This window comes from Microtus oregoni, unplaced genomic scaffold (genome assembly GCF_018167655.1).
Source record: "Microtus oregoni isolate MIOR12 unplaced genomic scaffold, Mior012 000002F_ref0000024, whole genome shotgun sequence".
Lineage (NCBI taxonomy): Eukaryota > Metazoa > Chordata > Mammalia > Rodentia > Cricetidae > Microtus > Microtus oregoni.
This window is the reverse complement of record NW_024543061.1, coordinates 71888295-71960383: the sequence shown is the minus strand read 5'-3', so window position 1 is coordinate 71960383 and position 72089 is coordinate 71888295. Positions and strand designations below refer to the sequence as shown.

At 37.9% G+C, this 72089-nt stretch overlaps 1 protein-coding gene, 1 long non-coding RNA gene and 1 other non-coding gene across 3 annotated transcripts; 2 read left to right on the top strand and 1 right to left on the bottom strand.

The window, feature by feature from the left end:
- Window positions 1-33584: 33584 nt before the first annotated feature.
- Window positions 33585-36339, top strand: LOC121436530 (proline-rich proteoglycan 2-like). Its single transcript, XM_041636526.1, has 3 exons — window positions 33585-33687; window positions 34405-34979; window positions 36244-36339. Exons 1-2 carry the CDS (start codon window positions 33585-33587, stop codon window positions 34959-34961), a joined length of 660 nt encoding a protein of 219 aa, XP_041492460.1. The 3' UTR covers window positions 34962-34979; window positions 36244-36339.
- LOC121443835 lies at window positions 35473-35576 on the top strand. The gene has a single exon (XR_005973713.1). It is a non-coding gene; the product is annotated as a U6 spliceosomal RNA (small nuclear RNA).
- Window positions 36340-53784: 17445 nt separating the features above from the next.
- LOC121432628 lies at window positions 53785-57662 on the bottom strand. Its single transcript, XR_005972211.1, has 3 exons — window positions 57574-57662; window positions 56347-56386; window positions 53785-53831 (listed from the first exon to the last, which is right to left on the bottom strand). It is a non-coding gene; the product is annotated as an uncharacterized LOC121432628 (long non-coding RNA).
- Between the last annotated feature and the right edge of the window lie 14427 nt (window positions 57663-72089).

Genomic DNA, 72089 nt, shown 5'->3' with positions numbered 1-72089 from the left:
GTCACTGGGATTTGATTCTACTTCATGTACTGGCTTTTTGGGATCCTAGTCTGTTTGGATGCACACCTTCCTAGACCAGGATGGAGGAGGGAGGGCTTTGGACTTCCCACAGGGCAGGGTACCCTACCTTCTCTTCAGACTGGAGAGGGAGGGGGCAGGGGAGTAAAGGGAGTGGAAGGGAAATGGGAGGAAGTGGAAATATTTAATAAATAAAACTTTTAGGCTCAGAGAACTATTTCAAAAGGGGGAAGAATGAATGGGATTATAGGTAGATTAGTGGGAACTTACATTAATAATAATAATAGTAATAGAGTGAATACTTGTGAGCTATTATTTATAGATAATTTGCATTGATATAGATTATTCTATATTGGTACAAATTCAAATTGTATTTGCCATGTTGAATATGTTTCTATTTCTGTTTATATTTGTACACCTATGAAAATTTATTTTGTCAGATTCTTGGCATGAACGTTTCTACTTCTGTTTAAGACATTTTGTATATTAATATAATTTTAGGATATATTTATCATACTGCATCCTACATTTCTACCTCTGAAGAATATAATTATTTAGACAAAAGCGGGAGGTGATGGGGAACCTCCTTCAACCAGCGGCCTTTGTAAAGCTGAACCAGGTTGGGCATGGCTGTGGATAAAAATGCCAGCAAGATCACCTTCTTGCCCTTTTCCCACTCACCACACCTGAATGTTGGATTCTGTTTCTGTTCTTCTTTGTGATCTGTGAGTTCTCTTTTAATAAAGAATTTTTAATAAAGAAGCCTTTATTATACCATATTAGGAGTAGAGTGGTATTCCTTTATTTGCTTTTCCCTCATCAGATGCGTTCCACTTCAAATACCATGTAGAATGCTAATTTGTCCTTTCTTCCCCCTACTATGATTTCTCAACCTGAGCCCAAGCTTCTGAACAAGCGGCTTTACTTTTAACACAGAAAATAGCCTTTTGACTTAGGGTCACAAAGCAAAAAAATAAGACAAAAGCAAAAACAAACAACTGTGTCCCAAAATATAACCTGAAACAGAACTCGCATGTTTAAACCTATTTCTTGTTTTCCTTTTGTGTGAGGAAACTGATCCTGAGTAAGCTGAGTTGCTAAAGAGCTCCTGGACTTCTTCTGGAAACTACTTGTGAGTGCTTGCAGGCCATCCAAGTACACGGTTTAACACAGCTCTTCAGGAAATATAAGGAGAGTTGCTTTTGAATGGGAGTTTCCTGGAAAAGAAGCTGTGTGAAAAGGTCATTGAGATAAAGGAGAACAAAATCAGTTATTACTAAGATCATTTGTTATTTACTTTACTCATTCAGGTTTTTAGAGCTGAAACCAGGTTCCCAATCAGAGACCACCTCCTCCAGGATTGCCACAAAGACCATCTGCTAATGGGAATCAAGGTGGTGTTCCTCATTAGGGCCCACCACAAGGAAGAAACTTCCTTATTCTGGAAACCAGCAAGGCCCAGCATCACAGGGAAAACCAAGGCAGCACTCATTCCCTCAGTCTGAAAAACAGCATGGTTCACCACAATCTTTCCAAGGGCTCAGATCATTGTGGTGTCCCCAGGTCATCATTTCTCAGTAACCCAAAGTCAGTTATGAATTACATTTATCATCCTGAAAAAAAAAACTCCTTTATTTCTCAGATTATAGAAACTAAAAAATCAAAGTATTTAGAAATGACAAAGTCCTGTATCTAATTTCAAATATTTTTATTAACAATTAAATGACTTATTCATGAGAGAAAGTCTATTTTTAGAGGAATATCACCTCAAAATTTTGTGTTTCACAATTATTTGTGTCTCGTACATTCTTTGAAAGAAGACCACCTATCTTGCTGACATCCTCTGTTCCTTGCTTGTGCTCTTCAGTTCACACATATAGACAGATCTCATCATGATTTTTTTTTATCTTGTTCTTATTGTTTATGTTTGACATGTCATGTCCTCTCTGTAACCTACCTTCATGATTTGTTTATTTCAGAAAGTGGATATAATAAGATGGCTCCCTCTCCACATTTCTTCTTCTCCCCCAGTAGAATCAAAACTATAGCTTCACTACATCAATTAAATGATCAGCATGCATCTGCCTACAGTCTTCCTTTTTCCTGAGTTTGGGCCTTGAATTTCAGGGCTGATAACAACAACAACAACAACAAAAAAAAACCAGTATTTCTCTTATATATTCTTCCAGTAAGCTTCCCTTCTCATTTATCTGTCAGTCAGTTGCCAGGAACAAGTGTTCCCATTGGCACTATTGCCTGGTATCTACAGCATAATTGTATTTTAAAAATTATTTTCACATTATTGAATAAAAGACTCATAATTTTAGTAGAAATGGATCATAATACAAAGTACAAACCTCATTGTATCCTAAAAAATCCAAGAAAAATTTAACCAGGTGTGATAGTATTTGGCTAAAATTTCAACAAATGGAAAGTTATAGGCAAGAGATTTAAAGTTTTGTGTACATTGTGATTTTCAGGGAAATGGGGACTGAATTGGCAGAGCCATTTTTGAAGATGTCTTTGGGAACATTACATTCACCTCCCTTTCATAATAATTTAAGATCACTACACCCTTCCCTCCCATTTTAAACACTTAGAAAAGGGCATGCCTAAATAGTACTGCAGTGTCCTTCCTTAGTAACTATCTGAAATCCAATGCCATTAGTCACACCCTGGAACTGATGGAGACTGGAACCAGTGTCTGTAACTTCACTGACTTCTTGCTCCCCCATCAAATTAATGTAAACCTTGGTCTTTTTAAAAAATAGGTCTTGTAGGATACAACGCCCCAGAGCTGTCCAAACAGAACCAAACCTTTATCCTCCTCAGGGGTGGCTTTGAATAAACCTCCTTTCCTCTCTAGACTGCCCTCTCATAAACTGACACTCAAGCAGCAGGCAGCTGGATCCCTGACTCTGTCAAGTTTTTGTGGAGAGTTGTTTTTACAGTCAAAATACTGAATCAGTAAAGGTACCTGAAATCAAAGGACAAAGTCAGAGATAGCCAAAGAATTCTTGGGGGACTTAGGAGATCTGCCTCAGAAGATAGGAAAGGAGGAGACAGAATTTTTCATCTTGATGGATCAGGAAAATCGGGGTGGAGGGTCAGTCAATCAACTCTCTGATTTGCTTGGATTTATCAGATCTTTATCTCAATTTCTGACTTTAGAGTTTTTATTATACTATAACAATTTATGTAATAGTTTCATCTGACATACATCTTAGGGCTTTAGATTATGTCTCAGGGAGTAAAATCACTATAGTCACACTGCTCCTGACAACCAGCTGGCTCCGCCAGCCTGCCCACTAGCCTTGCTGCACATCCATAGCCAACAGTGTACAATTTGATTCCATGACATTCCCAGCAGACAGCTTAGTTTTCTCACATGCAGGGGCTGATCCTTTCTCTCCACAGCTAATGGCAGATGGGGTGATTCTATCCCCATGCTGCTTCCCATATGTGAGGATTTCTCATCCTGGCTTTCTTCCATTAGCTCTTCAGGCAGCTCACCCCTATTTCCTCCAGGCTCATGAGCAGCCACATTGAACCCATCAAAGCATGCAATTAGCATGGCTTGGGGCCCTCTACTGCACACCTGACACTCAGTCGGGCCTTTTTGGCGTAGCAGCAGCCCACTGTGACCCCATCACATGTCACACTAGTCTGAGTGTATGGACAACTTCCTTCTCTACAGCAATGTTGCTACAACTGGCAATTCGTCCCCACCCCCATCCCTTGCCCATCTTCACCTATGTTGTCATCATCATCAGATGTGGTAAAACACTTCGTAAGTTTTAAACAAGCAATTAGATTTAACAATAAAGTGTGTGTGTGTGTGTGTGGTGAATCTTTCATATGTTGAGAATCAGAAATATCATAATCCTCTGTCTTAGGACACTATTCCACCATTGCATTATGAAACTAAAGAGGTGTAGCTCAAAGTCATTAGAAAACCAACCTTAATTTATTCAGTTACAATACAAAAATGGCTACCTGATGATAGGCTACCTAAGGCTATACAGAAGTTACCTGATTTGTTGTAGAAATTTTATTTTCGAAGGAAACAGTCATTTTATATGGTGTGCATTCACACTTTGGGAAATAGGTATCAAATTTTTGGGAAAGGAGGAACAGAATTACTCCACAAGACTGGAAAGATTTAGCCACAACAATATTGGAAGCATGTCCTTAGTAGCAATGGAAAACATGGTGGTGAGATGCCATGGAAAAGCAAAATAGTCCTAGAGGTATTAAATTTTGCCAAGAGCATCTTCTCATTGAGAACTAATGTGTTGATTTGCAGACAGTTTTGATTTGACTATCATACATTGGCACAATGTCCTACAGCAGTTTTGAATATTTGGGACAGGGTTGAAGAATCAGGAAAGAGGTCTAAGGCATTTACTAAAGTTATAAAATGCTCAAAAGAAATCTTCACTGTTTTTTTTAAACAAAGATTGACTTCAACTGTAAGAGGAGTGGTATCAGAACCAGCAATTAGATAAATAGTAATTAAATATTTGCTTTTTTGAGAATGCTAATTTAGATAGTAAAAAAAATTGATTAGGTCTTTAAAAGCAAAATCAACACCCATAAATGAATAGATTCAAAATACAGCTGAAGTTGGATCTCATGCTTATAACACTGCTTTGACAGGATTAGTAATTTCTAGGAATTTTGAGAAAAATCAAAATATTAAATGTTTTAATTTTTGTAAAGAAGGTCTTTTGAAAGGTGATTGTAGGCAAGGGATTTCTAGAAACAATGTTTCAATGTACCCTTCTGGGGTACATAAAATGTGCATCAAAGGCTGACATTGGACTAATGAATGAAGATCAACAAGGGACAAGCACAGTAACCCTTTGTCATTTGAAAACACCCCCCTACAGATTCCAATATCAAATTTGGCTTAGTAATTTTGTATCAGAATTGGAGAAAATCATCCATAGTGCAGTTAAAAGACTTAATACCTGTTGTTAAAAACCACATTGCTCTGAATATGACCAATGACAGAACAATTTCTATAGATACAACAAAATAGTCAAGAGAAATGGCAAGGAAATATTTTGGAATACTGCTGTAAATGTTCAGAGACCAAAGCTAAAAATACATGCAAATGTCATTGAAATTGATAGACAAAAATGCTAATGTAACAATAATTTTTCCTATATCTTGGAATCTAGATAGACCTTTTCAGGAGTTAAATATTCAACTTCTTGTGACGGGAGCTTAATCTCAGGTAAAATGTAGAGCAAGATTGGTTGAATGCATGGGGACAGGTAGGAAAATTAAAACCATGTGTGGCCAAAATAACAATAAATTTATGTGGATTGATTTGTTACAGTGTTGAAAAACACAAAATTAACATTCCTCCAATCTTAAATACAAACCATAAATTCGAATTGCTTCTGAGAGAAATATTAACAGGTATTATCAAGAGTGGTCATTGACCATTCAGTTTATACAAAAGCTGGACACAATAACTGGCAGTTTTTAAAAGGTACCAACCACACTACTTTTAAAGTGGGTAACTGACCAGCCTGTCTGGGTGGTACAGTGGCCTATGACATCAAACAAATAACAGACATTAAATAACTGGTATAGGAGCAAGTAAATGCTCAGCATATTAAAGACTCACCCAGTCCTTGGAATTCTTCTATGTTTGTCATTAAAAACAAATATGGGAAACGAAGAATGTTAACAGAATTAAGCACTATGAATAATGCGATTTAGGAAATGGGCTCTTTACAGCCTGGAATTCCCTTTCCTTTTCTAGTACCTAAATGATGGTCTATTAGTAATTTATTTAAAAGACTAGTTTTTTACTATACTTTTACAAGAATGGTATAATGCCTACATAGAAGAATTGCCACACGGTTACAATGTATCAGTGAAATTTTTTTTCCACAAAGGATGTTAAACAGTCCCACCTTCTGTTAGTGTTTTGCACAACAGCCATTGAAAAAAATCTGTAAACAATTTTCTCAATCTCTAATTACCATTGTATTTATGATAAGTTACAAGCTGGTTCAGACACAAATACCTTACAGAAAATGTTTAAAGAAGCAAAGAAAAATTTACCTTGTTGGGGATTAGAAATTGCTCCTAAACATATGCAATGCAGAGATTCTATTAATCACCTAGAATATAAGTTTTAAAAAATTCAGTCATAGAAAATAAAAATCATGAGAGATCACTAACAAAGTCTTAATGATCTTTTAAAATTCTTGGGAAATATTAACTGGCAACAGCCCACAATTAGATTTACAACTCAAAACCTAAATAATTTATTTCAAACCTTACATGTTTGACAAGGAATTAAATAGTCCAAGAAAATAACCAGATGAGGCTGAGAGAATTGATTTTCGTAGGCAAAAAAACTATAGGCTGTACATATAGATCACTTAGATTGCAGTCTATGTATTTTCCTATAGAAATTTTTATGCAGAGAAAGGATATTATTTTAGAATGGATATTTTTGCCACACAAGGGAGCAAGAAATTAAAGACCTATGTAGAAAAGTTTTCTGAATTGTTTCTGAAAGGAAAATTGAGACTTTATCAATGAACAAAATATACTGGAGCAGAAATTATGATACCTTTTACTAACGCTGAAGTTTCCTCATTACTGGGAGAAAATGGACATTAGCAAAGAGTTTGCAGTCAGTCATTTCTTGGGATTGATTAGCAATAAATATTCCCCAAACAAGAAACTTTAGTGTATAAAAAATACTAATTAGAGTCTTCTTCACATTGTGGGAGGAACACCAATTTCTATAACATCTACATTCTACACTAATACAAATAAATAATGAAGGAAGGCAAACCATCAGGAAATATATGTATAAAGGGTCAAAGCTCCTATAATACCATTTAAAGTGAGACATATATGCTATCCTCATGGTATTATTAGATTTTTTTCTAAACCTCTTAATATTATTACCTAAATTTTAAAATACAGAAAAAATATTGAAACCATTTAACTTATTCCAGATGACTCGGAATTAACTTTGGTATTCATTCAATTATAAGAAACAATTAAAAATAAAAATTATATCTTATAGATAGTGCATATCAGATTCCATATGGGTCTATAGGTATCACGAGATAATAGTGAAGTTGATCAATTATTGGTAGGAAATATGCTAGAAGCCTCAGAATTTCATAAGAAACACCATATTAATAGCACAGGTTTGAAGAAATATTTTCCTACCACCTGGCAATAAGTAAAGAAAATAATTAGGAAATGCCCTACTTGTACTTTGTATAATAAAATTCTGCCACCAAAAGGAAGCATTTCAAAAAGTACTCAAAAAATGAATTTGGGCAATGAATGTGTTTCAATTTGTCAAATTTGGAAAATTAGAGTATGTATACCATAACATTGATACATATTTAGGATTTCAATGGGCAAATGATTTGAGTTCTTAAAAAGCTGCTTCTGTAATCATACATTTATTAGAATTTATGGCTATTGTGGAAATACCCATACAAATTGAGACTAACAATGTTACAGCATATGTCTCTAGTAAAATGAAACTTTTTTTGCATATTACAACAAAGATTATTAGAGATATACTCCACAATCCTACAGAAATGTTTGTAAAACACTAATTGCATTTTAAAAGATATGCTTAATAAATGAAAAGAGATAATAAAGACCCCCAGCAATAATTACACAATGGTTTATTAACTTTAATTTTCAAATGGTAATGAGAAAGGAGAAAAGTTGTGGAGAGACAACCAATTCTGAAAAAAAAATTCTTTTATACTTTAAAATGTGTTAACCTCAAAATTAAAACCAGGATATGTGTTATATTGAGGAAAAGGTTTTGCCTTTGTTTCCACAAATGAAGAAAAGCTATAGATACCATTAAATTTGATAAAGATTAGATTAAAAGAACAACAACAAAAGACCTCCTGATTAGGAAAAATGATAGTTAATCAATCAGCATGGCAATTCAAACTGCTGAGAAATTCCCCAAAATTAAGCTTGAGGCTGGGTTTTGTTTCTGTCTTTCTAGGAGAATAACAGCATCGAACTAAGAAATTTGAAGACCATTTGACTAAAGAGACATCTAAAGAAACGTGCAGGGAAAATACCCCAAAGGAAAAGATCAAACTGACCAAATTGTTCAGCACAATTCCAATAAGATAAAATCACAAATCTTCTCAAATGTTTGTCTCTACTGTTCTCCACAGAGATAAAATGGAAATGATATTTTTGTTGTCCTACTTCATTAAATATTAAAGCTGGCTTTGGTGTTCAAGCATAATAACAATCCAAATCTCTCCTAAAAATCCAAGCATGCTTATTTAAGAAAACCCCAAAATCTCTTTTATTATGAAAGAAGAGCCATCTCATATGGGCCAAAAGAAAAATCAAAATAAGGGACTATTCGACTACCACTAATCTCATAATCTTTTGGCTTTATTTGACTCTTTGAAACTTTTTCTAATGTGTAAATATTATCTCAAAATTTGTAAGATTGGTGTACGTGTACAAATTTAAACTTCCTCTCATAATATTAATGGACATATAGAGTAATATCTGATTCTAGAAATAGACTATATCTAGCTTCTTATATGTTGTTTCAGAGCTGAGTCTGAAGCAGGTAATGAAGAACTAAGTTTTTGTACCCTGGATATAATTAATAGATTGTGGTCCTTTAATCTCTCAAATACATGCTGCATATAAAATTTTAAATGGTTAATTTTCTTGAAGTGAACTATGATCATTCCTAACAGTGACCTTGGAAGTCTCCAAAAAGACTTTGGGGATCCACAAAGATGAATCTATCTGAACTGTGATAATGCCACTCAATTGACAAACACCACCCAAAGATCAGTTTTGAACTCCAAACTTCTAAGGGCAACTTCAAAGAAGATAGCAAAGAAGATCTAACCTTGGAAACTACTCCAGTAAGACTTCAGATAAGCCTTGTACTCTCCCATCATACCAACACAGGACAAGAGCTAGCTCTCCTAGAGATTGATCTTTATTTTAATTTTATTAGGGTACCCTAAAGATGCCATTATTTCCAAATATCAGCAATTTTAATAACATGGTGTCCACATTTCCCAAAGGTGGGGAGAGGTTTTTCATCATTTAATGGATGTTTGCCATTGTTTAGGGGGTTGGTCACAAGTGGTTATTGGTTATTGTCAAAAAGAAAACATAGCAAAGAAAATTAGACTCAGAGATCTCATTCTGAAAAGAAAAAGGGGGTATAGAAATGATAGGATAAAAGGGTATATTATTGTATCTACTTTCAATCTAAATGGGCAACTTCTTGTCTCAAATATTTTACATTAATATGGATTTTTGTATGCTGATACAAATTTGTTATTCTTGTTATACTGTTACATTTTTCTTTTTGCTTAAGATATTTTTGTGTATTTATGCAAATCAAGGGTGTTTTTGTTTTACTGTATCATATGCACATATTTTTTGTTTAAGGAATTGAAGATGAGCAGCTTATTTAAAAATGTAAAGTTCTATTCCTTAACACTATTTAGGATTTTAAGAAATAAAGGTTAGTAGTTATTCATTTATAGAAATCAAACTTATACTCATGTTAGTTATATTTTCAAAGTCAATCAGAGATGTACTTTAAATATATTGTCTTCCAACACATCAGAGATTACAGAATGTGGCATTTTAATGTTTCAATAAAGTAAGGCTTTTTTTTTTCTTTTTTTTATTGAAAAATTTCCTTTGGGTTCACCTTCTTATTTAGCTTCTCTAGGATCACAAATAATAGGCTCAATGTCCTTTCTTTATGGCTAGAAACCAAATGTGAGTGAGTACATCCCAAGTTCTTCTTTTTGGGTCTGGCTTACCTCACTCAGTATACTGTTTTCCAATTCCTTCCATTTTCATGCAAAATTCAAGAAGTCATTGTATTTTTTACTGCTGAGTAGTACTCTAATATGTATATATTCCACACTTTCTTCATCCATTCTTCCATTGAAGGGCATCTAGGTTTTTTCCAGGTTCTGGCTATTACAAACAATGCTGCTATGAACATAGATGAGCATATACTTTTGTTGTATGATAGGGCATCTCTTGGGTACATTCCCAAGAGTGGTACTGCTGGGTCCAGGGGTAGGTTGATCCCGAATTTTTTGACAAACCACCACACTGCTTTCCAAAGTGGTTGCACAAGATTGCATTCCCACCAGCAATGGATGAGGGTACCCCTTTCTCCACAACCTCTCCAGCAAAGGCTATCATTTGTGTTTTTTATTTAGCCATTCTGAGAGGTGTAAGATGATATCTTAAAGTTGTCTTGATTTGCATTTCCCTGATCGCTAAGGAAGTTGAGCATGACCTTAAGTGTCTTTTGGCCATTTGAACTTCTTCTGTTGAGATTTCTCTGTTCAGCACAGTGCACCATTTTATAATTGGGTTCATTAGCCTTTTACAGTCTAGTTTCTTGAGTTCTTTATATATTTTGGAGATCAGACCCTTGTCAGTTGCAGGGTTGGTGAAGATCTTCTCCCAGTCAGTGGGTTGCCTTTTTGTCTTAGTGACAGTGTCCTTTGCTTTACAGAAGCTTCTCAGTCTCAGGAGGTCCCATTTATTCAATGATGCCCTTAATGTCTGTGCTGCTGGGGTTAAACGTAGGAAGTGGTCTCCTGTGCCCATGTGTTGTAGAGTACTTCTCACTTTCTCTTCTATCAGGTTCAGTGTGTTTGGACTGATATTGAGGTCTTTAATCCATTTGGACTTGAGTTTTGTGCATGGTGATAGATATGGATCTATTTTCATTCTTCTACAGATTGACATCCAGTTTTGCCAGCACAATTTGTTGAAGATGCTCTCTTTTTTCCATTGTATACTTTTGGCTCATTTATCGAAAATCAGGTGTTCATAGGTTTGTGGGTTAAAGTCCGGGTCTTCTATTCAATTCCATTGGTTGACTTCTCTGTTTTTATGCCAATACAGAGCTGTTTTCCATACTGTAGCTCTGTAATTGAGTTTGAAGTCAGGGATGGTAATGCCTCCAGACGATCCTTTATTGTATAAGATTGTTTTGGCTAGAGAAGCTAAATAAGAAGGTGACCCCAAAGAAAATCATATAGGCATCCTCCTGAATATTAACCTTCATCAAACGATGAAAGGAGACAGAGACAGAGACCCACATTAGAGCACCAGACTTAAATCTCAAGGTCCAAATCAGGAGCGGAAGGAGAGAGAGCATGAGCAAGGAACTCAGGACTGCGAGGGGGGCCCACACACACTGAGAAAATGGGATGTTCTATCGGGAACTCACCAAGGCCAGCTGGCCTGTGTCTGAAAAACCATGGGATAAAACTGGACTCGTTGAACATAGCGAACAATGAGGACTACTGAGAACTCAAGAACAATAGCAATGGGTTTTTGATCCTACTGCATGTACTGGTTTTGTGGGAGCCTAGGCAGTTTGGATGCTCACCTTACTAGACCTGGATGGAGGTGGGTGGTCCTTGGTCTTCCCACAGGGCAAGGAACCCTGATTGCTCTTAGGGCTGACGAGGGAGGGGGACTTGATTGGGGAAGGGGGAGGGAAATGGGAGGCAGTAGTGGGGAGGAGGCAAAAATCTTTAATAAATTAATAAACTAATTAATTAATTAATTAAAAAAAAGAATTTCCACCTCCTCCCTGTTGTTCTTTTTTTAAAAAATGGTGCAAGATCCCCGCGGCAGTAGGCAGCAGAAATGCTGTAGGTCCCAAATGGTGGCAGCAGGCCATGTGGTGGCAGGCAGCAGGCCCTGGGAGCAGCCAGTCCCAGGCAGAAATGGCTGCCGGTCCCAGAGCGGCAGCCCGAGAGGTGGCAGCAGGCCATGTGGCAGCATACAGCAGGCCCTGGTAGCAGCCAGTCCCAGGCAGAGACGGCTGCTGGTCTCAGAGCAGTGGTTGCCGGCCATGTGGCAGCAGGCAGTGGGCCCCAGGCAGAGATGACTGCTGGTCCCCGAGCAATGGCTGGTTCCAGGCAGGGAGACACATGGCGGGTGGGCAGAAGACAGAAACATGGATAGACATGACATGCAGGGTGAGGTTGAATGTTTATTCAGGGGGTTATGGAGGAGGAAGGGTGAAGGGGGGGACAGAGAGAGAGAGGGAGAGAGAGCGAGAGAGAGAGAGAGAGAGAGAGAGAGAGAGAGAGAGAGAAGAGGAGAAAAGGACAGAGAAGGGGAGAAGCAGAGAAGTGGGGAGAGAGGCAGAAGTGAAGCTGCCTCTCTGAGAGGAAGATGGAAAAGAGAGTGAGCTCAGGCGGGAAGCTGAAGATCAGCCTGCCTCAGCGGATGGGGAGGGGAATGGGTGTGGCTTGTCTCTTAAAGGGACCAAAACCATAACATTCCCAGGTCTTCCTTATAATAAAAAGCAGGCGCGTCAAGGAAGCAGAAAAGGAAGGGCCCAAGATGGCAGCGGGCAGGTCAGAGGTAATGGGAGTGGGCGAGGCTTGTCCCTTAAAGTGACAGGAAAGCACAACATTCCCAGGTCTTCCTTATAATAAAAAGCAGGAGACCAGGCACCACAGCCCAAAGGAACTGGGGCGGCGAACTCTCAAGACTGCTTCCGGCTGATTGTGGGCGTCGTCTTTGGGGGGGAGGGCACGAGAAAAGGCTGGGTGCTGGTCACATCTTGGCATAGCTGGTCTCTTTGCTTCTGACTGTTGTCTATGGCATGGGAATGTCTGGTGTCCCTAAGGTATTGGCAGAACAAAGAACAGAGTTAAATTAAGGGAAAAAAAAATTTAGGACCAGGGAATTGAGGGGGATGTATCTGACCTGTTTAAGGTGGATTCTTTAATTCGGCTCCCTGGAACTCATGAGAACTCCTTGGGTTTGTGAAAACAGAAGTTTTAGACATATAATGACTGTAACATAAGAGATAAATTTGGTTTGAAATTTGTTTGGTGAGGTCACCTTGCAAAACCTCTCACCAGTTTAAAATATATGTATTATTATGTATAGAAAGAGTGAACAGGAATTGGGCAATGTGGACGACTCTGATGGGCCCTATCAGAGACATGCCATTGCTCAAAACACATTTAACAGAGTTAGCATGAGGAGTTTAGTGAAAACCAAGTGAAGAGGCAGGGTAAAACCAGGAGAGTGTGGTCACGTGATCTGGCTCTCAGCCAAGATGGTGGAAAAAGTCACCTGACCCATCTGGCCCTCAGCCAAGATGGCGACCACCACGTGTAGTCTGCACTGTTGGAGAGCCTGCCATGCCATAACAAAAGCCACAGAGGGGAGGGGCAAAATGCTGAAACTGAAAAAACCAGCCATTTAAATTTTTTTTTAAGGAAGTTGGATTTTGGATAGAGACTGATAAGTGTGAGGCATTTAAAGCATGAGGCCAGAGTGATAGGTCTGGATTGCTTGGCTCCCATGGTCAAGGCCGTGAAAACACCCGCAAAAACCGTTGCACCTCAAGCCTACAACGAGAACGGCTCCCCGTTAAGGCAAGATGCAGATGGCACGAACACCCAGGCCCTGTGAACAGGCATCCGAGCTCACAGGGGGGGTGCTATAACCTGGCTGAATCGACTCAAGCCTCCGACGGGAGAGGGATTCCCGGGCAGGAGGGATTCAGCCAAGGTCAGGCCGCACCCACCGTTGTGGCGTGCTCCACCGTAGCAGCAGTTACGATGAAAAGAAGGAAGAAAAGGAATGAAAAAAGAAAAAGAGGGAGAATTGGAGACTCCGGGCCTCCAGGCGTGGGTGAGCTGAGGGGCTGGCTGAGGCCAGCCATCTCAGGCACAGGCTTAGCACAGGAGACAAGCCGAATTGAATGCCAGTGAAGGGAACAAACGAGGCCCTGAAAGCCCGCGGTTGGAGGTCCCCCCATCCCTAAAAAGCATGAAGGGTTGCTGGGAGCTCAACGGTCAATCCCTTGGGTTAAAAGAGATGGTTAAGCTAGCAGAGATGGGGACACTCACGATTAGTTGATTTGTTGTTTGGAGGAGCTGCGTCACTCCCTGCCTCCCATTTCCCTCTTCCTCCCCCAACTCCTCTCCTTACCCCCTCCAGTCCAAAGAGCAGTCAGGGTTCTCTGCCATGTGGGAAGTCCAAGGCCCTCCCCTCTCCATCCAGGTCTAGGAAGAGGAGCATCCAATCAGGCTAGGCTCCCACAAAGCCAGTGCATGCAGTAGTATCAAAATCCAGTACCATTGTGCTTGATTTCTCATCAGCCCTCATTGTCTGCCATGTTCAAAGAGTCCAGTTTGATCCCATGTTCCATCAGTCCCAGTCCAGCTGGCCTTGGTGATCTCCCAATAGATCACCCCCACTGTCTCAGTGGTTGGGTGCATCAGTCGCGGTCCTGACTTCCTTGCTCATGTTCTCCCTCCTTCTGCTCCTCACTTGGGTTTTGGGAGCTCAGTCCAGTGCTCCAGTGTGGGTCTCTTTCTCTATCCCCATCCATCGCCAGATGAAGGTTCTACGGTGATATGCAAGATATGTGCAACCACTTTGGAAATCAGTGTGGCGGTTTCTCAGGAAATTCGGGATCAAACTACCCCAGGACCCAGCAATACCACTCTTGGGAATATACCCAAGAGATGCCCTATCATATTACAAAAGCATTTGTTCAAATATGTTCATAGCAGCATTATTTGTAATAGCCAGAACCTGGAAACAACCTAGCCTAGATGCCCTTCAATGGAAGAATGGATGAAGAAAGTGTGGAATATATACATATTAGAGTACTTCTCAGCAGTAAAAAGCAGTGGCATCTTGAATTTTGCATGCAAACAGATGGAAATAGAAAACACTATCCTGAGTGAGGTATCCCAGCCCCAAAAAGATGAACATGGGATGTACTCACTCATAATTGGTTTCTAGCCATAAATAAAGGACCTTGAGCCTATAATTTGTGATCCTAGAGAAGCTAAATAAGAAGGCGTATCCAAAGAAAAACATAGTTACCCACCTGGATATTGGAAGTAAACAAGATTGCCGGGCAAAAATTGGAAACTCGGGGGTGGGGTGGGATGGCAGTAAGGGGAATTGGGGAGAGAAAAGTGAGAAGGGGAGGATAGGGAGAGCTTGGGGGAATGGGATGGTTGGGATAATGGAAGGGTCTATATGGGAGCAGGGAGGTATATTTCTTAATTAAGGGAGTCATCTGAGGGTTGGCAAGAGACCTGATTCTAGAGGGGCTCGCAGGTGTCCAGGGAGATGTCCCCAACTAGTTCCTTGGGCAGCTGAGGAGAGGGAACCTTAAATGGCCCTATCTTATGGCCATACTAATGAATATCTTGCATATTACATAAGGTTTTTCTTGACAGTGAGACTTAACTGCTCCTGCCAGCACCTGTTTTCTTAAAGTAGGATGATGGGCATCAAAGAACCTCCATATGTAATTTACTTTCTTTTTGACAAAAGCTAGCCACTGGGCAAAGAAACTGGCCTCACCTCAACTGCAGACAGTGTGCAATGCAAATTGGACAACCAGGGCACAAAAAGAAGGCAACTGTTGAACTTGACAAATTCCTGTTTCAGAGAAAAGTCTGTCAGATATTTTAGGCCTGTATACCAACGATAGATGTTCTAATCTTACAGAGGAATCTTGGGGTGACTGGTCATGTAGCCTGATATCTCTGGCATTTATTAGTTTTGAAAGTTACTTTTTCTCCACTTCTTGTTTACTCAAATAATATTTTATCTTTCTCAGGTTTCTTATGGGGTTGAAGATTAGATAGTTATAGTTTTCCTTATTTATGATAGAAGGTAAATTAAGTACAAAACTTTGAACTCATCATAATAAGTTAGACAGTAGAGTATTTTCTCTGAATTTGCCAAATACTAATAAGTTGGAGATTGTGAATATATTTCTTACTCAATACTTACTATATATAGTTTCACATTGTTAGAGTTAAAACTTTTTAATGAGACAATTCAGTTCTCATTCTTCCCTGCCTACCTAAGTTCTGCCCTATCAACAGGCCAAGGCAGTTTATTTAATCATCAGTGATAATCATAGCACACAGAGGGGACTCCCACATAGGACATCCCACTCTCTAGAACCTCCATATTTGAACAAAATACCAGACCCCTCTCCCAACTGCTTTGGCTTCTCTAGGCAACCAGCAGGGAAGTTTCCAGCAGGTAGGCTGCCCCAAATACCTACCTCCATCCACCAGACCTACAAGCTCCTAGCGCCATCCCAGCCCCAAACCCACTTATCCTCCTGAAACCTCAGAGGGACTCTGAAACACAGCTTGTTACAATATGGAGGGAACCAAGAGCTTGCTACAACACCAAGAGAGCTAACCAGTAGAGAAGACCCAAGAGAGCAGGTTTAGAGAGACCACAGTGATTCCCTGAGACAGACATTGACAGTGCAGAGCAGACTAAGAACAATTCCTAAAGACTCAGGCAGATACTGCAAAGATTGTACCAAGACTCAAAGATACTCCCAGCCTCATTTGAAGGAAGAGATGGGTAGGCACCAAAACAAGAATCCATTCAACCACTAAAAGCTCACCAAGGCCAGCTGGACTAGGACTGAAAAAGCGTGGGATAAAACCAACTCTCTGAACATGACAGACAATGAGGGCTGATGAGAAACCAAGGACAATGGCACTGGGTTTTGATCCTACTGCATGAACTGGCTTTGTGGGAGCCTAGCCTGTTTGGATGCTCACCTTCCTAGACCTGGATGGAGTGGGGAGGACCTTGGACTTCCCACAGGGCAGAGAACCCTGACTGCTCTTTGGACTGGAGAGGGAGGGGGAAAGGAGTGGTGGGAGTGGGAGATGTATAGGGGGAGGGAGAGGGAAATGGGAGGTGGGGAGGAGGTGGAAATATTTTTTTCAATAAAAAAATAATAATAAATTAAAAAAGCAACATGGTAACATGAGAACCCACTGGTCACACAACAGGAAGACTTGATTACCTAACCCAGAAGAAGCAGAGGAAAATGACTTTAAATATAACTTATGAAGGTGATGGAGACATTTAAAGAGGAAATGAAAATCTCCCTTAAAGAAATGGAGGAAAAGACAAACAAAAATTGAAAGAAATCAATAAATTCCTCAAAGAATCCCAAGAAAAAACATTCAAAAAGGTGAAGCAAACAGTTCAAGTCTTGAAGACTAAAATAGCCACAATAAAGAAAACACAAACCAAAGGAATATTGGATATTGAAAATCTGGGTAAATGAATAGTAACTATAGAGGCAAGTATAACCAGCAGAATAAAAGAGATAGAAGAAATAACCTCAGGTGTTGAAGATACTAGAGAGGATATAGACTCACTAGTTAAAGAAAACATTAAATCCAACAAATTCTTGACACAAAACATCTATGAAATCTGAGATGTCACAAAAAGATCAAGCCTAAGAATAATATGAATAGAAGGAGAAGAACTCCAGCTCAAAGGCACAGAAAATATATTCAACAAAATCATAGAAAAAAACTTTCCCAACTTAAAGAAGAATATCCCTACGAAGGTACAAGAAGCTTACAGAATACCAAATAGACTAGATAAAAAAGTCCCCTTGCCATATAATAAGAAAAATACAAAACATACAGAATAAAGAAAGAATATTAAAAGCTGCAAAGGAAAATGGTCAAGTAACATCTAAAGGTAGAATTATCAGAATTACACCCAACTTCTCAATGGAAACTATGAAAGCCAGAAGGTCCTGGGCAGATGTACTGTAGAGACTAAGAGATGATGGATACAAGCCCAGATTACTATACCCAGCAAAGCTTTCAATCACCATGCATGGAGAAAACAATATATTCCAATACAAAACAAGATTTGAAAAATACAAATCCACACACCCCAGCCCTACAGAAAGTACTAGGAAGAAAACCCCAACCCAAGGAAGCTAGCTGGACCCACAAACACAGGCAATAGATAACCTCTCACCAGAAAAACCCAAAGAAGGGAAACATACAAGCTACAAAAAAATAACAGGAATTAACAAGTACTGCACATTAATATCTCCCAATAGCAGTGGATTCAATTCACCTATAAAAAGACACAAACTAAGAGAATCGATATTAAAACAGGATCCAGCCTTCTGCTGTAAACAAGAAACACTCTTCAACCTCAAAGACAGACATTACCTCAGAATAAATGGTTGGGAATAGGTTTTCTAATCAAATGGACCTAAGAAACAAGCAGGTATAGCTATCCTAATGTCTAACAAAATATCTTTCAAAATAAATCAATCAGAAGAGATAAAGTACACTTCATACTCATAATAGGAACAAATGATCAAGACGAAGTCACAATCCTGAACCTCTTTGCTCCTATTACAAGAGCACCAATCTATGTAAAAAAAACATTACTAAAGCTTAAATTGCACATAACCCCCTACTTCAACACTCCATTCTTGCCAATGTGAATAGAAGAAGAAATCCAGCTCAAAGGCACAGAAAACATATTCAACAGAATCATAGAAGAAAACTTTCCCAGCCTAACAAAGGATATACCTATGAATGTACAAGAAGCTTCCAGAACACCAAATGGACTGAATCAAAAAAGTCCCCTAGCCATATAACAATCAGACTGATGAATAGCTTAAATATTACCATAGAATCTTCATCCAGCTACTGATGGAAACAGAGGCAAAAGCTTGCATCAGAGCACTCCCATAGTCCAGTTGAAGAGTGGGAGGAATGAGAATATGAGCAAAGAGGTCAAGACCATGATGGGTACACCCATTGAAACAATCTACCTGAACTAATGGAAGCTCACCTATGCCACCTGAAATGGAATGAAAAAGCATAGGACCAAACTAGTCCTTCTTAATGTTGTTGACATTTGCATGGCCTGGCAAAGTGAGAGGCCCCTGGCAGTGGCAAGAGGATTTATCCCTACTGCATATACTGGCTTTTTGGGAACCTATTCTCTTTGGAGGGATTCTTTGCTCAGCCTAGATATAGTAGGGAGGGCCTTGGACCTTCCCCAAAGCAATGGACCTTACCCTTTTTGAGGAGTGTATGGGGAATGAGTAGGCAAGTGGAGGTGATGGGAGGTAGGGAGGAAGTGGGAATTTAGATTGGTATGTATGATGAAAAAAGATTGTTTGCTTTCTTTTAATTTTTTTAAAAGTCTAAAAAAAATGCCAGGGAAGAAAGTAGTAGAAATAAATGATCAGGAAAATTAGGTGAATGCAATTTTGCCAAAGACAGCTTTCAAAAGGTCTGTGCTGTTGAACCAGTGACACCAGGCTCTTTTTCTGCAGTTCCCACTTCCATGAACATCACAGTGTACACAAAACTTTAATTCTCTTGCTTCTTACTTTCCATTTGTTGGAATTTTTGCCAAAAACTTCTACACCTGGTTAAATTTTTCAAGGATTGCTCAGCATATGCCGAGGTCTGTATTTTGTCCTGTGTTCCTAGCCTACCAAAATTATGAGTCTGTTATTCAATAATGGAAAAATAATCTTAAAAATACAATTATAGTAGATACCAGGCAATAGAGGTAATGGAAACACTTAGGCTTGGTACATGGCTTGATGAGAAGGGAAGCTTTCTGGGAGATATATGAGAGAGAGAGACTAATAAGTTCTTTGATTGTCATCATCCCTGAAATTCCAGGACCAAGGACACACAGGGAGAAGGACAAGAGTCAGCAGGTGCATGCTGATCATTTAATTGATGTCATGAAGCTATAGTTTTGACCCTATTGGGCCAATAGAAGAACGTGGAGAGAGAGCGTCATCTTATTCACTTTCTCAAATAAACAAATCATGAAGGCAGGTTACAGAGAGGACATGACATGTCAAGCATAAACAATAAGAACATGATAAAGAAAAACATTGATGAGATATGTCTATATGTATGAACTGAAGAGCCCAAGCAAGGAGCAGAGGATGTCAGCAAGAAAAGGGGTCTTCTTTCAAAGAATGTACAAGACATAAAATAATTGTGTAACACAAAATTTTGAGATTGTATTCCTCTAAAAATCAACGTTCTCTCATGAACAAGTCATTTAATAGTTAATAAAAATATTTGAAATATTTTGATTAGCTTATTTCTACACTCTTAGAAATAAAGGAGTTTGGTTTTTTTCAGGAGGATAAATGTAATTCATTCCTGTCTTTGGATTCCAGTTTACTGAGAAACAATGGCCTGGGGACACCCCAACAATCTGAGCCCCTGGAAAGATTGTAGTGAACCTTGCTGGTTTTTAGACTGAGAGGATCGATGCTGCTGTGGGTCTCGCTGTGGTGCTGGGCCTTGCTGGTTTCCAGAATAAGGAAGGTGATCATGTTGTTAGTTTCTTCCTTGTGGTGGTCCCTGATGAAGAATTGCACCTTGGTTCCCATTAGCAGATGGTCTTTGTGGCAATCCTGGAGGAGGTGGTCTCTGACTGGGGATCTGGTTTAGACTCTGAAAACCTGAATGAGTAAAGTAAATAACAGATGAGCTTAGTAATAGCTGATTTTGTTTTCCTTTATCTCAATGACCTTTTCACACAGCTTCTTTTCCAGGAACCTCCCACTCAGTTGCAACTCTCCTTATATTTCCTGAAAAGCTCGTGTTAAACCATGGACTTGCCTGACATTCATGCACTCACAAGTAGTTTCCAGAAGAAGTCCAGGAGCTCTTTAGCAACTCAGCTTATTCAGAATCAGTTTCCTCACACAAAAGGAAAACAAGAAATAGGCTTAGGCATGTGAGTTTTGTTTCAGCTTATATTTTGGGATAGCTGTTTTTTTTTTTTTTCATTTTGTGATCCTAAACCATAGAACCAGTTACTGTGCTAAAACTAAAGCAGCTTTTTCAGAAGGTTAGACTCAGTTTGAGAAATCTTTGCAGGGGAAAAGAAAAGGACAAAAGTAGCAGTCGGCATGGTATTCACTGAATAAATATAATGAAAGTTTTCTGCTGTGGTTTCAATACATTATTTTGAATTCAGAGTCATGGGTAAAAAAGTAAAGTATTATTACATTTTTACATTTACAAAAATACATTTTATATTTTCTTAATGATATCAAATACTTCAATAGACAAAACAAGGGGTTGGAGTAAGGCATTGCGGAACTCTTGGTACCATAGGAGAGTCAGAATCGGTTCATTCTTCTAGCAACCACTTGGCTGTGATAATGTTAGGTTCCATGAGAAATCCCATAGGTGACCACCAAAACTGTATGTGGTCAACAAAAGCCTTTATTCCAGCATTCAGTGATCTGTCAACTGACACAGAGGTGAAATGTCAGCTCTGAAAATAGCTCACAAGTTCCTTGTAAACAACATTAGGACAATTCCATGGAGAGGAGGTTAGTCTGGGGGATGATGTGGGTTTAAACAAAAAGTCTACTGATTATTACAGGATTGGTGGCTGGTTTTAACGGTTAGAAACTTTCCAGCTGCAGTAGGGGAAAGGCTTATCTTTAGCTAGCAGAAGACTGTGGGGCGGCAGCTAATTGGTTGCCCCTGAGCAGTTCTACCCAAGAACTGCTCATTCAGTTCTAGTAAACTGAAACTGAGAGAAAGTTTCTGACCAGGATATTAGGAACCTGTCATGGTGTTGTTTGGCTCTCTCATTACAAAATGACAAATTACTCCTATTTTCAGTGCACCAGTCCTCAGGTTTATTCAAGTTATTGCCCTGCCTGACACCCAACCAAAATAGTACTTAGTAACAAGGTTGGAGAGGGTTTGTTTGTAATTTGGGGAACGTTGCTTTCATTAACTAAAGTAGAAGTGATAGGTATTGAAGAATTAAAAAAAAAATCATCCTCCTTACTAACTACAGAAAAGGGGATTCAATGTGTTGATACTAGTGGGAAAGGGTATTCATAGAAGGTCATTGAGACGCAAAGCAAAGGATAGAATCAAAAGTGAGTTCACCAAAGCAACATGAAAATTACGGGGATGAACCCACAATCTGTCCATCATCTAAGGGAATTTTTAGACAATGTCTGAGAATTGATCAGATAGGAAAATTTTTCAGCATCCATGGTGCCTGTTATGCTCAGTATCAACCACTAACTCACAGCATGAAATTCTCTTTCAGTCCTCCCTCATATGTGTGTGATTATATATATATCCTGTCTTTCTGTCTTACTTATTTAACAAATTCTGGTCCTATATTGCATATCTCCGCAAACAAAGGAATAAGGAGAATCATTTTAGTTTATACACTCACAACTATTAACACATTGAGATGTTAAATAAGAGCAGGGAAAAATGAAAACTGAGAGGGTGTTTTTATTTCTCTGTCCAATAGTTTAAGTTTTATTATTTCATTTCCTGTCCTTAAAGTAACTGTGGCCTCTGTTTCTATCTATCATCTTCCCTTAATACTCATAACAGCAAGGTTGTAACCAGTCGATTTTAATTTTCCATTTCCTAGACACTCTGTGGCTTCATTTATCTGTTATCTCCTGCCCTCCCTCCTGTCTCTCTCCCCACCTGCAGTGTTGTCTCCAATTCTTTAAGCAGAGTCACAGCATCCACGCCCATATTGACATAACTTCACCCAGTTTCAGAACAGAGCTCAGAGCCAGCAAAGCCACTGTGAGAAGGATTACCAACAGCTTGAAGGAGGCTTTGGACTTTTTCCCAAGTCTGGTTAGGGAGAGGAGCAGAAGAATGGTTCCATTGAATTCCATTCTATGTTATTCTGTATTTACCATAGCAGGAAATCTTGCATCTCTGACTTTTGCCCAGCAGGATGAGGTAGGTAAAAGGTGTCAGTGTCTCCTTTCGAAAAGGGAGAACAGAGGATAAGACTAAATTTGAGAGCAATAACATGCAAGATAATAGCCCAGATATTGAAGCTAGAGGATTATCATTATATGAATCTCATTTTTAATGAGATTTTTGTACCACATTCTTTATTGGTAGATAGGAGTACCATATGCACACACATGTTTATTTTGTCAACAATGATCTATACACAAATTGAAGAAGACCCCTGTCTTTCATCGGTAGTATGGCTCATCCACCACTTATTTGTGTATTGTACATATAGGGATACACATTGTAGTTAGTTAAGATGATGGTGTTGATGACATCCTTCTATAAATTTGAACTAATTACGACACCACACCTGCAATATGTAGCCTGTTAGGACTCAGCAAGATTTCCCATTCCTTTGATGTGACCCAATAACAGAAACCTTAGTTGGTAAAACCACATAACCTAAAACATGACTAAATCTCAGCAGAAATGGCCACAGAACGACATGGTAAGTCCTTGACTCATCTTACCATTTTATATTTCTAATATCCATTCCCAGATCCATTTTCCAAAGTATTCTATCCAGTTACAGAGTTGAGCAAGACAGTCTGCTTAATCCCCTCAAAAAGTCAACTGCATACACTCACAATATTTTTTAGTCAACAATAGGCTCTGTCCTCAGGATAACTTTCAACACAGTTTATGTGTAACTTTCTGATAGCACTGCATCTCAATATTCTCTTTCTGAAAGTATTTTCTTCATATTGTGTGTTATAACTTAGTCTTTAATTTTTGCATTTCCTCTTAAACTTGGATGTTCTTCAGGCATTAGAAGAGAACTCTTCTATTTTTTCTTTTGATTAATAATATACAAAATTTATGCTGATAAGCATATATATTGATTTTCATGATTCATGTCTTTTTTTTCAAAATTTGCTAGCAAATCTTGCATGCCTATCATTTCCTGCTTTCTTTTAATCTTACCTTTACTCTTACATCTAGACATTTCTTTCTCATTCTGTCCTTACAGCAATTAGTCTTTGAACTTCTCTTAAAAGCTTAGGCCCTCTATAGATTTTATTTGTCTCTTTTTTAGGTATAATTCAAGGTTTGTGGTATTTGAGGACTATTTAACTTGAGGGAAGGCAAAGAGGGCTGTGAAAGAATAAACCTAAATCTGGGCTCCTCTTGTAGTGTGTGACACTGAACTCTGTGCTATGCATGTGAATGCCAATCTGGCCATTTCTATCTGACTATAGTGAACATATAGAAAGGCTTCCTCATCAATGGGTTATGGGTGCTACAAACTATATGATCCTTAGAGAATAATCAGAGTCACAGTTGAATTTCTGTAGTTATTATATTTGCTCTCTACTTTTTTGCAGTTTACCAACCTTTCTTGGCTATTCTAAAAGCAGAGCTATTTTCCCCATTTCCATGAGATTTCTACTAAAGAGGGGTTTCTTGCTCTTGACAGGTCTTTCTGTTTATGAACATAACATATTCTGTAACTTTCATAGAAACTACAGATAAAGCAAGTCTAAAAATAAGTGGCCCTGTCCAGGTGGTCATAGTTAAGGAGCATAGTCAAGGTCCATGTGAAGTATTAGCAGTGAGTAGTCACATTCTTGGTAGAAGCCAGACTTTTCCTTGAATATTTAAATAATGGAACATAGTACTTGATTCTTCCAAATATCACTGAGATCAGGATATTTCTCTAACCTTCTCAGTGTCAGCAATGTGTGAAAGAGATCATTATATCATGATAAAAAAATATCACCTGTGACCTTATCAGACACAACAGAGGCAGAAAATAGAGAGGAACTGCGGGTGGACTTAAAAATATAAGGAAAAATATAACATGCTTAAAGACACATAATTAAATCTTGAAGCACATAGCCTTTATGTAAATTTGCCTCAGTATATAAATGTATGCATGTATATTCTAAATTCATAGCATATATATCTAAATATGCTACTAATACAGAATTTGTGATTTATATTAAACATTCTATATTAGTTCAATACTGATGCTGAGAAAAATCTGCTATATAAGTAAAACATATTTGCACAAAAGTATTTTGTCTGCAAATTCAAGAATAATATAATTGTAAGTCCAATTTCTCAGAGCATTTTATCCTTGGCTTTCTTCTCTTTGTTCATATTGGGTTTGTCTGGTACATATGTGGGGCTGTGTCATCTAATGCCCTTTCCTTATAAGACACAGTCATTTTGATGGTACTGGCTAACAATTGTGCATTTTATTTTACAATTTAACTAGTTACATTTGTTCCTTGAAAGTTTGATTCATGTATATAATGCAGTCTGACCATTCTCACTTAATAATCTCTCCTAGTTCCTACATCCCTATGAAATCTTCCTTCTCCCTACAAATCCCTTCTTAGCTTCATACCTTTTTTTTTGCTATCTTTTATTACCCACTGAGTTTCACAATGGATTCATTTGACTTTGGGTGCAAAATTGTCCATTGCATCCCAAAGATTAGGCAATAAACACCTAAAGACTGATTTCCTATTATCTATCAACATCCACTGAAATTATACCAGCTCTGGATACCTGTACACGATTTGCTCAAGATGAACCCAACTTAAAATGTATGGGGAGAGTATAACAATATTTCACTCTTATCTGAGTATCTTGCCAGTTGATGACTGCTAAGGGAGTGAAGCCAGTTTACTTTAGAAGTATGACTACTGATAAGTTGTCTGTTTTCCAGTGGATGGCATCACTCCTATAAGAATATAGGCAACACCCATTGGGGTTAGAGGAATATGAAAAGCAATGTGTACAAATGTGGAAAGTGAGATGTTGTGTGTCTGGAATGAAAAATAGGTATGGATTAAACATGAGTATGTCAAAAATATATAAGTACATGCATGAAGTTTTCAAAGAATAAATATAAACCATTACATTAAAAACTATTCCAACCCATTTTCTATGCCTCCAGATTCAATTTATGTAAATCCTAGTATTTGCCCTACTTTAATCCTCTGTATCCACCACAGACATTTTCCACTCTTCTGCTCACAATAGATATTCCAAATTAAAAACCAAAGTCACATTGAAGCTATGAACAACCTGAGAGAGAAATCATGACATTGCTCTCCCTGACCTGTTTTATTTTACTGAGGATTAAAAGTATCAATACTAATTCTCTATTACAAATTTCCTAATTTCATTTTTCTTTAGTGACAAACAAATTTGGATTGTATACGTGCTCCATATTTTCATTATTCATTAAGTAGTTGATAGACATCTAATCTGATTCCATTTGATAGCTATTGTGAAAATGGCAGCAACGAGCATAGCTGGATATTTCTCATGGGTTATAAAGTCCTCTGGTTCTGTGTCTAACAGTAGTTCAGCTGAGTTGTATAACAGATCTACTTTTAGCTTCGCCCAAATCTCCACACTGATTTTCATTTAGTTCAATCACTCTGGCCAAATAATCTGAGGTATTGAACCTTAAGTATTCAACAAGATCACCAAAAGGAACAAGACAAATTATGTTGATAATGCATTTCAGTCATATTTCCATTAATGATCTTAGTTTCAACAATTTTTTAAAAACATAGGTATTATTTTATGATTCTCCTTTTTTGTCTAATTACTGTAAGCAATAAACCATGTGACTCTGTTTTCAGGGTATATGACAGTATAATCAGTGTTGCACAATTACAACTTGCACCTGATTTCTCTTTTGGATTTGTCTTTTATCAAGCTTTAAAACACATGTATTGTCTACCATAACTTATATCAGTGATTTTACTTGCCACAGAAGAAGTTTCAATAGAAAGTAGTGTATTATCTATAGCTCAAAATTCATAAACACTTTCCCCTTTCCTTAATAACATATATAGTTCAACCTTAGACTATTAATAGCTGTGGGTTGTTCTCTTTCTGGAAGAGAATCTAGTTATCTGAATGTCTCAGGAAATAGCCTTTATTTTCTTCCTCATTCTCTTTCACCTAGATCTCTAAAGTCATTCTTAATAAGAATGATTTATAACAATGACATGGACAGCTATCAAGTGAACGTGAATGGAATGTTGCAGGACCTTCTGTCTTAGGAGGAGTGTGATGGTTTGAAAGAAAACAGCCCCCAAAGAAGTGGAACTATTAGGATTTATGGCATTGTTGTAGTAGGTATGGTCATGCTGGAGAATATTTATCACTGTGGAGCTGGGCTTTAAAGTTGTGTATGCTCAAGATACCTCCCAGCGCCATGGACTGCTTCTCATTGCCTGTAAGATATAGGACTCTCAACTCCTTTTTCAGTACCATGTCTTTCTCCATGCTGACATGGTCTCTGCAATGGTGATAATGGAATAAAACTCTGAAACTGTGAGCTGTCTTTTTAATTAAATGCTTTTAATTAAAATAGTTGCCATGATTATGGTATGTCTTCAGAGTAATAGAAACCCTAACTATGCCAAGTTGGTCCAAGGGACTGGGGTATTGTTGTAATAGACCTGACCATGTTTTTATTCGAAGGATTTTGGACTTTGGATTGTGGTCCTTTCATTAGTAAAGCAATGGAGTGTTCTAAGCACTGCTTAACAGGTTACACCAGCAGGAGCATGAAAGACAATGGTGATGAGATTGACTTGAACTGTGGGGATCATGAAGTTTCAGAGGCAAAGACTGTTAGTATGTGGACTAGGGACTGGTTTTGTGATATTTTGGTGAAGAATGTGGCTGTTTTGTCTAGAAAATCTGCCCGAGGTTAATGTGAAGACTTGTGGATTAATTCCACTGGCAGAGGAAATCTCAAAACAGCCTAGTATAGATTCTGTTGTGTGGTTCTTAGAGTTAACTCTGATGAACATTTACAATGAAAAGGAGCAAGCTGAAGAAATAAAAATTCAAATGTACAGATTGATAAATAGGGGCACCAGGAAGTGAAATAAAGCTAAATTCTGTGCTCAAGGAGACAATGGATAAAGAAATAGAATAAAGGGTATGGTGAGTTCTGGTTTAGATCCCACCCAGCTAAGTTTCCAACACAAGATAAAGAATTAAAGAAAAGTTAAGAGTTAGGTATGGTGGTGTACACCATGAATCCCAGCACTTGTGAGGCAGAGCCTGGCAGGTCTTTGAGATTAAGGCCAGTATGTTCTACAGAGCAAGTTCAAGAGCAGCCAAACTTAGGCAGTGAATCAAAGGGGTTATGTTAGTGCCCCAACAAGCAGCAGACCTTGGCAACTTTGGCAGTGTGGATCTGGAGTTAAAGATTGAAAGAAGGGGTTATGGAATTTGTCTCTTTGGGGGCTCAGCCATGACAGGCTCAACAGAGGCCACCTGTACACCTCCAAGGATCAGACCATCCAATTGGAAAGTTCTCAGTGTCAGAAGTGACAGCTCTTTCTGCTCCTTCAGCCAATAGCCTTTAAGTTACCAGCCTATTTGGGCATGGTCTCTTTTGCTGTAAAAGCAGCAGTAGCCATTCACTTTGTCTCTTGCTTCTGGCTGCTGGACTCTGTTCCTGTTCACTCAGAGGACTGTTGTCTACACAGTGATCTCTAAGTTTTTCCCCTTAAATAAATAACCCTTTTATATATCATAATTCCAAACTGTTGTGGAATTGTTTTGTGACTTATGTCTTCAGAATACCTGCCAAGGAAAGCTGCTAACATAGAGTAGAAGCAGCCCAAAAGGAACGAGTATGTTGCAGTCAACAAAGCCAAAAGGAATTGGAGATCTAAAGAACATTTTCACATTAGACAAGGAAATACAAAGTATGTAGTTTGCCTACCTAGTTTTTGATCTTGCAATGCTCTCTTCCCTATGTTTTGGAACAATAATATATATTCTGTGCCAATATATATTGGATCTGTTTTTTTTTTTTGTTTTGATTGTGATTTTGGGGGGATGGCATTTAAGAGATTGTAAGAATCTTGGAAGTAAGTTTGAACATTTAAATGTTGTTGAGACTGTGATAGACTATGGGGACATTGAAGTTATAATGCATTTGGCATTATGATATGGCTACAAATTTATGGGTGCCAAGGAGTGGAATGTGAAGTTGAAAAAAAATTGTTCCCCAAAGGGTGTGGCACCATTAGGAAGTATGACTATCTTGGAGTATGTCTAGTCTTATTGAAAGAAATGTTTCATTGTGGAGGTAGGTTTTGAAGTCTCATATATTCTTACCACATTGCCCAGTGTGACAGACCACGTTATGTTACCTACATATCAATATGTATCAGCTCTGTCACCAGCACCATGTTTGCTTGTATTCAGTTATACTCCCCACCACAATGACAATTGACTAAATCTCAAACACTGTAAGACACCACCTCAATGAAATGTTTTCATTTGTAAGATTTGCCATGGCCTTGGTATCTCTTCACAGCAAAAAAACACTAACTAAGACAAAGATGTTCTATGAATTATAATAATACCATCCCCATAACTAAGCATTCTAACAGATTAAATATATATATATATATATGCGTTTTGATAAATTATTGTGTTATCGACCCATAACTTTAATTGAATATATAGTCTAAAATCTTTATTACCCTTTATAATATTTGTATATATGTGCCTAAAACCTTTACACACACAAATACATTGTTTCTTACCTTATACAGTATATGTACATGTGAATGCATATACATATATAATAGCACACACACACATATATGTGTGTGTGTATGTGTGTGTGTAAAGTTATATCCACATCCACACACATATACACATACACACAAAGCAGAACATGTCAGACAAATGGGGAAATACTAATAAGGAAATTCCACACTAGCTTTGAATAAGGACTTCCTTTACCAAAACAAAGAAACTCATGGATCACAATGAAAAAATAGGAACAGGGTCTCACATTCATGTTGGCATACAAGAAAAAGAGGGGTGAGCAGTTGGGACTGTGGCTTTTTGGTACACAAGCCACACCCAAACCTGCTAAAACCTCTCAAAGGCCATTGACTGAAGTCTTAAGGGACTTAAATGACAGATCTGAGACAAATTGGAAATAAGCATAATGGCCAGTGGTGGATTTGGACACTGAATCAATATATTAGCCACATCTGATGAGCATGTCTAGGGTGGTATCAAGCCCATAGTGAAGGTTAAGTTGGGCCTGTGACTCCACCTGATCATCATTAGAGGAGTGCCAATTAAGGAAGACCACAGGTTCCAAAATATCCTGAAAAAGATGGTACCAGGCATAATGGTTTGTAATTGAATAACCCATTCTTGAAGGACTTGTTCAAAGTAGAAAGAGTCTGGGACAAATTTAGTAACAGCTTTCTGGACAAAAAAAAAAGTTCATAAGTGTTGTAGGCTCCCATGGTTGGTTGACTGTGTTCGATCCCATGAAAACATGGAAAGACATGATTGGACAATCTTCTGGGGTTTGGGGGGCCAAGGAAGATGCTGCAACACAAACTGGGGAAACAGTAGGGGGAGTGGAGTGCCATGGGCTCTATGTTGTTTTAGGTTTGGTACCGATGTTCCTGCCATGGGTACTTGGGTGGAGGAGTGAAGGCTGTAATAGGAGTGGGAAGGATGGACCATTGCTTTGGGACAATGGTCTTGTACCCCATAAGAATTTGTTACTTGTATTTTAATAAAATGCCAATTGGTCAGTAGCTTGACAGAAGTATAGGCAGGGTGACCAGAACAGGAGAATTCTGTGAAGAGAAAAATTCAGTCTATACTTGTCACCCAGACACAGAGGAAGCAAGATGAAACTATCTTGCTAATAAAAGGTACCAACCCATGTGAATAACACAAATAAGAATAATGAGCTAATTTAAGATGTGAGAATTAGTTAATAAGTATCCTAAGCTAATAGTCCAACCTGTTTACTATTAATGTAGACCTCTGTGTGTTTCTTTGGGACTGAACAGCTGTGTGATTGGGCAGGCCAGAAACCACTGTCAACAGAACATGTCGGTTTGGGAGGCACTGCTTGGCATGAGTGGTCTGACTCCTCCTCCTCTGCAATATATGATGTCAAAGTAATAGAGAGGTTAATACTGGTATGTTGCTGACAATGCTTATTGTGAGCAGCTCTTACTTCCTCTGAAGTGGGGGTGATTTATGACTGGAAGTGATGGCTAGTAGGATTGGGACAAAGGAAACAGAGGGAGACACTCTTGAGCCAACCTTATGCTTTTGGTCAAGAAAGTACATGCCCATCCTGAGTTCAGGACCCACATGTTTTCGTGGGGCCAACCCCACAACATCATCCCCCAAATCTTCAAGATTTCCATTATTAACCTTAAGGCCATTGTTGACCAATATTAATTTTAATGCCCTCGTCTGAAGTTTCTTTCAGTGGGAGTGTAAGTTCCATAATTCTCTTAATGGTAGGAAATACAGAGCAGGCAAGAACAAATTCTAAACTACACAAAGATAGGCATAAATAAAACAGTAAATATGTTGAATCCAAGTGTCTTACACTTAGTGGGGGACTTCTGTGGTTCATTAGTCCATGGTTGTATGTCTACATGGACATACACAGTGTCTCTGGATGAGAGGAAAATGTTTGGGATCACCATGGGGTTCCAATTCCTGGAGTATCAGCCTTTATATAGAGGCACCTGATGAATCAAGAGTAGTAGTAGGTATTCCTACCTAGTGCACCAGGGGTACCAAACAGACATAAAGAGAGAAAGAGAAAAGGAGCATCTTCATGTTCACCTTCATGAGGACCAAGGATATGAAACATTCATGGATCAACTCACCTAAAAAGTCACCAAAAAAGGTACGTTGTGATGCACTGCAGTCATGAAGAGAAGTTTGAAAGAGCACTCATAAGAAAAGCAAAAGTAGCCGGGCGATGGTGGCGCACGCCTTTAATCCCAGCACTCGGGAGGCAGAGGCAGGCGGATCTCTGTGAGTTCGAGACCAGCCTGGTCTACAGAGCTAGTTCCAGGACAGGCTCCAAAGCCACAGAGAAACCCTGTCTCGAAAAACCAAAAAAAAAAAAAAAAAGCAAAAGTATACCAACATAGTCAACATACCGCTAGCAACAAAATGCAAATATCCGGACCCCAAAACAGTCACAACCATCTAAAAAAATATAATCTGATTTAAGTGAAGTCAAGATCAATGCCTGTACAGAATCCATAAACCCTATATTGAGTAACAGATGTTGCACATGATCCTGCTTGGACACACCTTGATGGAGGGAGGGAAAAGGTAAAGAGTCAATAACATAGACATTGGGAGTCAGCTGAATAGTGAATCATGTAGCTGCAGACTCATTTACTACAGAAATCATGCTTGCCTATACCACCCCTCCACACACACTTTGTCCCATGGAATTCAGTGAATGAGTCTGTGGTGCTGGCCTCCTTTTATTGGTTCCATGGATAGGGCATCCCCACATCAGTAATCTACAAGCATGATGAAAAACTCCAAGTTGACCCAATGGGAAGTCATTAGTGTGCATGCTAATGCAGACCAGTCTACACAAAAGTGGCCATGGACCAGTCAGGCCATATTTATTCTACAACGGGGCATGGATACAATTTGAGCAGAAAACAAGAGATTGATGATTATGTGATGGAAGTTGACTCTGGGGTTGGAAAGTGGAAGAGCATTTAGGGAGACCACAATAACTGCATTTACAGAATTCCTCCAAAGTGTAAGCAGAAAATGTTTGGCATTCCTATGTTTTCTTGGCTCTGGGGTGTTGAGCAACCACCACCATTCCATGAACAGAGTTGTACAGTCATTTAAGTTTTGTTCATGGACAAAATGTTTACTGAGCCAGATGAGAAAGCCACTAACCAGGTTACAATGTGATTAATATGTACATAGTCTTAAGAAAAAGAAAAAGAGCAGATAGTCATAGAAAGAGTTTCAAAATAATAAAATAAGATTTTTCAAAAATAATAATATAGTAGAAAAAATCACATAAAAATACATATATACATATATATCTAATATGTTATTATTTGATTTTTTATTGCAGATGAATAAATGGTAGCTGTTAAGAAACACCGGATGGCAAATGCTGCTTGATTAAACCAACCCATACTTTGAAAAATGTCTTTAGTTCAAAATGGATGTCAAAAGGTGTTTTGCTTTGAGGAAGAGATTATGTTTTTGTATCCCTTTCCCCCTAAAAAACCAAAAGTCTCCGTGGATTCATTTAGAGCTAAAAAGAATTGTGTTTGATCCGAGAAGATCCCTTTAAAATTATGGCTACAGACTTAAAAAAAATAAAGTTAAAAAAAACTTCAAAAACACATAATGTATATTTTACCTGGTCATTTGTCCTGGGATAAAATCGGACTCGCTGAACATAGCAGACAATGAGGACTACTGAGAACTCAAGAACAATGGCAATGGGTTTTTGATCCTACTGCATGTGCTGGCTTTGTGGGAGCCTAGGCAGTTTGGATGCTCACCTTACTAGACCTGGATGGAGGTGGATGGTCCTTGGACTTCCCACAGGGCAGGGAACCCTGATTGCTCTTTGGGCTGATGAGGGAGGGGGACTTGATTGGGGGAGGGGGAGGGAAATGGGAGGCGGTGGCGGGGAAGAGACAGAAATCTTTGAGAAAGAAAGAAAGAAAGAAAGAAAGAAAAAAGAAAATGAAACTATATTATATGAAACATCTTCATGTTTAAAAAAGTATCAGTCACCACTATATCATAACTTTATATGAGAAATACATACCAAAAACAATGAAATTCATGTAATGGCAAAATTTTAATATAGGTATTAACATCATAGCTATGCTTCATCTGCTCTTAGTCCAAGTTTCCAATGCCTCATGTTATACTAGCTGGCAGAACTCCCAAAGAGGAGTCAAGGATGCAGTATTTCCTACTTTGTCAAATATGAGATCACCAAGGATGGGATCAAAGGCACCATTCTTCTGCTGGGTCATATAAAGGCAGGTACCACACTGCATGCAGCACAGACTTGGAAGAATCTCCAGAGACTCCAAGATGCTGGTTGTCCTGTTCACAGCCGCCTTGCTGGCCCTGAGCTCTCTTCAGAGCTTCAGTGAAGGTAAGAGATATGGTTGTTTGTTCAGTGAATCTGCTTTTAGGTAACAGATCACATGTCACTCCTAGAAGATGCAAAGAGAGAGAAGAGGATTAGCAGAAAGGCAGCAATATAAAATCAGTACCAAAGTATTGTGTTTGAATCGTCTTTCCAAACCAAGGAATTGAATGTTGTCACGTACAATACAAATTTAATTAAGGGTGGGAACAGAAGGTTGAAAAGGTCAGGCTGGATCTCTAAAGTCACCTCTCTGTGTTGAGAAGGATCCAATAGGAAGAATCACAGAAGAAAGACCCACTGTGAATATCCTATAATGAAGTAGTCGGGGGATAACAGGCATGTTGCCTCAGTGAATGTAGAACAGAAGAAAGAAAAGACATAGGAACATTTCTGGGTAGGATACTCAAATAATTTTAAAATCCTATGTTTTTGCTTCTGTCCACTCCAAGGAAAATTAGTTTTCTAAGACCTCAAATTCTAGTTCCAAGCATAAAGATTCTATCTTTGATACCATCAATACATGTATTCAGAGAAAATTTCTATAAAAACTAGGTGGGAATGATCATGAGGATGACTCACAAATTATGTAATAATCTTTGAGCTGTTGATAAAAGGAGAGAGGGCATTTGTTGAAGCACTAAACTTACCACTTCTTGTGATGTAGCAAATAAAGAACATGCATCTGCATCTCATATTCTAATCATGGATCCTCTTTTGCAGCATTGCCCCACGGTCCTCCACGCCACCACGGTTTTGGTCCTAGGCCAGGCCCACCCCAGAGAGGCCCACCCCAGCAAGGCCCACCCCAGCGTGGCCCACCCCAACAAGGTCCAGGCCCTCAAGGCCCACCCCAGCGTGGCCCACCCCAACAAGGTCCAGGCCCTCAAGGCCCACCCCAGCGTGGCCCACCCCAACAAGGTCCAGGCCCACAAGGCCCACCCCAGCGTGGTCCACCCCAACAAGGTCCAGGCCCTCAAGGCCCACCCCAGCGTGGCCCACCCCAACAAGGTCCAGGCCCTCAAGGCCCACCCCAACGTGGCCCACCCCAGCAAGGACCAGGCCCTCAAGGCCCACCCCAGCAAGGTCCAGCCCAGCAAGGCCCACCCCAACAAGGAGGCCCTCAGCAGAACCAAGGCCCTCAACCTGGTAACCAGCAAGGTCCACCCCAACAAGGAGGCCAGCAGCAGAATCAAGGCCCTCAGCCTGGAAACCAGCAAGGCCCACCCCAACAGGGAGGCAGACCTCAGGGACCTTCCCAGGGCCAGGGTCCTCAGTAATCAAAGATACATCATCAGGTAGGATTTGAAATCACTGTTAATGAAACATCATAATTCTTATAGCTTTGCAAGCACAAGCTGTGCTAACTCAACTTTAAATATATTTATATTACATAGTTTGAGTTCTTATTACTATTACTATTATTAGGATAGTCTACTATTTTTATACTACTATCATTATTTGGATAATCTGTGGTGGTATAGGAAGATGATTAATGTTTTGTATACTGCTCAATTTATTGTGATTGTGAGGAACAATGCCTATACGTGATTGACAATGTGATTTATATTGTTTGTGCAAGAAGTGCAATGTAATTCCTAAATTCTGCTGCCTCATTGCTCATTCCAGAAACCTCACCTATTATGCCCAGAATAAGAAAAAATAAATAAATGAGAAATCAAGGCATCAAGTTAACTTTTAAAAGTTAAGGCATTATTCCTCCCCCCCTTGTCCATTATTAATGGCTTCCACTATTTTTATCAACAGTTTATTAGAAATACAAGCAGATCTTTGCTTCAGCAGCACATATACTAAAAACTGGAATAATATAGAGGATATTAGCATGGCCTCTGCGCAAGTATTACACGCAAATTTGTGAAGCATTCCATATTTCAAAAAGAAAAAGAAATATTTTTTTTATCTTCATAGTACCCTTATATTAATTTTAAAACAATACATCCACAATAGTTCATAGAGACAGCATGTTTGTGTTCATATCTTCAGTGGTTTTGTTTTAGCAGTGGTGAGCCGTAACATTCTGTTGCTCTTGCTGTTTTTGGTTAGTTTTAATATCCTGTCAATGGACGTTCAAGCTGGATTCTGTATTTCACTTTTAAAATTTGCCTTAGTAACCCACCTTTGTAAATATGTCTTATAGTTTAAATGAGTTCCTGAGATAAGGTTCATATAGACCAGGCTGACTTCAAGCTTGCTCTGTGGCCAAGTATACCCTTGAATTCCTAATCATCTTCCCTCTACTTCCCAAGTGCTGTGATTATACTCACATGCCTTATTCACCATTTTAACATCAAATGCATTCTCTCTAAAGCCATAAAACCAATAAAATATATTTGGTTCATTTTCTTCAGTGTGTATGATGTGCTAAATGGTTACTAAAAATGAATAAAAAGAACCAGAAAAGGAAGGGACAAAGAGTAGAGAAAGAGAAAAAAAAACCAAACATAGACTTCTATCTACATCATTTAAGTTGTTAGAAAGAGATGAGAAATTTCATTTTGTTGTGATTTTTCTATAACTTCTCTTTGTGTTTGTTTCTTTTAGATAATGAATAAGAAAATACTGGCTTTGGTGAATTGGGCAACTGGAATAATGTGGCCATAATCTATTTTTAACAACAATAAAATTTTTAGCATGCCATTTCTGACTCTTGTCTTTTTTATGGGTATAGGTTAATGTGGAATTTGACAACCTTAGACACAATTTATGTTCACCCAGGAACCTATACCATAGATGATTCTAACTTTCTATCTTCCGATATCCACAAACCATCTTACAATTGAAATATTTCAATCATACCCAAAACTATCTTCTCAGACAAAACTATTTGTATAAACATAATATATATGTACTTACACATGCATATTGTATGTATATCATAAAACTTCAATTGTTACACTTTTTTTAGAGAAACAGAGAATACAGAATAATTGTGAAGAAAAGTTTAAAATAGACATTCTTAGTATTTCCAAAATAATTAATTTCATTTTTATAGATTATTAATCTATTTTTCCATATTATTTTCTTGTAATACACTATACTCTATCTCCATTCATTTTCACAAAAGACTGTCTTCCAAAGTATAGTGGGTATTTTATTAAAGCCTACATAGATTCCATAAAATAGTATAATATAATTTCATAATATAAAACTTTAAAGAATAAAATACTTGAAGTTATCGAAAACTATTTTGAGGCCTACAATTTTTTTCTTGTCTAGGACTCCCCAGAAAATTGCAAACACATACATGTGATAATTATGTGATGTGGCTAACTAGGTTCTTAGGAATCTAACAATTACTGGGAAGCCTACTATTGCCCTATATTTCCCTAACTCACAGATGATTAAACAACATTTTCTCAAACTGTAAGCAAATATTTAATTAAATGGTTTACATGAAAAGAGTTGCCATGATTATGATGTCCCTTCACAGTAATAAAAACCCTAACTAAGCCATTTGGCACCAGGGACTGGAGTATTGCTGGAATAATCCTGTCATTTTTGTCTGGTGGTATTTGGATTTTGGTGCTTTGGGTTAGGAAAGCAGTGTAATGCTATAAGTACTGCTTTATAGGCCATATTAGCAGAAGCTTACAGGAGGGCAGAGGAGTTTAATTCATAGGACAGAGTCTTAGGCACAGTAAGCAAACTGACCACTGATTCCCAGCTTGCTGGCTCTGTAAAAGAATGAAAATCCTGATTCCAAATGGGATAGTTTTGAATATACAATTCTTCAAACAAGGGCAGATAATTTGGGGAATATGGGAGGATTAGATTTTTTTTTCTCAAAAAAATAATTGACTTGTTCTAGGCATTGGCTCATAATGACAAAGGCACCATGCAGCAGTATTCACCAAAATGCCTTTGTGATGTCAGACTGAGGTAGGCTGTCTCACTACTGGGGTACACTGAAGTAACTTGGTCACATTGGAGAGTTCCCGTTTATCTGGAGATCTCTCAGGTAAAGACAATAGTCTCTACTACAAAGGAGTCGTATAAGTAGGTCTGTGGCTATGGAACAATGTTATCATTTCACTATTGTCTGTTTCTCTTTTGAAGGGAATTTACTCAATTTGAAATGTATGAAATTATTCACACCCTATTCAATACTGGCTTTTACAAGTGGGAACTTCTACAAGAAGCCTTCAAGGACAGGTTTTCCTCTTTGCGAATCAGTCCTTCTCAAGATCTTAACTTGATAAAATCAACTTGTTTGCTGACTGAAGTTACTTCTTTGTGAATTCAACTAAAGAGGTTTTTTTTCGTAATGAACAGTTCCCAGAAATCCGTTCCTTTTGTTTTCTCCCAACTTTTCCAATTGGAAGAGCAGTGATGTGATATGGATAAAATTCAGGCAGACTCCATCACACTGGTGAATATTTGCTAGAAGTTGGCTCTGAGGCTGGAGAGTGGAAAAGAATTTGGCAAGATCTGAGTCAATACATTTATTGTGTAGACACATGACACTCTGAATTTCTATGGTTTCTTGGCCCTGGGGTGTGAAGCCAACCGCAATGATGTCATGAGCTAAGCAGCATAGTGGTTTAAGTATTGCTCATACAGACAAAAATGGTTACAGATCTAGGTGAAAAAGTTTCTAAGGACATTATAATAAGTTTACAATTTACATAGGATTAAGGAAAAAGAAAAAGATTATTGATGGTCATAAAAATAGCTTAAAACTAAAAATCTTTAAAAAAATAAAGTAATATAAAGAAAAACTCATCCAAAAAATAAAAATCCTTTCCTAACACTTTGCTTACTTTTACAACCCTTCATATTTGGTTTTGGTGATGGTGGTGTTAGTGTTTATGTATTTCTGTTCTTCGAAGTTTTCTGGTATGAGGATACCTTTTGGCTGTGTTTTTGTAGGTGCAGTTATCTTCCTTAAGTTTGAGTTTTCTTTATGTTTTCAGCTTTACTTTCTTTGGGACTGGATTTGTGTATAGGTATTTTTTCAATCTGGTTTTATCATGGAATATCTTGTTTTCTCCATCTATGCTGATTGAGAGCTTTTCTAGATATAGTAGTCTGGTCTTGCATCCTTGGTCTCTTAGAGTCTTCTGAGCATTTGTCCAGGGCCTTATGACTTTCATGGTTTCCATTGAGAAGTCAGGTGTAATTTTGATAGGTTTGCCTTTATGTGTTTCTTATTTCTTTTCTTTGCAGCTCTTAGTATTCTTTCTTATTCTATGTGTTTGTGGTTTTGAATATTGTTTGGCCAGGGTTTTTTCTTTTGTCCAATCTATTTAGTGTTTTGTAAGCTTCTTGTACCTTCATAGCCATGTCCTTCTTTAGGTTTTGAAATTTTTCATATATGATTTTGTCTTTCAACTGGAGTTAGTCTTCTCTTCATATTATTCTTAGGTTGGTCATTTCATAGTGTTCCAGATTTTCTGGATGTTCTGTGCTAAGAATTTGTTGGATTTGATGTTTTCTTTGACAAATGAATCTACTTCCTTTATTGCATCTTTGATACCTGAAATTGTCTCGTCCATCTCTTTTATTCTATGCTTGCATCTGTGGTTCATGTTTGCTTCCCCAGATTTTCCAATTCCAAAATTCTTTTGGTTTATATTTTCTTTATTGCCACTATTTCAATTTTGGAGTCTTGAACTGTTCCCTTGACCTGTTTAATTTTATCTTGACTTTCATTAAGTGATTTATTGATTCCTTCCCATTTTTTCTTTGTCTATTCCTCACTTTCTTTAAGGGATTTTTCACTTCTTCTTTAAGATATTATATCATCTTCATAAAATTATTTTTAAGATATTTTCTTCTACTTCACCTGTGTTGGAATGTTAATGTCTTGCTGTTTTAGAACTACTAGGTTCTGGTAATGCCATATTGCTCATTATGTTATTGAATACATTCTCATACTGCTTTCTACCCTTCTGTGTTTGGAGGTAATTTTAGGTACAGGCATTGATTCTTCTTTCACTTGAGGCAATCTTTAGCAAGCCAACAGCTAACAACAAACTAAATAGAGAGAAACTCAAAGCAATCCCACTAAAATCAGGAATAAGACAAGACTGTCCACTCTCTCCATATCTATTCAGTATAGTACTCAAGGTTCTAGCTAGAGAAATAGACAACCATAGGTGATCAAGGGTGCTAAAAGTCACAATATTATACAGTAATAAATGCAGTCATCTTTTCACAAGTGACTTTTCAGAACCAAGGAATCTGATAAAGGCTAAACCAAAAGGAAATACTTGTTTTTTGCATTATTGCTTTGTGAATAAGTGTCGTTTGCTGTAGATTTTTTGCTGTAGTTGAACTTCCTTTCTGTTATATATTTGGGGATTAATTCCTTAATTCAGAACAGTTTCCCACTCCCAGGCCTTCAATTATCTTTTTTTTTTTTTTTGATTTTTCGAGACAGGGTTTCTCCGTAGCTTTTGGTTCCTGTCCTGGAACTAGCTCTTGTAGACCAGGCTGGCCTCGAACTCACAGAGATCCGCCTGCCTCTGCCTCCCGAGTGCTGGGATTAAAGGCGTGCGCCACCACCGCCCGGCCTTCAATTATCTTTTTCATCAGGCATTTGGATCCAGGCATAGAGCATCCATCTTGATATATTCACAGATATCCAAGAACACAGAATTACTACCTGCCCAAGCTGTTGCTCTGATTTTACCCCACAACACTCACAATCAGAATGGTTGATAACAGCATAGGTCAAAAGTTTTAATTTAGAGACCTGGGTCTCTTCTTCGCTTAGAGCAGTATGTCTAACTCCAAACCTAGGTCCATAGAAACTTCAGTGTCTGATGTATGTGCTATTTGATCAAGAGTCATCAGTTTCTCCCTGATTGTTTATGTAGGTTGCTTGATGTAATGCTAACTCTATGCTTGATGGAAGAAAAGAATTGGCACAATGATTTAAATAATCTGTGCCCTATTCATAACTTTACAGAAAATAAACCTTTTACCCTTTTATCTAGCACCGAAAAATGTAGCACAGCACATTAACCTACCACTCTAGAATTCCCTGATGATTTCATTCCCTTTCTTAACTAACTTTCTCCATTAAGAAGTTAAATGACCATGTGCTAGTCACTGACACGAATCTATGTGTGTGTGAAAACTCTTATTTGATATTCTATGGGGCACAAGAATTCCAGCCCTGAAACCTGTAAGAGCGAGGAATTACTTGTTTTAAGAGTATATATAACTGGTAACATTTGTAATGAGGAGACAAAGAAGAAGATGTAGAACTAAGAACAATGTCGTACAAGAACAACAAGTAATGGATGAAACAATGAGAAATGATGGATGGAAGAGAGAAGAATAAAGAAACATTGGCAGACAATTCTTATTGTGAGTAGATTATTTCCTCTCAGATTTTAGCACTCAGATTTCTAATCCCCTCTTTAGTTACTTTTGGCAGTTTTAATTAAACTCTGAATGGGAGTTTTAAAGGTAGAAACTTTTAAGACTCCCATTACAAACGGCTACACTGTGGGGGCCAATTATGTGACTTGCTCTGGTGTTGGGAGCTAGCAGTGCCACCATGACCTATCCCAAACACATATACTGGCTTTTGGGAACCTATTTCCTATGATAGGAAACCTTGCTCAGCCTTGATATGGGAGCTAGGGGTTTCATCCTGCCTCAAAATGGTATGCCAGACCTTGTTGACTACCCAAGGAAGGTTTTTTCCCCTCTTCAGAATGGATAGGAGATAGGAAGCTGTGATGTGGAGGGCATCAGAAGGGGGTATGGAGGGGAAACTAGGGTTGTTATGTAAAAGGAAAAGATTTGTTTAAGTGAAAAGGATTAAAATAAATAAAACAAAAACTAAAATTAAAAATATGTACAGGGAGTCTACATTCTAAATGTTATTATGATGTCTTTGAATTTTAAAATTTCTCATGAACAAACAATCACTGCTAGGAAACTTTAGATTGTAAAGACTGCTCAATTAAGACAACCTATATATTTAAAAAAACGTCTTGACTTTAAAATGGAATTCAAATGTGTATTACATTTGGGAAAAGTTTGCTTTTCTTCCCCCAGAAAACAAAAGTCTGTGGACTCATTCAGAATTTAAAAGAAACATGTTTGATTGGGGGAAACCCCTTGAAATCCTTCCTACAGACATAAAAACAAAACAAAACTGAAAAACCCCTCTAAGACACATAACAATATATTTTACCTGATCAAACATAAAACAAAATATTATCTTTAAGTAACCTGTCCAAACCACATAGTCTATGCTTGTGTTAATATAAATATGTATATTACCTTTAAAAGTTCATACTACTTCAGAAAAAGGGGTCCAAAGTCAAATAAAAATAGAGTGCCCAGTTGATCAACCTTCTCAGAGCACATCTTTTAGTTTACTCAGACTTCTGCATACAGAACTGTTTTAAGACTGCTGCTTTTGATGGTCTAGACTCACAAAGTACTCCAGCCAGGACTTGACTAATACCCAGATGTTATTAGTGTTCCTTAATGATGTCAGTACCCACAAGAACAGCAACAACAAAAATTTAAAAAAAAAAAAACCCAATGTCCACATCCACAAAAAATGGTTTAGGATGTTGGTCATCATTTGACAGGATTGGTTACAAGTTACTATTGCTAAAGGGCAAAAAATTGAACAAAGGAGATTAAATGCAGAAATCTCATTCTGAAAAGAAAAGGGGACTATAGAAATGACAGTTTGAAAGGTTAGATTATTAAATCTACTTATTTTATTTTATTCTTTTAAAAAGAAAACAAGCTGTCTTTTTTTCTTCTACATACCAAACCTAATTCCCACTCCCTTCCCTCCTCCCATTTCCTCCACCTGCCCTGCCACTCCACCCCATCCACATTTCAGAGAGTAAGGCACATTGATTTGGGGAAGGTACAAGGCCTCCGCTACTGTATCTAGGCTTAGCAAGGTACCCATGTGTTGTCTGAGATTTTCTGTCTTATCCGGTCCTTGTTCAGCCCAGTTCCCACAATTGTTAAGTCCCAAAGAAATCACATAGAGGTCTACATTAATCATAAACTGATTGGTCCTTCAGCTCAGGCTTCTTATTAACTCTTATAACTTATATTAACTTCTGAGGGTCACTTTGCCCCTTCCCAGGAACTAAGTCAAGACATCAGTAACTGAGTCAACACCTAAGGGTTATCTTGCCCCTATTCAAGGAGATGGAAAGTTCCCAACATCTATGTACGTGTATGCATAGTTGTTATGTCCTTGGTTCCCAGGGGAGGATGGGAAGTACTAAGAGTTGTCAAAAATGGCTTCAGAGTTGTCTTAAAGTTCTACAAAAGATAAGAACAATGGGCTAATATAAGGTACAAGAGGTAATAAAATAGCCTGAGCTAATGGGCCAATTGGTTTATATCTAATGCAGACTCTCTATGTGATTTCTTTGGGTCTTGCCAACTGTGGGGTACCAGGATAGACAGAAACCCCAATGAGCCCAGGCATCATGTTACAGAATGGCACGTAACATGGATAACTTCATCCACAGAAAGCCTGAAAAAGCTTGGGGAAGAATAAAGTAAAGCATGGCTTCTTGGTAGTAGCAATTTCTTGGGTCTGCTCTGCTTGCTAGAAGCAAGTGCTCTCATCTAAGAGAGGCTTCCTGACTCAGCTTTAGCTGCAAAACCTTGCATCTCTTTTAAAAGGTCCTGGCAAGAAACACTTAAATGGTGTTGATGAAAAGCTGACTGCATGCTTTTTGGTTTTCAGCTGTAGCAGGAAAAAAGGTGCACCATTTTAAAATGTCGGCTTTCTGGGCCATCCTGCCAGGGCAAAGTCTCTTTCAGTCAGTCTGTCCGATCCGACTACCAGAGAATTTGAATGTTGTTTCTGAGTGCACTGTTGCAGCTTGCCTGCTGGCAGGGACCTTGAAACACCATAGAGTTGTGGCAATAAAAATGGCTAGAGCTGGTACTTGTGCCATGAAGCTTGAAAGCTAAGGAATGGGCTGGATCTAGCCATCAAAGTCATGGCTTTAATCCTCTTCTTAAAAACTCATGTAGTCAAAAAAGAGAGAGAGATACAGTAAAGAGAAATTTAAAAAAAAACTCTAAATGGTTTATAGTTTGCTAAACATATGTGTAGACTGAAGGTTAAATTTCTTAAGGTAAAAAAAGAGAAAAGTTGGGTGTGGTGGTACACACCTTTAATCCCAACACTTGGGAGGCAGAGGTAGATTGACCTCTGTGATTTCAAGGTGTGGCAGGACACACCTTTAATCCCAGTGCCTGGGAGGTAGAGACAGAATGAGTTCAAGGACAGGCTGGTCTACAGAGTTAATCCAGGACAAAGAAATACAGAGAACCTGTCCCAAAAAGTAAAAGAAAAATAGAGAGAAATAGAGGTTATGTAAAGCTGCATAAAGATGGAAAATACACAAAGAATCTTGATACTGTATGCAATTATGCTTTCTTTGAATTGTTTGAATGCTAAGAAAGGAGCAATAGCTACTAAAAGATATTTGCTTATAAATATAAATATAAATAAATTTGCTGTTGAACTAATCCAAGATAGATATTTTAAAAATATTTTGATTTCAAAATTGAACTAAAAAAGGTATGCTACTTTGTAGAAGAGATTTTTCTTTTGTTTCCACAAGAAATGAGAGCTGTGGATTCATTCAGAGTTAAGAAAAATCCAGTGTGATGAAGAAGACCACCCGATAAACCTCTGGTAGAAACAGATGGCCAGATTCTACATCCAGAATGGATTCAAGACTGCTGCCTGGGATAATCAAGAATCACAGGATACTCCAGTCAGGATTTGATTATAACTCTAAGTTTTCTTTACGTCCTTATAAGATTATCAGCACTTCCAACAAGCAGGAAGTAGCCTAGAATACTATGCCCACATTCCCCCCAAAAATGGACAATGGGTATTTTCCTTTGTTTAAAAAAAAGAGGAAGGGAAGTGGTGTGGGAGAATTGTCTGTATTCTGTCAATCATGTATTTTAATAAAACACTGAATGGCCAGGCAGGAAATATAGGTGGGTCAACCAGACAGGAAGTAGAGGTGGGGTGATAAGAACAGGAGAATGCTGGAAATGAGAAAGCACATTCCTCCAATTCCTGCCCAGACCATCCAGAAGCAAGATGTAATCTACATAGCTGAGAAAGGTATCAAGCCATGTGGCTAACATAGATCAGAACAATGGGTTAATATAAGCTACAAGAGGTAATAAGTAGCCTGAGCTAATGGGCCAATCAGTTTATATCTAATGTATACTCTCTGTGTGATTTCTTTGGGGCTTTCCGGCTGTGGGGTACTGGGCAGGACAAAAACCCCAATGAACTGGCCCTATGTTACAGTTCCTCCTGTCTGTTTCTATGCCAATAGTAGGCTGTTTTCAGTACTGTAACTCTGTAGTAGAGTTTGAAGTCAGAGATTGTGATGCCTCCATCTCCATAAATTTTGTTATTGTACGGGATTGTTTTGGCTATCCTGGGATTTTTGCTTTTCTATATGAATCTGAGTACTGTTCTTTTGAGATCTATAAAAAATGTTCAATTTTTTTTTGGTTTTTTTGAGGCAGGGTTTCTGTATAGCTTTGGAGCCTGTCCTGGAACTAGCTCTTGTAGACCAGGGTGGTCTCAAACTTACAGAGGGCTGCCTGCCTCTGCCACTTGAATGCTGGGATCAAAGGCATGTGCCACCACCACCTGACAATGTTAAAAATTTTAATGGGAATTGCATTGAATCTGTAGATTGCTTTTGGTATAATTGTCATTTTTACTATGCTAATTTTACCTACCAAACAACATGGGAAATCTCTCCATTTTCTGGCGTCTTCAATTTTTTCCTTCTAAGATGTAAAGTTCTTGTCAAACAGGTCTTCCACTTGTTTAATTTGAGTTACTTCAAGTTATTTTATGCCATTTTTGGCTATTGTGAAGGGTTATCTTTCTCTTATTTCTTTTTCAGCCTATTTATCATCTGTGTAAAGAAGAACTCCTGATTTTTTTTTAGTTAACCTTGTATTCTGCTACATTACTGAAAGTGTTTATGAGCTGTAGAAGTTTCTTGGTAGAATTTTGGGGGTCACTTAAGTAAACTACATATCATCAGCAAACAGTGAGAGTTTGACTTCTTTTCTGATTTGTATCCCCTTATCTCCTTTTTTTTGTTTTATTACTCTAGTTAGAACCTTAAGAACTGATATGGAGAGAAACTTGTCTTGTTCCTGATTTTAGTGGAATTGTTATGAGTTTTTCTCCATTTACTTTGATGTTGGCTGTTGGCTTGCTGTATATTGCTTTTATCTTTGTATCCCTGCTCTCTCTAAGACCTTTATCATGAACAAATGTTGTATATTGTCAAAGGCTTTTTCAGCATTTAATGAGATGGTGATGAAAAATTCTATTTTTCAGTTGGTTTATATGGTGGACTACTTTGACAAAATTTGTATGTGGAAACATCCCTGCATCTCTGGAATGAAGCCAAGTTGATCATGGTGGATTGGTGTGGGACAATTCTGTATTCTGTCAATTATAATAAATGCTGATTGGCCAGTAGCTGAGCAGGAAGTATAGGCAGGACATCCAGACAGGATATAGAGGTGGGGCAAAGGAACAGAAGTATTCTGGGAAGAAGGAAGCTCTGCAGTCCTGCCCAGACAAAAAAGAAGGAAGATGTGACCTGCCCTTCTGAAAAAGGTACCAAGCTGTATGGCTAACATATACTAGAATAATTGGCTAATATAAGTTACAAGAGTTAATAAGAAGCCTGTGCTAATGGGCCAACCAGTTTATAACTTATGTAGACCTCTGTGATTTCTTTGAGGCTGATGGCTGTGGGACCTGGTGGGAGGAGAGAAACCTGGCAGGAGAGAAACCCCAACATGAAAGCTGGAAATATGATGACATTTAATTTGGTAACAAAATTTTAAATAAAAAATTGAGCAACACACTGAAGAATAGAAATAATAAGGATTTGGAGTGTTTTAGAAGTAATCCTATAATATCTGAAAATAAAAAGCTAGTTAGACAGTAAGAAGTGCCACAAGGAAAAAATGTTTAGGCATTTACTTCTAATTATAGTGGTCCAGGCTGTACAGTGGTGGTACACACCTTTAGTTCCAGCACTGTGGAGGCAGAAACAGAAGGATCTCTCTGTGTTTGAGGCCATCCTGGTCTACAGAGTAAGTTCCAGGAGAGGTTTCAAAGCTACTCGGAGAAACCCTATCTTGAAAAACACAAAAAGAAAAGAAAAAGAAGAAAGAAAAAAAAAAGAAAACAGGAAACCCCAAGCAAACAAAAGAAAAAAACTCCAAACCCCAGTAGTTTAGATTAAAACAGATATTAGAATCTAATTAATATCAACATGAAGCACTGAAAATGTACAATGTTTACCACTCTAAGAAAGGAACATAGGATCACATGAGAAGTTAGAACCTAACTGTACCGGCTAGAGCCATGTTTATTGCACAACTCTATGGCATTTTCAGGTCCTTGCCTGCAAGCTAACTGGCACACAAACAACACTCAAATACTCTCTCTGTAACCGGACCTCCTGCCTCAAAGAATCAGAGTTTGTATTGGCAGGATGACCCAGAAATCTGGCATTTTAAAATGGTGCAGCGTTTTTCCTGCTATCGTTGAAAACCAAAAAGCATGCAGTCAGCTTTTATCAACACCGTTTAAGTGTTGATAAAAGGACCTCATAAAGAGCTGCAGGGTTTTGCAGCTAAAGCTGAGTCAGGAAGCCTCTCTTAGATGAGAGTGCTAGCTTGCCTCTAGCAAGCAGAGCAGACCCCAAGAAAGTGCTGCTACAAAAAAAAAAAAATACTTTACTGTATCTTTTTCTATCCAGCTCTCTAAGGTTTTATGTGGATATACTTGTCCACATGGGTGCCATTTGAAGGCGTAAGTTTTCTGTTAAGAAAAATCATGTTTGATCAAGGAAGACCACCTGAGAAATCTCCAGTAGGAACAGATGGCCCAGATGTCAGAGTTCTACATCCAGAACAGGTTCAAAATTGCTGTCTGAGATGGTCAAGACTCACAGGATACTATAGTCAGGACTTAACCATAATTCTAAATTTTCTTTAGGTCCCCATAAGATTATCAGCACCCCAACCAGCAGGAAGTAGCCTGGACAACTATGCCCAAATTCCCAAAAAATGAACTATGGATGTCCTTGTTTTCTTAAAAAAAAAAAAAGAGGGGAAGTGGTGCAGAACAATTATGTATTCTGTCAATTATGCTTTAAATAAATGCTGATTGGCCAGTAGCCAAGCAGGAAGTATAGGCAGGTCAACCAGACAGGAAGCAGAGTAGGGGCAATAAGAACAGGAATATTCTGGGAAGAAGGTAGCTTTTTCTACAGTCCTGCCCAGACACAGAAGAAGGAAGATGTGTCCTACCCTGCTGAAAAAGGTACCGAGTCATGTGGCTTACATATATTAGAATAGTGGGTTAATATAAGTTATGAGAATTAATAAGAAGTTTGAACTAATGGGCCAATCAGTTTATCATTAATATAGACCCCTGTGTGATTTCTTTTGGGCTAAATGGCTGTGGGACCTGGTGGCAGGACAGAAACCAGGCAGGACAAAAACCTCAGTCAACAAGTAGCAATATAGCCTTGGAATCTTAATGGAATGGAAAGACTGAAAGTACTGTGAGCAGTACCATATCAACTTGCTGACTATTACAATCTGAACCATATGGTTCATTCAGAGATTCACCAACCTATCAATGAATACATTTTGATAAGAAAGGGTTTTTATTGAAAAATACTGGCTAGGACTTTGAGTGTTACAGCTCTCAGGGAAAATACTTCACCAATTGAGGAGTGGAAGCTCTGAGGGAAAAGGTTTACCCTGTATTGCAACTCTGAAGGGAAAGGCATCATGGTAGTTGGGAACCAAGGAATTCAACCATGTCACACTGTACAGCAAATCATGTGCAATATTAATTGGTAAAGACACAAGAGAATGGCTGTCATCAGAACTGGGCAAGATACAGTCTTTATATAGGGATTTTGGGGGTTAGAGTTTAATAGGTTAGAGGTTTTCAAGGTGGGTATTGGTGGGATTTCAAGCCAAGCCCAGAGACTGGTGGAATTTTGAGCTCAAGGATTCTTGAGTTTTGTATATTTCAAATCTGGAAATGGACTCAGACCTTTTAACATACAAGGACTAAATGAGAAACTTGTAATTCTCTAGGTAAGGCCCTGGCTATGGTTAGTCCAAGGATTTTAAAGACAAAAACCACAAAGTTGCAATTTTGGTTGTTTGAGTTATTTCAAATTTTTATAACAAATGTCTGACAGACGCCTCTAATCCTGTGCAAACCAGCATTTAATACAAAAGCTGAACTAGTAGTTAACCTGTTAGTTGTGATCCAGTATCTTGTAAGAATAGCTGAGTCAGTGAAATATTTTACAACTAGAAGTTTTAAACGACAGCTCTATTGAGTTCTCAAAGTTCAGTTGAAGAGCCGGAAGAGTGAGGATTTGAGCAAAGAGGACAAGACCATGGTGGGGATACCCAATGAAAGAGTTTACCTGCATTAATGGAGCTTATTAACTCCAACCAGACAGGGATGGAACCAGCATAGGTCCAAACTAAATCCTCTGAATGTGGGTGACAATTACATGGCTGGAGCAGTTTGCAGACCTCTGGTGGTGGCACCAGGATTTATCCCTACCACTTGTACTGGCATTTTGGGAACCTACTTTTTTGGATATATATCAGCCTAGATATAGTAGGGAAGGCCTTGGACCTTCCCAAAAGCAATGTGCTTTACCCTCTCTAAGGAGTGGGTGGGGATAAGGTGGGGAGTAGTTAGTGGGAATGGAGGAGGGGAAGGAGTGGAAACTGGGATTGGTATGTAAAATAAAAAAAATAGTTTTTTTTTCAAGAGAATAAATAATATAAAAAATAAAAGATAACCCTACTGCACAAAGAAGTAGTTCATCTTGGGCAAGATAGTTGATAGAGTTCATTTAAGATAATAGCAATTTTCTCATGATTTAATAAACTGAAAACAATTTTCTGTTTACAAGTCTTTTGAGCACAATAAATTACCCTGTAAACATAATATTTACCATCACAGAACAGATAGTTTCCTATATCATACCCCTCCACCACAAAAAACTAAAGCCCATGCCAAAATAACTGATAAGTAATGTGCATATTACTTTGTTTTCTTGGAGGCGCCAGTCACAACTATAGAAAGCCAATATAAAGCTGGCACTGAGAAGAATGTTTCTGTGACTACAGAACAGAATGTTTCAAGGTCCTATTTGATGGAGACCCAGTGGAATTTGGAAACTATCAGTGCAGGGGAGAGAACCCTAGAATGCTGTAAGCAGAGCTTAGTGGAAGAATCAGCAAAAACTCGAGAGTAGAACTTCAGTAGAAATGTAAAAGGCTGAGAAGGTTCATAATGTTTCACAGAAGCAAATTATTTACTTTCAGTTTGTTCATGGTCTGAAATTTTGTGAGAGACTAACCTTGAAAGATAACAGACTAATGAATATGGTGGAATTTCAAGACAATCCTGCATTCTGTCCAGGCATGGGTATTGACTCTTTATTTTAGCACTATTTATAGTGAGAACTGTGAACAAAAGTCAGAATGAAAAAGTTGGAAAAACTCAAAAACCTGAGTAACAATGTTATAAGAAATTAAAATCTTAGTTTCTGGAGACATTGTTTTCCTTAAAAACAAACCAAATGCTTTGCCAAAAGACTGCAGGAGAAATAGCATGAGAATACTTCTGGGCATGACTGGGCCTCACCCACCACAGAATAGAGCACAGAGATTTAAAGTCATATGAAACAGTATTCTTAAGTAGAGTAAAACCAGAGTACTGTGCCTCAAATGGAGGTTTGTCTCTGGCCTTCCAGATTCCAAATATTTACTCTGAGGCTTAGTATTAATTATAAACTGTTTAGCCTATTAGCTCAGGCTTATTACTAACTAGCTCTTCCCACTTAAATTAATTCATTTCTATTACTTTATATATAGCTATATGGCTGTGACATTGCCTCATATCTTGCTTCTGTGGCAGATGCTTTCATCTCTCAGACTCCACCTTCTTTTTTCCTGTGTCTTTGCTTGAATTTACACCTGACTCTATTATGCCTGGCTGTTGGTCAAATCAGCTTCTTTATTAACCAATGGTAATAAAATGTATTCGCAGCACACAGAAACATATCCCACACTAAATCCTTAACAAGATATTTCTCAAATTCAGATTCCTAAGCATACAATTTTACAGGTGTGGTCTTGTGGTCCCAGAGGCCTTTACTTGAAAGTTGAATTTGCATCATATACGTGACACTGGTTTTTTGGACATGCAGAATGCAATGTTACAGAGTCAGAGAGACTTATGCCTAGATTTCACAGGAAGCCCTGGGAGGCCACACAATGTAGTTGATATCAGATCTCCTTTCAACAGTTCCAAAAGAGGGTTAATCCAAAGAAAACCAGGAAATGATTAATGCTAGGAACTTGGAATGTCTGACAAAAATAGTTGTAGGCCATGTGAGAAAAATCAGTTGTAGAAGAGGACATCTTTATGTGTTTATGAAATTGGAGCCATGAAGGTGTAGAAAGGAGCAGTGGGCTGCGTTCCTGCCACCCGGCTCCCGGTCGCCTGGCTAGCTTATGCCCAAAATAATAAAATGGAAACTGTATTCTTTTAACACTGCCTGGCCCGTTATATCTAGCCTCGTCTTGCCTAATTCTCACATTTTGCTTTAACACATATCTAGTAATCTGTGTAGCACCACAAAGTAGTGGCTTACCAGGAAAGATTCAGCATGTCTGACCTGCGTCTATCTTAGGCTGGAGCTTCATCGCATCTGGTTCAGAGAAGAGAAGCATGGGGTCTGGCTCACTTCCCTTCTTCCCAGCATTCTGTTCTGTGTAGTCCACCTACCAAATTTTCTGACCTATCAGGCCAAGCAGTTTCTTTATTGATTAACCAATGAAACAAAAGATTGACAAATGACCTTCCCACATCACGAAGGCAAAACTAACCACATTGTAAACAAAGGGATACTCAGACCTCTAACATCCTCTGGCAGCCCTTTACTCACAAAAGTTGAACAACCATCCTTATACAAAATTTTCTCCACTACAGGTAAGAAAAGCAGGTGAGAAGCTATGTTCTCTGATTTTAGTGAATTAATAAAAATACATTGAACCCATTCTAAGAAATAAAATTTCAGATATCCAGGCAATCACTGTCAAGAATGACTAAAAAATCTAAAAAGCAGAGAAATGATCATGTTACTTCTCCAAAAACACACAGCTCATCTGAGACACAATTGGTACATGTGTAAAATAAAAGTAATTACTTGCCAACTCTGGTTTTAAGTCTACTGCAAGGTCTAATTTAAAAAAAAAAAAAAAAAAAAAACACTTCCACAGAGATCCATGGCATCCCTTCCCTGGCCTTAACCTGCACTGCAACCTACTACTGAAATTGCTCCTGGAACTACAATAGACTATAGGCCAAGGGTCTGCCATTACTGTTCTTCCCTAGCTTTCACAGGACAGGGTAGAGGGAAGAAAGAGACTTCTGCCTGATGGAAAACACAGCATGGAAGGTTGCTGTGAAGGTTTATTTGTGGCTCAGTGTCACCTTCACCAACTAGAGACTACTATACCCAAATCATATCTTTTAAAAAGAACATTAGGCTGGTACCCTCTTACAATTTTTGCCTGCATTATTTTCAGGTTTCTGAAGTATTAACTTTTACACTATGCAGGTTTCTGAACCTCTGGGTCTTAGATTCAACCAAGGTTAGTGTCTGCCTTCATTAACACTATTAACACCTTGCTCAGCATATTTTTAAACAAGATTCCACTGACGGCAGGATATTTTGAATTGGCAGTCATTGTCAGGAAGGTCAAATTGAGGACAAATGCTGAAACCTCCCACTGTGAACTAAAATCTGTGGTTTAGCTTTTAGAGCAGTCGGAGAGTCAAAGGGAGTCACAGAATCACATTCTATGAACATTTACTCCAGCCATTTGAACCAGGGATGGTTGCAGTCCCTCACTGGTGTGGGGGTTGTTTTTTCAGGAAGCAACACAGTGTTGTGACCTGTGTAGCTACAGGATTGTATAGCAACCTAGAGGTAGCTGTTTCCAGGTGATTGCTTCCAGAGCAAAGGATAAATTTGCAATGTTGCAACACAGGTTACTGGAGTCTGTGAATAAAGACTGTGGGCCCACCCCAGGCCCCTGGTGTGGCAAGGACAGATTTTGTAGCTTACTGAAATACCTCCCTGTTCTTGTCCAAGTATAGATTAGTGCAAACTTAGATTTGAGAAGTTTACTGTTGCTGAAATAGTAACTATACAGCCACTTACTCTTTATAATCTGAATTTAGATTGCCATCTAATGACATCCTAGAAGTGTCTGGAAACACAGAAAGGAACTTCTGGGTAGACTTTCATAAAGTATGGTCATGAAGAAAATCAGACCAGGAAGATGGTACTAGGAGAGAGGGACAGAGGAGGAAAGAGAAAAAAAAAAGAGAGAGAGCAAGAGAGCATAAGAGCACTAATCAAGCTAAACCAAAGAAAGGACCAAGAGGAAATGTTGGATGCCTCTAAAGAGTCAGAGGTGTGAATCAGTGTTATGATTCTTAAGAGAATCAGTTTGCAACCATATTCATGTATGAAACTTGACTCAACTATAGAAATTATAAGGATCATTGTTTTGCATGCTATTTATTCCTTATTTCTTTAAAATTATGAAAGCATTAATAATTAATACTATGAAAATGATTTATGCAATTTTTGTTCTGTAGAATGCAGAGAAACCCAGGTATTTCAGATGAAACTTGGCTTATGGGTAAAGGGGGAAGAGAAGCTTACCAAAAGCACCCACAAAAAAGAGCCATGGATGCTCTGATTTTGTATTCATAGTCCTCAGGCATACTACCCTCCATCCATGAGAAAAAGAGACAACACAAAAAGAAATTGCATGCTGGCTGTTTATTGTGAAGCTGAAGTTATGCTTCAAGTGATATGCTCTCTTTAATTTGCATATAAATGAGATGGGGTCTTGGTGTGTGGCATGGGCCGATCTTGAATTTAGTCTTGAGTGTTGGGAGGAAAAATGCACAGCACCATCCACAGCTTGAGTGACATAACTTTTGAATGTTATTTTCTCATTTCCTGTGTACAAACAAAACCCAACAGTAAAAGATCATACATATGGATTGTCATAGCAAAAGGGTTTTTCTTCTTGCTACATTCACTAGCAAGAATAGCTGGAAGCCTGACTTTATGGCTTTTCCTCTCCTTTCCTCCTCTTTTTTCCTAACAGTGTTTTATTCATTCTTGTTAGGCACCTAGCACATTGTGTTTTTTAAACTGTAACTTATACCATGAGTAAATGAAAGCTATTCTTAGTTAATTTGTCTTTCAGCTGTTATTGAAAATGAAAAGGGACATATTTACAAAGTGGTCCTTTTTAAATATAATAGTGACATTGAGAGGCACACAAACATTTTTGAACAGGGCTTAATTAAATTACTATGGCAAGACTGCATAATGGAGGATGTACACTTACAAAAATAGTGAAGATGAAATAGAAAGAAAGAGGTTGAGAAGAATAGAAACAATGAATTAGAGAGAAAAAGAAGAGAGTTGGGAAGGGAGAAAAATGAAAGCATAAAATTACTAATAAGAGTTTAATGTTCAATTAACTGATATGGGAGTTTTTAAAGAAACATATTGGTTGAAATGGGCAGCAAAGGGCTTTTACCTATAATTTATAGAGAAAACTGATGCTTTAACATTTCCAAGATGGTTATCAAAAAAGTCACTCCAAAGAAGGTTTTCAGTGAGGGATATGGTGAAATATAAAATAAGACAGACTTTTAAATTTAGCAGCGTGTCGCTCTTTGCTCTTAGATTAATATTTTATTTTATTTTCAGGTTGAAATTGGTTCAATGAACCAAGTAAGCATTTGAAAGTCTAGAAGATACATAGAAATATAGACTTGAGTGTCATTTACCAGGGATATTGAACCTGAGTACTCGTGTGAAACAACAGATTGTCAGGTGGAAGCATGAGATGGGAAGACCTTGGAGCAGAGGCCTCAGAGTAGTCAGAGGATCCCGAACCAAGCAATAAAAGAAATGATATTACTGGAGAAAAGGACACATTGAAACAGAACTCCAGAAAACTCAAAATTGTAAGAACTTTTAAAAAGAAAAGAAAATATTGAAGTAAAAACACTTAGCAATATGTATACTGTGGCCATGTTGTTTCACCCGTTCCCAATTCACTTTGGAGCTCTGTATATATGGAAAGCGTAGGAACTAAAATGTTTGCTTATGAATAAAGCATAATTCTAAAGGAGACTAAATTTAGCTTAGCAAAGTAGTTGGATCTGTGCCTTTGTCACTTAACATATTGGAAAGATAGTGGTGCTTCTATGGATGAAATTACTGGGGTTGTATCTAATTACATATCTCATTGTGGTACTCTGCTTCAGCAGTCAGGACAAGAGTAATCAGCTCCAGTATGATTGCCTCCATACTGGGGTGGTCTGTGTCTGGTTGCCTAGGACAGGGCGAGGAGGGCGAGGCTGTGTCTGGTTGCCTAGGTCAGAGAGAGGAGGACGAGGTTCTGTCTGGTTTCCTAGGTCAGGGAGAGGAGGGAGAGGCTGTGTCTGGTTTCCTTGGTCAGGGAGAGGAGGACAAGGCTGTGTCTGGCTGCCTAGCTCAGGGAGAGGAGACAGAGGCTGTGTCTGGTTGCCTAGGTCAGGGCGAGGAGGACTATGCTGTGTCTGATTGTGTAGGTCAGGCTGAGGGAGACGAGGCTGTGTTTCATTTCCTTGGTCAGGATGAGATGGACAATGTTGTGTTTGGTTACCTCCACCATGGGGTGGTCTTTGTTCATGGTGTGGTGGCAGATGGCGAGAATGGGAGTGTTTGTCTCCACCATGGGGTGATTTGTAGGGAAGTGGAGGGAGAGAAGGTGAGTGTCTGCATCCATCAGGGGGTGGTCTTGGGTAAAGTGTTCCCTCTTGACTTTCACTTCCAACAGAGGATTTAAGTGAGTGTCTTCCAGGAGGTGATCTCAAAAGTATGTACTCGTCTTGATCCCCAGACTCTGTAAATATGAAATAGGGTGCAGAATATATGAAACTAATTGTGGAAGACTTCCCTTTGTATTTCTCTGATGCCATCACACATTACCTGTCTAGAACATTTTCTCAGCAGCCAACTACTATCATGTCTACTTCCTGGTCTTGAATATTGTTTTATGTGCTGATGATGTGGTAAAATCTGTATCTAAGAACCTTAAATTTATCAAAACTGAAATGTTAGATTATATGAATTATAATTCCAGGAAAGAAAGTGGGCAAAGACTTCCAATGAAGCCTAGTCTCAGTACTTGAACCATGAATTGAAATGAAAGCTAGTTATTCAAACATCTAAAAATGCACAGAAATACACAGTGAACAAAAAAAGATGAGAAATTTCCTCTAGCATGTTCTCTTAATATTCACACTGAATATTGTTCCATATTATCAGCAATGCAGTTGGTTAGAGAAAGGGGTCATGAAAAGGAATTTCTGTTCATTTAAAAAAAAACATTTCATTCTTGAGGGGAATACTGAGGAAGAATGAAGCAGTTCAACAAATCTTAGTGATGTGGAAAAGTAAAAGTACGTACACTTTTCACTTGGGAGCCATCTCTCAGCAGTGGACGAGAACTGTTTCAAATTGGTGGTTTCCAGAAGTAGAGGTAAAGAACATTCATCCATTAGTTACTAAAAAAGTTTAAATGATTATAATATGATTTTGGAGAACTTGAAAAACTCCTAAGAAGAGTACAGAGTACTCTTAAGAGTAGGAACAAAGTACCATCGCAGTTGACATCTATGAAATAATATGCATCTTATCACTAATTTCATTGAAATAATGTTCTGGATTTTTTTTAAAAAAATGAAATTATAAGAAAACTTAAGCAATTTTTTTTTAACTCAAAAACATCTGGTAAGGAGATTTGACTTGCATTCATAACCTGTGTGATCTTGTCAGCCACACTCTGAAATGTACTCAAAAAGAAAAAAAGATACAGCAAGAGAACAGCAGTGTGATGGACAAAGTGGATCTCAACCAATTGCCTAAAGACAGAGCAAACCTTTTCATCCTCTTATAATCCCTCCAAACTCACTGCTAGCATTTTATATGTTTATTTCAAGGCCAAGTTTTGCTGTATCATTACCCATTTTCTTCATTATTTCCTTTACTTATATTAGTAAGTATTCCCAAGAAGGAAATAAAAAAATAAACATCTATACCATGTCACATGTGCTACTATAGCACACTGAAATTCTGATTGGAAGTAGGAGTAAAACCCACCTTCTAGGCGAAGAGTTACAGGCAATGAATGGCTGCTTAGGAAGGTAGAATCAGCTCTCTCTAAAGGTAAATGCCTTTATCCAATGCTTAGCCCTAAAGCCATCTGCAGTGTTTTGTAGACTTATTTGTGTTTGTGTGTGTGCATACGTGTTTAACAATAATAAAGAAGTCGTGGATTGGAGAAAGAGTAGGGGAGAAACATGTAAGGAATTGGAGGGAGCAGGGCAGGAATGGAAACAATGTAAATAGAGTATGCATGTGTGAAATTAATTTCCCAATTGTTAAAATAAAAATGAACAAATTGGGTCTTAATGTGTCTATTTTTATGTATAAAGGGTCAGGCCTTGCTATCTGATTCTCTGTCTCTCTAGCAGTTTTGATGTATATTTATCTCCTCCATCTGTCCTGAACCCATTTTATAACAAGACTACCTACTCAGTATATATAATTCTTTGACAATAATATTGGTGTCCTCCATTGCCCTCTCTGTTTTTTTTTACAGACAAAACTCCACTCCCAACCCTTTTCCTTATACCTTCACTTGAGCTCTGAGCTGAACTCAGGGCCAGCAAGGCCACTGTCAGCAGGACCACAAGCATCTTGGAGTAGGCTCTGGAGTTTCTTTCAGGTCCGTGTTAGAGAGAACAAAACAGCAGCAGTTCTCCTTATAGGGAGGAGCAGAACAATGGTACTTTTGAGTTCCCTACAGAGTGATTTCACCCCTGGAAAACAGGATACCTTGAATCCATGACTTCTCTTGTGACTTGACCCATAAAATAGGAAGGGAAGAAAAATTGTCTTTGTTTTATTTCTAAAAGATATAATGTGTGGCTTGAATAATACTGTTGAAGTAGTATTGGGTGAGATACTAGCACACATATTCAAAGTAAAGTCTTGATATAATTTGAACTTCAGTCTGTTTGATGAGACTCTGTTCTTCAAATGTGAGTTGTGGGGAAGAAGTATTAGTCGACAGTATTTTCATATCAAAAATGGAAGATAGCAGATACTTCAGACACTCTTTATAGCCCAGATTCCCTAAGTCATAATGTATGTGTCCAGTGTCCATGATATTTCATCACAATTTTAATTAATACAACAGTCATTATAGTTCAGGTATGAAATTCACTAGGACATGGTAAATGATGGTAGACACTCTTTATACCCTATTACTTCAGTATTATTTACAATATACAGGGCTCTATCCCAGATCAGTGAAATCTTGGTGATACAGATCATTGGTATTGTACAGTACTCCAACTTGTTAAAATCCATGGAATTTGGTAGCTGAAATAGTTACAGATACCACCACTGGGTTTCCATGGAAGTCCATTTTCTTTCACAAAAAGCATTATTTCACATCTCTAATACTTCAGTGTCCTCCCTTTTGTGATACTATCCTATACACATTTTTGGTCCTATTACTTCTAGGAAATGCTTTAAATAAGCACCATTCATAGTAATCACAATTATACAGATGAAAAAGTTACTTTTTTTAAAGTCCAACTTGCCTTAAGTTGGTGATCTCATTTGCAGAAATATTCCATGCTATTGTCTCAAATTTGCCTGTGATAAGAAATTCTCTCAGAAATATCCTGAAATGTGTTCCCTCCCTCCCTGTCAGCATACTGGCTCATCAATATGCTGTGTTCTGACTGTGTCTTCCTGTGTTGTCATCTGATTCTCAACATTTTTCACAAACATCCTCTAAAGAATTCCTTTAATCAGATTATATTCCTACTTATCATCTCATTAATAAAGACCTGGCATTGAAACCCAAAGCAAATTACAATGTTTCATTTGGGCCTTGTTTTCTCAAGCTTTGGAATCTTCATATCAACCTCTTCCCTCATCATGCTGAGGAGCAGTAGCAACAGTTTCTCAACACCCATATATTATTACAATTCCATCAGGTCACATAGCAAGTGTTGGGATACAAATGTGTCCAGAAGTGGTTTTTCACCCAAGTAAGGTTGGTTCTTGATTTTCAGTCACAGTTATGAATTTAATTCCTTGTCCATCCTTTCAGAATGTTTTGTTCTTGGTGTGTCTTAGAATTGAGGAAATGGTCACATGATTCTTTATTCTCAAACTATCAGACTGTCAGCAATTTAGCTAATATGCTAAGGAATAGAAACCAGTAAGTTTTCCAAGCTTATAAGCCAATGCTTCTATCTCCATCATTTCATCTAAATAGTACATAGTCAAAGAATATCTGACTATGACAGAAATGTTCATATAAGACACTCATTACATTATTTGGCTGTGATCCTTCACTTTCATAACCCTGAAATGTAACAAACAAATATTTATTTTTTATAGAGTACTCTGACTTTGTTTATTCTTATTTAACCTAAAAATAAGTGGGCAAAAAGTGTTGCTCAGAAGTAGAATGTAAATCTAGTTCCTCTCAACATAGACAAGTTTTTCAAAAGAGGTAGTGATTAGAAGTGTTTGGGAGAAAATGTGAGAAGTTTATACTGCCAGAACTTACAAGTCAGTTGTCATGTTTTTACCTGACCAATACTCAGTCTAGTGGATATGCATTGTTAAAAAGAAGCTGACATATATTCTAATTTACAACATGCTATCTATGTAATAATGTACATTTTCAGGCAAAAAGATGGAGAAGTTGCACAATGCTCTTTGGCAAAAAAAAAAAAAAAATTCCCCGCTCTCAAAGGAAATCTGCAAATGCATATGGGAGTCATTCACTAATCCTTTGAGCTAAATCTCTCTCAAAGTCATCTGTCTGATTTTTGTGGAGCTTTATAAACTATTTGTGAGTGGTGTCATGATTTGGAAAGTTATTTGAGAGAAGATTTGACTACTGTGTTCCTAAGAACTCATCATAAGAATAATCAAAAATTCATAATCCACCGGACATCTTAAAGCTCTAGTGGCCTAAGAGTCTAGTCACTTCTCTAGAGAGAAAGGGAACAACACATTCTTACCTAGATCTAAACTTCCGAAGACGCGACTTCCTCAAGGCATGAGAGACTACACATGAAGAAGAATGATTGGATAAAATATACAAATACCATTCTCAAACGGACATCTTTTTACTTATCTTCTTGTTTGATGGAAATTGACATCTACTGAAATTAGAAGAATCAAAGACCATCAAACAGCTGGGCATAGTGGTACATACCTATAATCCCAGAACACAGGAAGGGAAGGCAGGAGGATTGCAAGGATCAGGCGACAAAGCAAGTTCAAGGCCAGCCTGAATGACAAAACAAGATCCTATCTGAAAAGGAAAGATAGAAGAAAATGAAAAACAGGAGGGTGAGGAAAGGTAAGATAAGCAAAGGTAGGATGCCATGGATATGGAAGAGCAACAAAAGTTATTATTACAGAGCAAAATATTTCAGCTCAGGTGGAATCACATGTCTTAAATCCCAGAACTTGGAAGACAACCACAGTTTGTCAGCCTTGCCTACACAACGAGTTCCAGACCAATTAGGGACATCTGAATCAAACCCCTTATCCCAAGTTTCAAACCATCACACAATTAGGAGGAAGGGCTGGAAGAAGCAGATGGAGTAGATGTCTGTAATGGAACAGCACTTGCTAGAATTGACAGGAAAGCTGCATATACAACTTACAGTGGTTATCACTTCATACCTCGGGCCTACACAAGATCAAGCCAGTCAAAATAAGAATACGACTGAGTGGGAAACAAATGAAGATCTACCACTATCTGAGTAGTTATTGGCTATCAGTGAGTGCTCTTGTGGAGAAGGACTGTAAGTTTTATTCAGGGATTCAGAGTCTGGGCCCCAAGAGGATGCCCCACACCTGTGGGTATACACGCAGAACTAAACAGACTCAGCTGGTATTTTTGAAAAATGGCAGGGAGGGTACATGAAGTTAGGAGGAAGAAAAGATAATTGTAAGGAGGACAGGGAAAGAATTGGAGGTGTGGGAATGAGGTTTAGATTTGATCCTAATACATCATATGCATATGTGAATATTAAATAAAATAGTAATAATAGTCCTTTAACATCAGATTTCAAAAATTATAATTATTAAATGCTAATATACTTACCCTGTAACAATCATTTAAAAATAAGAAATACAGGCATGATTCTCAAAACTAGATAGTTTTTGTATTTTTGAGATGATCTGAAACTTCTAATGTCTATACTATCTTTGGATCAAGAAATATAGTATGTCATAAGCCTGGTGAATATGATATAAGAAACACAATTATATGTTAATTAGTACTTCTTAAAATTATTAAGAAATTACTTTTATAGCTTACCTGTTAAGGCTTAGGAAAATTTCTACCTTTAAAATATAGCCTATTATAATTTATTTGTTTTCTGAACATCATCGTGTCTCACCTTCTTATGTAAATATAAAAGAAAAGCAGAAAGGCAGTGGATCATAGCAAGGAGAATTCAAGTCCTGGAACTTGTGATACCTAGATTATTAATTTTCTTTCTAGAAGACTTGGCTGATGCCTCTGTCCTCTTATACACAAAACTGATATTGAAAATAATTGTTGCTATGTTTACAATAGGGTAGACCTGAAGGTTAACTTAGTTGAGGTTAGCAGTTAATAGATACTACCTCCCATGGTGAAATATGGTCAGGTGGTCTCTTGGTATGTTGTTGACTACACCAGAGCATTAGAGTAGGTATTGTGTGAGTAGCCATATTTAGAATGTATTTGAAACAGAGACCTAACTCAGTTTGATAATTGTGTCTGAACAATTAGACAATATAAATTGCCTTAACTGAGTGAATAGTTGGAGGTCTTCAGACTGATTTTCTGCTAGATCAGATGCTATGTGTAAGCTGCAAGCCTGTCATCTCACAGTAAGACTGGACATAGAAGCATAAACCTTAAAGAGATGATTGCATCATAAAGAGGTTAGCCTGGGACCCAGGAGAATTTGACTGTGTCTGTACCCTTAAAGAAGAAGATATGTGAGCACACAGGGAGATACCAGGGTTAAATGTCCATAAGAAAAACCCTGTGTGATGACCCAACAGGGAGGCTATTATCTAGAATCCAAGAAGAGGAATCATGAGAAAATAAATACATGGCAAGTAATGTTAGGTTTGTGACTTTGAAAGATGTGACATAAATTTCTGTTGTTAATTCTACCCAGTCAGTGTATTTTGTTTTAGATACAGCAAATTAGAAAGATTGAGAGCAGGAATTGAGGTTTCGAAAGTGTTAAGTGTATGTTTCAAGCATGTTTGCTCAAGGTTGCTCTCACACAGACCTTTATGACCTGCTACAGTCTGCTTCACTTTGTTCCACCTTTCCTGAAGGTCTCCTCAGTCAGTTCCTCTAGAACTTATTTCATTTTATTAGATGAGTTCCTAGGTGATATTTTTCTTTCATGATACACAAATTCCTTTCACACCTGCTGACACTGGAAAAGGTCAGGGGAAAAGGCACCAGCTAGGTGACATTTGTCAGAATCAGAGACTGTTCCAGACTCACCCAGCCAAAAACAAAGGCGATGTCCCCAAGGACTGCAGTTCTTTATTGACTGACTGGATACCCAGGTTTCCCTTTCTATTTATTCCTCTTGTACCTTCATTTTCCCCCTTAGTGTCCTCCATATGGTTTGCTTCCCACATATGGTGTCAGAGGCAGTATTTGGAATTAATACAGGAATCTGCAAGGCCATGTACCTACAATTTCTTCTCATGAAACAGATGCAGCACAAGAAAATTGCTCTTATTTTCATTTGAAGAGAGAAGAATTGCTGAGTTCTAATATAGGCTCCATTCAAAAGATATGCATGATACGTTGGGTAAAAGCCATCTGTGTTGTCTTCTTCTAATTATGATGTTATTCATTATTTAGGAAGTTGTGCTATATTGTTTCTGTAAACCAGAATAGGACTTGCATGCAGAGCATGCTACCTTACAGAGCATCACATACATCTATAAGAATGTCTAAATATAATTTTATAGCCAGTAAGAAAATAATATTTTAGCAAAACTTTAAATAAGAAGAAGGAAATTTTGAGAAATATATAACTGACTACAATACTGTTTTCATTTCCTCCTGGGTGTGTAACTATACTTCATGGTTTAATTACAAATGTGATGTTACTGTATAGAGTCCTAGGTGTACATAGAGAAATACACATTTGACCTTTTCCCCTAGGGGTTGCTTCTAAGATCAACTAGAAATTCAGATTTTCATATGCCTTGGGTGAAATGTAAAAGTATATGTAGATAATAAAGACATATCTCTCCATGTACCTAAACTACATCTACATCAGTCAGAATGCCTACCTTAAAATATATGAAAAGCATAAGTGCTGAAAAGAGGCTTATGGGATTGTAAGGTAGTATAGAATTTCCTCAAAATCTAAGCCTAGGTTTTGCATTTATTATTTCAGTATACTCCAGAGATACTTGCTTATTCAAGTGAATGTATGTACTATTCTTAATAGCCAAGATTTATTCTAGAATATGTGTCCATCAATTGATGTACATATGATACGTAAAAAAGTAAACATTTACTACCCCATAATGTTGCTATTTTCAGAAAAGTGGATAAAAATAGAGATAATCAGATTGAGAAAAAAATCACTAAGAATGACAAATATTGCATGCTTGTTTTACTCAAATGAATGCTATTCTCGTGCATGCTGTTCTCAGAATCTGAATTGTAATATCTATATGTATGTCATAAAGCTTTAAATAGGACAATGAGTCGAAGGAGGGAACAAAAGAAAATAAAAGAGGGAAACTGGCAAAAAAAAAAACCTCATGATTTTACTTACGGAATATAGATGTCACTACTTTACAGAAAAGCCCTTACATGGTAAAATAAAATAGACACCTGAGAGACATAAATGGAAGCAAATATTGGAAATATTTGCTGATATTGGATATATCAAGAAACTTCCTCCATCAGTTGCATAAAAGACCAGTCAACAGGAATCTCAGAAAAGAACTGATTTTTCCTTTGTGGATTTCAATAATCTTTGTATGTGGGGTACTTTATATTTAGGACCCTTTGAAAGTGAGGCTGAATATATGGTTCAGAAGGGAAAAGGCCAGTGACCCAAACTGAGTCCCAGAAGCCACATGGAGGGAGGAGTAAATAATTTCCTACAGCTTTTCCTATGGCCTCCAAATACAGACTGCTTTCCCCGCAAAAATTTAAATTTAAGGTGGAGTAAACCAGCATTATAATGGATATTAAACCTCCACAAAAACACCAGGGACTATTGGAAAGGAACAACACATGAGAAGCAAGACATACTCAAAATTTCCTGACACTGATTCAGTTTCATCTGAAAACAATGAAATGCTTCCATTCACTTTCAGCACCAGATGCAGCATATCTAGATGCCCTATACACTAAGATGGGCTTTTAGTAAATTTAGGATCTCCAGTAAATATAGGCAACAACCTACCTTTAGCTAATATTCTGGGATGCAAGCCAAAACAGGACTGTCTCCAATGAGGAATGAATGAGATGAGATGAGAAGGAATTCAGGACAAGGCTTTAGTGAAAATCATCTCCATTCGCCACTCAAGAGTTTCTGAAAATGGTTTAAGAACTCAGCCTCAAACTCACACTGAAATAGGAGTCCTCCTTTGTTAAAGTTTGCAGTGCCTTAGATAGCACAAGCTATGTTTTTTATTTCTGGCTCTCCAGCTTGTTCACAACCTTTTGTAGTACCTAGACTCTGAGCCTGGAAGGCAATCTAGTGAATATCTCTGTTCATAGATATATATGCACTGCATTGGTTCTGATTCTGTAAAGGGTCATGACTGCATTCACTCCTCCTACACTGAAAAACACCACTAAAATATAACTGCCTCCTGTCTTCAATAGAACACTCATAAATTTTAGAAATTTGTTCTGTTGTGAAAGATCAAGTTTGATTCTCCGCAAGAACTCTAGACAACTTTAAAAACTCTTGTTTGCCAAAGAATTTTAAAACTTATATTATCATAGTTGGATTCTGTCATTTAAGTATATAAATATATTTTAAGAAAATTTCTTTAAAATAGTAAAACATTAGAAATAATTGAATCTGTTTAAGGAAGTACAAACACTTAGCAATGTAAAATTTAAAATTTATATTAATCATTAAATTTGATAGTCATCCAATATCTTTGACAAACTGAGGGGGCCAACAGGGTAATTTTCTCATCTATGCAAATAACCAGAAAAATAAGAGTGATATTTTTACAAATATTTCATTGAACATATCAATTCATTAAAAACCCAATTCAAGAGTTACCAATATTTTCTTGATTACTAATATGGAATTTTTGTGCCTATAAAAGGTACTCTATTATTATGTTTTGTGAAACAATTAATGACTTTCTTTACTACTTCTTTGTAAAAACATTTTTTTTTCTTTTTTTTACTGAGCTCTACATTTTTTTCTGTTCCCCCCATCTCTCTCCTCTCCTTCAATCCTCTCCGAAGTTCCTCATGGTCCAATTTACTCAGGAGATCTTGTCTATTCTACTTCCCATGTAGATTAGAACTATGTATGTCTTTCTTAAGGTCCTCATTGTGATTTGTAAGCTGGTTTTCTTTGCTTTTGTTTAAAAACCACTTACAAGTGAGTATATGTGATAATTGTCTTTATTGGTCTGGTCTCACTCAAAATGATGTTTTCTAGCTCCATCCATTTGCCTGAAAAATTCAAGATGTCATTAATTTTTTCTGCTGTGTAGTACTCCATTGTGCAAATGTACCACATTTTTCTTTTTTGAAAGAGAATCACTTTTGGTTTATTTATTCATTTATTTAGGTAGTTTTGTTTTTCAAAACAGAGTTTCTCTGTGTAGCCTTGGCTGTCCTGGAACTCACTCTGCAAACCAAGCAGACTTTTAACTCAGAGATTCACCTGCCTCTGCATCCTGCGTACTGTAATTAACATTTGATTGATTTTTTGATGTATAACATGAGGCTGTGGGTTAATATGATTCTGAATTTTCATACTTTAAATTTTTTATTGTGGTTTATATTCAAGAGAAGCTTTGAGACTCAGGAAATTGTTTAATTAAAGTGCAAAACTTCTTGTTTGAGGTCAAAAGCATAAAAATAAAGTATCCCATAAGAAAATGGAACTTAGAGAAGAATAAATGCTGGAAATGTGTGAGAAAGAGGGGAAAACAGAACATTATGTATTCATTGCACTTTTGAAAGAGTTTTTCTTTTCCCCGTGTATCTAGTTGATTGAAGTGGCCAGCATGGAAGAAGGAACTTATAGCTTCAACTTCGTGAACTTTATTGTATTTCAAATTAATCAAAATGGAGTTTATCAACAGTGGTATCACTGTGTGAAGGACAACACATTATATCACTGGTATGTAAAAATAATCACAATATTATACAAATATAGTTGCCTATGAAAGATTAATTCTCTACTGAGCAAAATGTCTCAGCAAAGATTCACCTGAAATTTATTCCAAATAAACATTCTCTGCCTTCTCTGGCCTTCCTAAGCATACAAAGCTACTGGAAGGCAATGGGGCATTGTATATGACCCCAGAATTGGCTTCTTGCTTGACCACAATACTCTTGCACTGGACTTAGTTTGCACCTTCTTCTTTGCATCTGCCTAATGAGAATGTGTCACATAACTCCCAAAGCAATGATTACAGAGGTTAATGAGAATAGAGAATATTGTTCTCAGCCTCAGTGTGCTTCCATGGAATGTTGTTAATGGTTTGAGTAGAAGAGCATAGCCTGATCAGGGCTAGGAGCACAGATTAAGTAAGTTGTCATTGTGAAATGTATTTGGAAAGTACAGCCAATTGGACTGTCTAGTAGACAGTGTCACAGAGACTGAGAAAATAAAAGTGTCTCCTTTATTTTTTGGTATTTGGGTGAAAGGTCTGTCATTTCTGAAAAATTAATGTGAATATCTCTGAGCTCTGTTTTTTCCCCAAGTATCTAGTTTGGATGTACAATCCCTAGCTCTATTACAGTAGATTATAGCTATGTTTGGAAACTGAGAATTGCTTTTCAGAAGCTTATTAAAATAAAATGAATCTGTTAGGACACTATACAAAAGACTGTATCTGGCATTCTCATTTTGAAGGACATTTTTTTTAAATTTTTTTTATTGAGAAAAGAAGAAAAAATAACATAAACAAAAAAACAAGTTTCCACCTCCTCCCAGCCTCCCATTTCCCTCCCCCTCCTCCCACCCTTCTCTCCCTCCTCCCACCCTTCTCCCCCTCCCCCCACTCCTCTCCCCCTCCCTCTCCAGTCCACAGAGCAGTCCGGGTTCCCTGCCCTGTGGTAAGTCCTAGGTCCTCCCCCCTCCGTCCATATCTAGGAAGGTGAACATCCAAACTGGCTAGGCTCCCACAAAGCCAGCACATTAAGTAGGATCAAAACCCCGTGCCATTGTCCTTGGTGTCTCAGCCCTCATTGTTCGCCATGTTCAGAGAGTCTGGTTTTATCCCATGCTTATTTAAACACATATGTGACACAAGAAATGCTTGTGTAGAAAACAACTCCATATGAGAATATGTCAAAGAAATCATTTCCTAGAATCCAAAAAAAGAGGTTGATATGAAAATGTGCCTTGTGGAATACTAACAGTAGCCCCATACCATCAGAATCTATGAGAAAAAGAAAAAAATCAGCATGCTACTAAATTATTCTTTGATTTTCTCTTTTTATTTTTGGAAGTCCAAGAAAACAAATATGGAATAAACCTAGAGTAGACTGGGAATGTCATTAATCTTATGGAAACACTAGTTGCATAAAGTCCACAGATAAGGCAAAGAAATTGGATATGGGTTTCAGTACCTACTGGGTTCCTAACAAAGCACCTGCCAAGTGGTAGTCATTGCTTAAGCTCTCCATTACTGAGTCTTCCCTGTGGCTCTTCTTTAACTTATTTGTACTGTATCGCATGAGCTGCTACATTTTTTTCCATAAAAATTAATCTCTTTTCACATGTTGCTGACATTGGATAAGAATAAGGAAAGGGCTTTCACACTTGGTGATATTTTACAGAACTGCTATGGTGATATGTGATGTAACTAGCTGAAGAGAAGGATGAGTTCCTCTAAAGCAGTCCTTTGTTCTTATATCTCCCTTCTGCTCTGACCTTTTCCCACCTAAAAGTCTCCATTAATCCACCCAGTCAGATCAACTCATCTCTGATTTCTTTCCACCCAGGTTTGATAGACTCATGAAAGCAAATATAGGAATGTACATGGGACTGGTGATTCTTCTCTGCCTTTGATGGAACAATTTTTATGCATGTATATGAGAATAACCCCCAAATGCTGAAACAGTCATTCTTCAGAATATATCCATGATCACTCAAGGAAGGGGCATTAGCTTTGTGATACTTCAGATTCCCCACTATCCTTTGCAAAGCCCATCTAATATGTGGGTTTCATACAATATTTATATTTTTACTCAAAAAGAATGAGAACTGAAAATCATGTGTATAGCATTTAACCAGAAGTCCACACCAGAAATGTGGTTTGTCTTACAATTTACATAGTTACATGATTCTCCTTTAACTTATTTCAAATTCTCTTCCAATTTCTACCTGCCCCATGAGAATACAGAACAATGATATAAACCTTACATAAGGTAAGACATGAAGATTTAGTAATATCACCTTCCATGAAAACAATGATCCATCATTCCACTGTGGAATGAAAAACAGAGTTAGAGAAATAGCTAGCACTACAGACAATAGATGAAAACTGATATCAAACAATACCTTGCTACCAAACACTGCTTTAAACAAATTTAAGAGTGCTGGCAAAGAATAGAAAAATATGTCTGAAGTCACGCTAGTTGGGCAGTGAGGAAGGAAATTGTCCATTTTGAAGCCAGTCTAAAAAACACCCTGAAACCCTTGTCATAAACAAATAGAATAACAAAACAGGTAATTGAAAGATACAACAGACATGTTCTTCAACTTCACAGAAGAGGGACATAAGATCACAAGAACAAGGGTGGTTGATGCTGAAAAGACACCAATACAATGTCAACTATTATATAAAAACATTTTATTGAGATGGCTCACTTTCATTATCATCATGATGGGCAGCATGTGGTGAGCAGACAAATATGCTGGAGTATTAGATGAGAGCCCTACATCTTGTACATAACTGGAAGTCGACAGAAACACTGAAGGGGTATGCTGAGCATAGAAAACCTCAAAGTACACCCCAACAATGACACACTTCCTCCAACAAGGCCATAACTACTCCAACAGACATACCTCCTAATAATACTACTCTCTATGACCTTATGACAATTACATTGAAACTACCATGTGGCAACAGGCAGGAAAAAAAAAGAAACATTATAAATTTAATTTGGTTGATTCCCCGTTTTCTGAGAAACAGCCATACTGATTTATAAAGACTTGGCATAAGTTTGCATTCCCACCAACAATAGAAGAGTGTTCCCCTTACTCCACATCCTCTCCAGCATAAGTTATCATTGGTGTTTTTGATCTTAGCCATTCTGACAGGTGTACGATGGTATCTCAGAGTTGTTTTGATTTGCATTTTCCTGATAGCTAAGGACGTTGAACATGTCCTTAAGTATCTTTTGGCCATTTGAAAATCTGTTAAGAATTTTCTGTTTACTTCAGTGTACCATTTTTTAATTGGGTTATTTAGAATTTTAATGTCTAATTTCTTGAGTTCTTTATATATTTTGGAGATCAGTTCTTTATCTGATGTGGGGTTGGTGAAGATCTTTTCCCATTCAGTAGACTGCCTTTTTGTCTTATTGATTATGTCCTTTGCTTTACAGAAACATATATAAACCCACCTGGGAATTGGAAACAGACAAGATCGACTGAAAAAAAAATGGGAGTATGGGGTAGGGAGTAGAAGGAAGGGAAGAAGGGGAAGTTGAGGAAAACTTGAAGGAATGGGATATTCGAGATGGAGGAAGGATAGATATGAGAGCAAGGAAAGAGATATCTTGATTGAGGGAGCCATTATGGGATTAGCAAGAAACCTGGCTCTAGAAAAATTCACAGGAATCCACAAGGATGACCCCAGCTAAGACCTTAGACAATAGAGGAGAGGGTGCCTGAACTTGCCTTGCCCTGTAGTCAGACTTATGAATAGCTTAAATATCACCATAGAACCTTTGTCCAACAACAGATGGAAACAGAGGCAGAGAAACACACTGGAGCACTGTACTGAGCTCCAAAGGTTCAGTTGAGGAGCTGAAGGAGTGAGAGTATGAGCAAGGAGGTCAAGACCATGAGCGGTTCATCCACTGAGACAGTTTATCTGAGCTAATGAGAGCTCAGCTCACCAACTTCAACTGGACTGAGAGTGAACCAGCATGGGATGAAACTAATCCCTCTGAATGTGGTTTACAGTTGGGGAAGGCTGAGGGGCCACTGACAGTGGCTCTGGGATTTGTCTCTACTGCTTGTACTGTCATTTTGGGATCCTATTCTCTTTTGATGTATACCTTGCTTAATCTAGATGTAGTTGGGAGGGCCTTGGATTTTCCACAGGGCAGAGTGCCTTGTCCTCTCTTAGGATTGGAGAGGAAAGGAGTGAGAGGGTGTGTGGAGAGAGTGGAGGAAGGGAGAGAGTGGGACTGGTATTCTTTAAAGTAAAATAATAATAATATAAATTTAATTTGGTGTCCTTTAGAAAAAATTCAACATCATGAGTGAGGTACTAATCTGCCGTGTATCTTTGCATTGAGAGTAGGGAAAAACATGAAGCCAGTATCAGGTATACACAATAATGATTATAGCAAACCAGTTTGTTCAAGGAAAATGTTTATTTTCTTATACTGCCAGGAAAGATTCTCCTTAAACTTGTGTCAAAATAAGTACTACTTTTTCTTTCTTAGCAATGTTTCTTCTAATCTTTAATCAGGTAATAAGTACTTACTGAACGACGGAGTTCAGTAGAAAAATCTCAGATAGTAGCCTAGCCACCTCCCAGCTCCTTATACCCATCTTGACCAGGCCTCACCTAGAGGAAATAAACAACAAGTTTATTATAAGATGAAATGGAATATACTAACTTCTCCACAAGTCCTATTTTGTCTTAGAAACTACAATGGTCAAGAGAGGATCATGGAATTACAAGGGTCATAAAATGAAAAAATAAATAATAGTCACCATATATGAGATATATTTTCGAAATAGAACCAAATACCATTTTAGATCATTTCCTCTCCTCCCTCTCCACATTAGAAGTTCTCCTGTGTCCTGCTTCACAGTCTTAAGTTCATAAACTTTTTTATTATAATTCCACACATTCATATGCATATATTACCTGGTGAGTCTACATTGGTGTCTACTTGCCTGTCTGTCTGTCTCTCTGTCTTTATGCATATAAATGCAGGTATCTGTAAAGGCCAGAAAACAACATTAGCTCCCCTGGAGCTGATGTTACAGGAGGCTGTGTGCCACCCAGTGTGGATGCGTGGAAGGAAACTCAGCCGTTCTACAATAGAACATGCTCTCAGCCTTCAAGCCATCTCTTCTACCCCTGAAGTATACTTTTATAGGAAGCTTTTAAAAGATCATGAAAAATAAAAGTGATTCTAATTTTGAACTGTTGGTGAAATGTGCATCATTTCACAGGAATTACTGTTAGGTGCTAAGAGGTAGGATTCCCTTATCCCCTTCCCATGCCATAACCTCCCCCTAGCTTTTATGTTAAATTTGTAATCCTCATAATCTCAGAGTATGACTGTTTGGATGCCAATTGGGTCTTTAAAAAACAAAAGAAGGTATTTAGAACTTGAATGCTTATAAGAATATGTTATCAAATGACATAAGAAACCCATGAGCATAAGGAATAAAATACTGTGACATAAGTTTAAGTTAAACTTCTGGAACAAAAGAAATAGAGCTATTAAGAAAATATACCAGTTAATACATTAATCTATGTGAATATACAACTCTTATTTATTCTCTCAACCTTTGTACTTTTGCTGTTGAAGCTTAGAAAGTGAATATAAAGTAATGGAGAGTAGAAGGTTGAAGTAGTGGATTCTGTGGAGACTATTAAGTCTAAGGTACACTTTCAAGATATGAATCACTTAAGTGCTCTAACAAC

Bases quoted from the DNA above. Each gene is read 5' to 3' on its own strand.
- LOC121436530 (XM_041636526.1), top strand. From the start codon at position 33,585: ATGCAGCACAGACTTGGAAGAATCTCCAGAGACTCCAAGATGCTGGTT. The intron at 33,688-34,404 runs GTAAGAGATATG...CCTCTTTTGCAG, and splicing joins TCTTCAGAGCTTCAGTGAAG to CATTGCCCCACGGTCCTCCA.